The sequence below is a fragment of the Quercus robur genome, chromosome 2, assembly GCF_932294415.1.
Source record: "Quercus robur chromosome 2, dhQueRobu3.1, whole genome shotgun sequence".
Classification (NCBI taxonomy): Eukaryota; Viridiplantae; Streptophyta; class Magnoliopsida; order Fagales; family Fagaceae; genus Quercus; species Quercus robur.
This window is the reverse complement of record NC_065535.1, coordinates 90133156-90198797: the sequence shown is the minus strand read 5'-3', so window position 1 is coordinate 90198797 and position 65642 is coordinate 90133156. Positions and strand designations below refer to the sequence as shown.

The 65642-nt window shown below is 33.5% G+C and overlaps 3 protein-coding genes across 6 annotated transcripts; 2 read left to right on the top strand and 1 right to left on the bottom strand.

The window, feature by feature from the left end:
* Window positions 1-10523: 10523 nt before the first annotated feature.
* LOC126715738 (protein SUPPRESSOR OF MAX2 1) lies at window positions 10524-15334 on the top strand. The gene is made up of 3 exons (XM_050416506.1): window positions 10524-12349; window positions 12939-13236; window positions 13357-15334. Exons 1-3 carry the CDS (start codon window positions 11100-11102, stop codon window positions 14995-14997), a joined length of 3189 nt encoding a protein of 1062 aa, XP_050272463.1. The 5' UTR covers window positions 10524-11099; the 3' UTR covers window positions 14998-15334.
* Window positions 15335-35817: 20483 nt separating this feature from the next.
* LOC126715736 (preprotein translocase subunit SCY1, chloroplastic) lies at window positions 35818-41291 on the top strand. The gene is made up of 8 exons (XM_050416505.1): window positions 35818-36223; window positions 37085-37242; window positions 37345-37730; window positions 38237-38536; window positions 38618-38707; window positions 39270-39393; window positions 40003-40166; window positions 40747-41291. The coding sequence occupies exons 1-8, from the start codon at window positions 36054-36056 to the stop codon at window positions 40975-40977; spliced, it is 1623 nt and encodes a 540-aa protein (XP_050272462.1). The 5' UTR covers window positions 35818-36053; the 3' UTR covers window positions 40978-41291.
* A 645-nt stretch (window positions 41292-41936) lies between these two features.
* LOC126715735 (cyclic nucleotide-gated ion channel 17-like) lies at window positions 41937-64869 on the bottom strand. Of its 4 annotated transcripts, XM_050416501.1 has the most exons (8): window positions 64534-64868; window positions 63893-64076; window positions 49049-49441; window positions 46225-46437; window positions 45741-46036; window positions 45005-45116; window positions 43615-43851; window positions 41937-42982 (listed from the first exon to the last, which is right to left on the bottom strand). In XM_050416501.1, the coding sequence occupies exons 1-8, from the start codon at window positions 64560-64562 to the stop codon at window positions 42266-42268; spliced, it is 2181 nt and encodes a 726-aa protein (XP_050272458.1). In that variant the 5' UTR covers window positions 64563-64868; the 3' UTR covers window positions 41937-42265. The 4 variants fall into 4 exon arrangements, with proteins under 4 accessions (XP_050272458.1, XP_050272459.1, XP_050272457.1 ...); XM_050416502.1 differs by lacking the exon at window positions 63893-64076 and having other exon boundaries at window positions 49049-49625; window positions 64534-64869; XM_050416500.1 differs by lacking the exons at window positions 63893-64076; window positions 64534-64868 and adding an exon at window positions 50046-50450 and having other exon boundaries at window positions 49049-49625.
* Between the last annotated feature and the right edge of the window lie 773 nt (window positions 64870-65642).

The following is a 65642-nucleotide window of genomic DNA, read 5'->3' as shown; positions in this document are numbered from 1 at the left end:
AATTTTTTTTTTATAGAATATTAATATATAATTACTACCGCGCACCCTTGGTGCGGTGGTCATCTCACAAGTATAAATGCTTGTGGGGTGTTAGGGGAAATAATTGGGGTTCAAGTCTCCAGGAGGGAGTTTCACACACATATACACTTAAATTATGTTAGAGTAGTAATTCTATCTTGTAAAAAAAAAGAAAAAAAGAAAAAGAAAAAAGGAAGAAGCAAGAACTAGACCCAACTGCCCATCCTTGATCCAACTCTGACCACAATGCATTTAGTCTTTTGGTAATGTATTAGCATTATCAACTTAAGTAGCAAGTCACTTCTAAAAAAAAAAAAAAAAACTTAAGTAGCAAGTCTTTTTTTTCTTTTTCTTTTTCTTTTTTTTCTTTTTTAACTCAGGTTTGGGTCGAGTTTGGTTAGCAGAATTTTCAACCTAAGTAACACAACGAAACCCAAGCTTTTAATAGTTTGAAAATTTTTTGAATTTTAAATTTGTTAGTTTGCTTTCATTTGGATTTAGAAATTTAGTTTAAATTTGTTATTTGGATTTCTTTTGATATTTGGAAACTTAGTTTTAATGAAGTAAAGATATTGCACTCAATTGTTTAAATTGCAATAATGTATTGATTAATGGACCTAAATTTAGTTTAATGAGAGCCTAAATATTTTATTAGACTAGACGAAATTTCTCTAACTCAATGACCCAACTCACTCCAACCTGATCCCTATGAGTTTAATTGGGTTAGTTTTTAGAGATACCATAGGTTATGTTGTGTTTAAAATCTCTTCACTTAAGAAGGTTGGGTCGATTCTCCCAAAAAAAGAAGAAGGTTGAGTCAGGTTGAAAAATACCAAAAATAAACTCAACCCAACCCCATGCTCACCCTAAGATAACAAAGCCATGGCGAGTGAGAGTGGTGGCCAGAGTTTAGGGTTTGATGATGAATAGGTTGATTTGGGTACACAATCACGCCTTTGTGGGTTCTTTGGACAGTTATAGTTCTTTTAAATTTGTGATTTGGGGTAATGGCAATGGAGTTTCATATGTGATTTTGGTGGGTATGATACATGATTTGAGTGCCATTTGTCTTTTTTTTTTTCTTTTTCTTTTTGAACAACCAAGCTTGTTTGTTTAGCTTCAATGGAATGCCAAAAACAATTGCCTGAAAAATCCACAAAAAATGTCTAGCATAAGATTGGATGCTTTTAATTAAAAAAGTTTGGAATTTTTTTTGAGCTTGTCATATATATATTTATTTATTTAAGTAAACTGTAATACTTATTAGAATACACAAAAATAGTAATAGTGTTTTAAATCAGATTATGAAATTAAAGTTAAAAATGTGGAATAATATTTTTCTAATATCTACCTATAAATAGTGTCAATACAATTATGACTTGGAAAAGAGAAAAAAAGTCATGAGGGACCATCCGATCACTCAAACGAGTGCTTATGAGTTCTTCAAAGTCAAACAATCCCACATTTTGAATTCTTAACACACAGTGCAGTCAAAGGCTCAAAGCCAATGTATATTCTATTTTTGACCTTTGAACACTTTGAGAGAGAGAGAGAAAGAGAAAGAGAGACTCTTGGTCATAGTTTTCAACCCATTATCCCCCGCCCCCTAAAGTGGGACTTTATGAGTCCACAAATTAGCTATAGCGCTATAAGCATACGTCTCTTCTCCTCTTTTATTTAATTTAATTTAATTTATTTTTTATCTTTACTTTTGTTGGATATTGAGTATATATAATAATAGTATTAATAGATTACTAATTGCAGATTATACTGCAACCAATTACGTTTTGAAACTATGTAAGTGGAGTTTATGATTTGCAAAGTTGCATTGACTCAAACTTAATTGGCTGCTTTGAGAATTAGACTTAATGGAGAAAGGTATATGTGAGCAAAAGACCCCCATGACAAAAAATATTGTTTTGCTAATCTAGCTGTCCACTAAAAAAGAGAAGCAAATAATAACATGTTAGTAATGTTAGGGAAATAATTTATTTCACATCTTTTTTTTCTTTTTTCTTTTTTTTCAAAAAGCTATAATTGAAAATTGAAATATCACTTTTATATGGGTCTATTAGTGACACAAATATATTATGTTTCAATCACAAAGCTAGTTTGGTAACACTTTATCAAACGATACTTTTTTCAAAGTACAAATTTTTAAACAAGCTAGTTTTTTAAAAAACTGAAAAGTAAGCTTCTTGAATAAGCACACAATAAACCACATCAACCGTAATGAAAAATTTTGTATTGTAAACTTATTGATAACTTATTAATATTTTAGTAAAGTATACTTTTGGATTTTTGCCTTCAAAGTTTAGAATTGTTTTCATTTTAGCCTTTCATGATTCTATTTTTTTCATATTAAAAACCTTTTCCCCTCTCCCCATCTGTGTGTTAAAAATACTTAATATTCTCAAAAGAAAAAATAGTGGGCTAATCCCACATTGGAAAATGAGTGTGAGTAAAAGAGGTTTAAAGCCTGTGTTGTGTATCTAAGAGTTAGACCATTTTGGATATACACCATTGTAAATTTTTTTTTAAAAAAAAAACTTTTTCTCCTCTCCTCGTGTGTGTGTGTTAAAAATATTTAGTATTCTCAACAAAAAAAAAAAAAAAATCATTCCATTAATTTATGTTAATAATCTAAAAATTAAGTGTCAGATATATTATGTCCATTAAGCTACATCACCCATATAATGTTAGATGCCATTGGATTACTAACGAGAATGGATTGTAGGAGCAATATAAAAATAGAATAAAATATAATGGGCTAAAATAGAAATTTTGAAACATAAAATGCTAGAATGAAAAAAAAAATATATATTAACTTTAAAATCCAAAAGTGCACTTTACACTCTGTTTATTCTGAAAAATTATCTATCATTTTTAGGTGTTTGTTTGTAAGTAAAATGTGGAATTAACTTGTAAAATTCTTTATAAAAACTTGTAAAATGTTTTATCTTTAAAAAATTGGTAAAACATTTTGCAAAAATACACAAAGTGACTTCCTTTGCCCCTATCTAGTGCCTAGATCATTGGTTTGATGGGTTGGGTAGTCAGAGTCGACAACCTGAGATGTCTTTTTTATGCGAACAGTGCTAACTATTTGGTAATCGAAGAAGTCGTTTCAGCGGTGTCAGCAGTTCAGTCACTGGAGACATTGCTCTAGCGACGGTTGCCAACAGTTTGGTCACTAGAGACACAGCTTCAAAGATTCAGTTGCCGAAACCCTTGTTTTGGTTGTCAATTTCGGTCACGGACCTCTGTCACTAGCTACTTTGAAATTTTACTTGTTACTTCAAAAAAAAAAAAAAAAAAAAAGAAGGAGGAAGTGTTAGATATTTCATGCAAAATCGAGTAATAAAATTATCAACATAAATATTTGTACAATTGAAGTTCATACTACATGTCAAATCACCCCATCAATCTCCACTTAATTTTTGTAAACAAGGATGGATTAAGGTTTTTTGTTTTTTTTTTTTTTCACTCCCCCTATATAATCCTTCATGTGTAGGGGTGACAAAATTAGACACAACCTGTGAACTCGACACGACACGACACGAAATTAGCAGGTTATGAGTTGAGGCTTAATAGGTTCATGTCATATTTGGGTTGACACGACGGATTCGTTTGATAAACAAGTTGGATTAGGGTTTAATCTATGGAAACCGTTTGACCCGTCTGACTTGTTTAATTAAATAAAATTTTACCAATATACCATTCGAACTCTAGGTATATAAACTTATTAGTTGTTATAGTTTATTTTCTTTGACATATTGTGATTGATTATTTATAATATTGAGATATGCTTTAGTTTTGAATGATTATTTGTAATACAGTTACTTATTAGTTCTGAATTTTATATTTAAAATATTTATTTGCTTTTTTTTCATAAATGTTTTTCTTCATTTTGATAAAATCAAATAAACAGGTCGATACGACTGACCCATTTAATAAATATGTCATGTTAGGGTTAATGAATCTTGACCAATTTAATAAACATGTCGAATTAGTATTGACCCATATTATCAACCACCGAGCCTTCTAGCCTAGGTGGTACCCGGTTTCCTAGTGACCTAACAGCTCAAGGGTTCTATCCCTTGCATAAGCACTTGCCCAAAAAAAAAAAAAAAAAAAAAAAAAACCTATATTATCAGATACATATGAATTGACACGATATAAACCTAACATGCGAGTACGAATTACCATCCCCACTACTCATGTGTAAATTAAAATGTGAACAAGTATGAAAATGCATTTGCCACGTGTTAAAACAAGAGGGTCTCTGTCGACGAGGATGGTGTCCATGAAAATTGAGAGAGCAAATAGTGGCATTACTGTCATTTCAGCTTGCCAATAAAGGGACAAAGTTGTTGCAAAGATACGTGAACGGTAATAAATGCAGAAAGTTGATACTCTCTCTTTCTCTCTCTAACTTTCTCTCTCAGCTTTTAATGTTTTCAAACTTTCACTTTTTAAATTTCGGTCACCGGAAAAGGAAAGGACTAAGTTTCACGCGTCACCTTTTTTCTCTATAATTATATCATATCTCATCTCTGCCTCTTTGTCTCTCCTCTCTCGTGCGATAAATTTCCTGTTTCTCGCGATAAAATGATTACCCACCTTGATCACTTTTTAGGATAATAATGATAATCGCCATTAGATTTTCGATTACTTGATAGGCAGGTTAAAACTAGCATTATTTTTTTTTGTCATTCTTTTTGAGTGTGAGTGAAGAGCAGGCTATTGCCAAAAAGTTTGATTTTGTTCAAATGTGAATCATTATTTCTAGTTTGGAGTTATTCACGTGGAATAAGTTTTTTAAAAACTCTTTTTTTTTTTTCACAAAATATTGATATAATGAGTTGTAATTAATAGATAACATAATGGATTATTCTCGTAGAATTAGCACTTATCATTTATAAACCTGATATTTTTCTCAATTGATGTATCATGAAACTTCTCACTGTTTCCCATATCAAACATTGAAAAAAGAGAAACGAGTATTCTAGAAAATTACACCCAAAAAAAAATATCAAACACAACAAAATCTAAAACTTTTCAAATAACATTTAATTAATCATCCCAATAATAAAATAGTAAATTTTATACAATCTTATATGTTCTATTGTGTATGATCAATTATACTTTAAAACTCCTTGTACAACGTTTTATTTTATTCGAAACGTCATATTTTTTGTTACTTCCTTTATTAAGAGTGTATGTATTTTTTTCCTACTTCTACTTCTAGTGTTATTATTTATGAATATTACATAGAAATTACTCTCTTTTTTGTAGCAATTTTGGACAAACCATAATATGATTCCACCCCTATTTATCACCCACTTATTTGAGGATTATCATAATTGTAACAATCAACCTTAGTTAACAAACCTCCAAGTTGTACTATTCAATTGATGTTGTTATCCACAAAGGAACACACAATTTATGCTTTCAAAACAAGAATACTACGTGCACAAAATGATAAATTTACTATTGCATCGACTTCAAGATGATGCTTCCTTCCCTAATGGACAGTAACAGAGGAAGAGGTTAATAAAATTACTAACACACCCGTTCTCACATTCAATTTTACAACTTGTTAATTTATGCATTTATAAGTAATTAACAAAAAATTGTGAGTCTATTTGGATGAAAAAAAAATGTTCATTACTCATGAGTCAGCAAATTGTGAAATTTGAAACGTGTCTCTAGAATTATGAGGTGAGATAACAAGAGCGAAGTTGGGAAGCAAAAGGCCGTGGAAAAGAGACAGAAGTGTAAAAAGGTAGAAGCAGAGCAGTTGAAAGAGGACTCGAAAAACGCGTAAAAGGCAAGGGAAGAAAAGATAAAAAGGAGAGTTGAAGAGAGGGCGTGCGTAACCAAAAGGGAATATGATGATGATGATTTTTGTATCTGTGAGAGACTCTCTGCTCCTTTCACAAAAAGTAGTGTGCTGTAATATAAAGTTAGGAATCCCAAAAAGTTGCACCTAAACAGAACATTTTTCATGCTATCATATCCTCCTTGCATTTTTATATTGACAATTGATAATCATTTGGGGTTTGGGCACTTCATTACTTTTTCTAATTTGGAGCCCCCCTCTCCTTTTAAATTAATCATGATTATTGATGATGAAGCTGGCAATTTGGTTCCAAAACTTTGCCAAAAACCAACCGGGATGATATGTGATCAAGGTTTGAATTTTGTCCTCTTGCCTCCAAAAATATATAAAAATAAATCGTCCTTGTCATGCTGCAACCAATTTTTTGCTATTTTTTTGGTAAAGAAAAAATGGTTTGAAGGGGAGACTAGTGTGACTTTTCTATATAGGGTGAACAGCCTGCAAGTGGGCATATAAGGAGGTATAAGGAGTTGCAACAAACTGTTAGTAGGGAAACTCGAACCCATGCTCAAGGTATGTTGGCTCAAGCCCTTATTACTAGGCCAACTAACATATTAGTCATTTAGATATTCAACCTTAGCTAGAATAGTAAATTAAGAAAATTAGCTTACTTAAGATAGCTCTTAAAATTAGATATTACTATATAATTACAAACACAAAATCCATAATGTAGTTTTAAAAAATAAAAATAAAATAAAATCAGAAAAAAAAAACTAAAAAAGAGAAATGATAAGTTAATAATATGAACAATAATACTTTATGTTCATTCACTTAAAGGACATACTAATCACTTAAAGAATGTATTTAAGATTACTTATAATTAGATAAATATAAAACATTCATAACAAAGTGTTTTTTTGTGTGTGTGGAGAACCCATTCATACCAAAGGTTATATATCATTGATATTTGTTTTTGAATTTCTATCAACTGTTGAAAAAATATTCATATTTTGGGGGGTGGGGGGGGGGGGGGGGGGGTGTTTTTGTTTTGGTCATTGTATCTTTAAAAGTTTTGAACTGGTTCTTGAATTTTTCAATAGCGTTTTCGTCCTTGGCATCATCTCAATGGCAGAACTTGCTTTAAGTGGTTGACATAACGCTCACCTAATACCTTAAAAATGACATGGTTGCTAAAATGACATGGCTACTAAAATGGCCTAAGGAGAGGTTCAAGGTTTGAACCAATATTTTAAAACACGAACCACTAAAAGAATTGGAAAAGGGAGGAGGTTAAAAGTTTTAGCCAAAAAGGTGTGGCTTGAGGTTGTTAGGGGGGGAGGGGTGAGATTCATGAGTGTTGCCACCACCATCCTTGTGATTTCAATCGTTTTCAATGGGATTTGGCAACACAAATTAAAATAAGGAATGGTTCGGGGACTCAGATGCTTGATTTGTGGTTCAAATAATTATGTGCTTTAAATTGCCTTTTAACGATAATTTTAGATTTTGGTCATTGTATCTTTAAAAGTTTTGAACTGGTTCTTGAATTTTTCAATAACATTTTGTTTTCGTCCTTGGCATCATCTCAATGGCGGAACTTGCTTTAAGTGGTTGACATAATGCTCACCTCATACCTTAAAGATGATGTGGCTAATAAAATGGCCTAAGGAGAGGTCCAAGGTTTGAACCAATATTTTAAAACATGAACCACTAAAAGAATTGGAAAAAAGGGGAGGTTAAAAGTTTAAGCCAAAAAGGTGTGGCTTGAGGTTGTTAGGGGGGGAAGGGGAGAGATTCATGAGTGTTGCCACCACCATCCTTATGATTTCAATAGTTTTCAATGGAATTTGGCAACACAAATTAAAATAAGGAATGGTTCGGAGACTCAGATGCTTGATTTGTAGTTCAAATAATTATGTGCTTTAAATTGCTTTTTAACGATAATTTTAGATTTTAAAAACCAAACTTGCGATCCATTTGATGATTAATCTAATTTGATCAATTAGTTCAATCCAATTTTTAAAGACATGATTTGAACTCATGGACCACTTTCCCTTTTTTTTTTTCCCCTTGATAATTAGAGGAAGAGAATATTTGAACAATGAATGACTTTATTAAAAATAGGGTTTGGATGTCTTAAGGGTATTTATTAATAGAATATTTTAGAAATTTTTTTATTTTTCATACCACTTTTATGAAAAATATAAAAAATTGTAAGAATAATGTGTTTTTTTTTTTTCTAATAATTTTTTTTTAAAAACACTTTTAAAATTAATATCCTTATGAAATTCGCTATTTCTTAAAAATATTATGATACACCTTTTGAAATATAATAGTCTTGAGATGGTCCACCTCCTTTAATACATTTTATTTTGTTTTCCTTTTAATGAACATGGTTTTCTGATTAGATGGGACGAGCCATTGATGATGAATAAAATTGAAAAGGTCGTAGTCAATTACTTAATCCCAACCTCAAAGCAGTTTGGTCCATGGACAAGTTGAGCTACACTCCTTTATTGGGCGGTTGTCTCTTGTGATGGGTGGGATTGTACCATTGTCTAGGCATTTAATGAACACTGTTCTTTCAAATCTAATAAGAACCAAGAAAAAAAATGAAAGAAAAAAAAATCAACAAACAAGGGAAAAAGATCCTTTTTACTTTGAAAAATTCTTTATACATAACTCCTTCCACCAACTACTACTCACTACATGGGCGAGTTGTGAGCAAAATTGTGGTTTTGGGTGTGGCACCACAATCACTCATTTATTTTCTTGGGAAGAAATTGTGATAGCAATTTGCAATGTCCTATGGTCTAGACTAGAAATAACACAATGAAAAAAGGAATTTACAATTTCTTTTGAAAAAATAAAGTCCCTAAAAAACAATATAATGAGAGAAAAAAGAAAAAAGAAAAAAAAAGAAAGAAAGCATATTTATTCAATTTAACCTTTTAACCTAAAAGAAGATCATGATGGTCCTTTATTTTGAATTACAAAAAATCTAGAGTTATTGGTGGTTTTGGTTGAGCACACAAACTTGGAAAGTTTTCCAAATTAGAATCATTATTGCAAAAGTTTAAATGAACCGTGTTTGGCTCACTTTTTGTCATGAAACTTCCACATAAATTTCCTATCATTCATTTAAGAGGGAGCACATGCAAATTGCTGAGTACCCTGGTCTCTCAACTTGAATGAACTGTAGTCTATAGGGGTGTGAAACATTGAAACAAGTTATGGTACAAGAGTATACACAATGATTCAACCATATTGTTATTGTTATTATTATAAATGGGATTTAAATGTTTCGAATTAGAGGTGATAATAATAATAATAAGTGATTAATTAATCAGGCTTAACAAAATCCAGGGGTGCCCAGATTCTGTGGTGGTGTTAATGTGACAAAAATTGCACACGAAAACTAGATAGAGAAAGCGATAATTATAAAGTTAAAAAGTTAGAGAGATAGGGAGAGAGAAAGTGTGAAGAATGAAAAGGTGAAAGCCGTGCGATACCTTTGCAGTGCAGCGGTTGCGTGTGAAAAGCAGAAAATTGGTTGAAAGGCAAGAATTAAGAGATTAAAAAGATCATGAGTTTTCACTTTCTTCCCCACGCCAAATCCAAGCGCGTCACCTACATTACTTACACTTGTAAGTTTTTGAGTTTATATTTAAAGCGGACTAAAATAGGCTTATACTAGTTAAAAAAAAAATAGAAGTGAGATTTTAAAATATTGTAATACATAAGTAAAAAAAAAATTAATAACTAAACAAATTTTTTTTTTTATTAAGACGAGAGATTTAATAAGCTAAATGTTTTAATTGAAACTCACTTTTAAAGACTTGAACCCAACCTTTTATTTTTAGAATTCATAAATATTTATATTTGTAGAATGATTATCTTACTAAAAATACGCAATACTAATTCTAAGAAGTTAATATTTACTTTCTCAAAAAAAAAAAAAAAGTTAATATTTAATAATTTTTTCATAATGGAGTGAAGTAAAAGTATGGCAACACACGTATGGTAAGCGCGTGATGATGTGTTACCCTACCCTTCTTCACACAAAGTGTGAAATAGAAATACTAATGCAAAATAAATGAGAGAGAAGAATAATAAAGGTAGTCAATCCATAGTCCAAAGAGAGAAAAAAAGTACCGTAGTAAGTAATACTAATATCCACTCTTTGAATCTCTCCCTATCCTCTCTTCTTTTAATTATCTCTAACACACATGGAGACAAGGGAAATTACAAAAAAAAAAATTTAAAATTAAAATTATAAAAAAGTGAAAAGTAATAAAAGAGAAAAACGACACAAAAAGGAGAGCAGATTGCTCTCTCTGCCCAGAAAGCATTTTCCAGAAATCCTCGCAAACTGATAGTACGTCCAACAACACTCTATTTTCCATAAATTCTCTTTTCCTCTCTCTCTCTTCAATAAATAAATTAAAAAAAGTACTAAACAAATTTCATTTTTTTCCCACCTATGGTCCCATCGCTCTGTACCATAACTAATTTTTACTTTTACATAGTGTGTGTTTTTTTTTTTTTTTTTGCACTCTTTGTAACTGTTATGTTAATAGGAGAAGTGGTATTTTTGACAAAGACTTGTCCAATATTATTATTAATTAATATATTTTTTTTCTTTTTCACCACCCTCTATTTTTTTCCTTCATCATTTCATTTGATGTAGGGTATTTTGTCTTTTGATAGCGCTTTGCTTATTTTGATTTTCAGATGGATAGATAGAGAGATAGAGAAAGTGTTGTAGGCAAAAAGAGAGAAAGTAAAGAGAGAAAAGAAAGAGAAAGCTGTTCTTGTGTGAAGGAGGGGATCTGATGTTTCCTTTTCGCGTTGAATTTCACTCTTGCACTATCCTTTTTTTTTGAGAGAGAGAGAGAGAGAGAGAGAGAGAGCGCAAAAGCAAAGCAAAAATATAGAGAGCTACATAGATTGCATAGCAATAGCTATAGCTGCATAGCATAGATAAATAGATTCCTATAAGGAAAAAAAAGCTTTCTAAAGCTAAAAAGGCTTTTTTAGCTTTTGAGAAAGAAAAAAAAACCTGAAAATCACGAATTTGTCCATTTTGTACCAACCCAAGTTCACACCCTGTTTGTTTTGGTTGTGTTGTGAATATAACATTAGTTTTTTCATTCCAGAAATTTTTAAGTTAGGAGAAGAAGAAGAAGAAGAAAAATAACAACTGTATTTTTGTTAGTTAAAAGGGTAGTTGGAAATGAGAGCAGGATTGAGTACGATCCAGCAAACCCTTACGGCGGAGGCGGCGAGCGTGTTGAACCACTCGATCGCGGAGGCGGGCAGGCGGAACCACGGCCAAACGACGCCGCTACATGTGGCGGCGACGCTCTTGGCCTCTCCCTCCGGCTACCTCCGCCAAGCTTGTATCAAGTCCCATCCCAATTCTTCGCACCCGCTCCAGTGTCGAGCTCTCGAGCTCTGCTTCAGCGTCGCGCTCGAGCGCCTCCCCACGGCTCAGAACCTCAGCCCCGGTATCGAGCCGCCAATCTCGAATGCTCTTATGGCGGCGCTGAAGCGAGCGCAGGCGCATCAGCGGCGTGGCTGCCCCGAGCAGCAGCAGCAGCCGCTTCTCGCGGTGAAAGTCGAGCTCGAGCAGCTGATTATATCGATTCTCGACGACCCGAGTGTGAGTCGAGTTATGCGAGAAGCTAGCTTTTCGAGCCCGGCCGTTAAGGCCACAATTGAACAGTCTCTGAATTCGCCTTCGCCTTCGGCTTCCTCGATTCCGAACTCGGGTCCTATTGGATTGGGATTTAGAGGTGGACCCACTGCACCGAATAGGAATCTGTACTTGAATCCACGGTTGCAGCAACAGGGGAGTGCAGCCCAATTGGGACATCAGAGAGGTGAGGAGGTGAAACGAATTGCTGATATTTTGCTGAGGAGCAAGAAGAGGAACCCGGTATTGGTCGGCGAGTCGGAGCCGGAGGCGGTGGTGAAAGAGCTACTGAGGAGGATTGAGAATAAGGAATTGGGTGATGGGGCATTGAAAAATGCTCAGGTGATCCATTGGGACAAGGAGTTTTCTTCGGATAGAGCGCAAATACCTGGTAAAGTTAAAGAATTGGGCGATTTGGTTGACACCCGGATTGCGAATTCGGGTTCTGGTGGTGGTGTTATTGTTAATTTGGGCGATTTGAAATGGATGGTTGAGCAACCGGTGAGTTTCGGGGTGGCGGGGGCGGGGGCGGGGGCAGGGCCTGGTTCGGGGCTGCAGCAGCAGCAGCAACAGGTTGTTTCGGAGGTGGGGCGTGCGGCGGTGGCGGAGATGGGGAAGCTATTGGGGAGGTTTGGAGAAGGGAGTGGGGGGCGGGTTTGGTTGATTGGGACTGCCACTTGTGAGACTTATTTGAGGTGCCAGGTTTATCATCCTTCTATGGAAAATGATTGGGATCTTCAGGCAGTGCCAATTGCTCCTAGAGCGATTCCGGGAGGAATGTTTCCGAGGTATCTTTGGTGGTGGTGTTCTTTTGATTTGATTATAATTGAATCATTTTTTTTTTTTTTTTTTTGCTTGCTTGGCATTTATTTGATTGTTGGTTTTTTAGTTCTATTTTCAAGGATTTTGATTGTATTATTGTTTGTCGCCTAGTTTTGTTTGTAAATTTTGGTTTAAGGATGACTTGTTTGATTGAATTAGTAAGTTTCACATGCCATAACACCCTCTTATCTGCTACTGTGGTGTTGAAATTTGCTGTTTATAGAATCCATTATTCTTTTAAAAGTTAGTAATGATCTAAAATTTATATACTATATATCAGCCTAGCTATTTGCTTGATTTGGAGATATAGATGGATTTTTTCTTTTTTCTTTTTTTTTTTTTCTTTTCTTGGGGGGGTTCTGAAATTGCACCTCCAATAACTGAGGAAATCCCACAAATTTTACATGAGTTCATACAGCACAAGCATAGTTCTTGTTCGAATTGACAATATTTAGGGCTTCATGATGTTTTGCTTTTGAATGTGCTTCACTTGGGCTTCAAACGTGTGGTTACTTCTTTTCCTAATTTGGTACTGTCTATTTACTTGACAATTAGGCTTGGCACCAATGGGATTCTCAGCAGCTCCGTTGAGTCTCTGTCTCCATTAAAAGGCTTTACAGCTGGAGCAACCGCACCAAGACGTCTCTCTGAGAATTTGGATCCTGCTCGAAGAACAAGTTGTTGCCCACAATGCATGCAGAATTACGAACAAGAGCTAGCGAAAATTTTACCCAAGGAGTTTGAGAAATCATCTTCTGAAGTTAAATCAGAAGCAGCTCGACCTCAACTGCCACAGTGGTTGCAAAATGCTAAAGCCCATGACGACGATGCCAAAACAACGGATCAGACTCAGGTAAATTTAGATCAAATTGATTCACAAACTCAAATAGCATGATTCTTCTTTTCTATTTACTAATGGGTGATTATAGAACTTCTATATAAATGAATCAAATCTTCATTTGTATCTTTATAGCCCAAGGACCAAGAACTGATTTCAAAGCAGAGGAGTCAAGATTTACTGAAGAAATGGATTGATACATGCTTTCGTCTTCATCCTAGTTTTCATCATCCCAATCTCAATTCTGAGAGAATTGCTCCTGTACCTCTCTCGATGGCAGGCTTGTACAATCCAAATGTTATTGCTCGCCGATCTTTCCAACCCAAATTACAAATGAACAGACTTCTTGGGGAAACCCTGCAGCCGAACACTAATCAAGTGCCCACTCAACCCTCTGAGAGGGCAGTTTCCCCACCAGACAGCCCTGTAAGGACAGACCTGATTCTTGGGCGACCGAAGGTCAGTGATACCAGCCCTGTCCATAAAGAGCGCATCAAAGACTTTTTGGGCTGCATGTCTTCTGAACCACAGAACAACTTGCATGAAAAGCAGAGCAATAAACTGCTTAGCACATTAGATGCTGACTCATTCAAGAAGCTCGTCAAGGGTCTAATGGAGAAGGTATGGTGGCAGCAGGATGCAGCATCGGCTTTAGCTACGAGTGTGACCCAGTGCAAAGTGGGCAATGGAAAACAACGTGGTGCTGCATCAAGAGGTGACATGTGGATATTATTTATGGGTCCCGACAGGGTTGGCAAGAAGAAGATGGCTTCAGCTCTTTCAGAACTGGTATCCGAGTCCAATCCAATAATGATTTGTCTTGGTTCTCGACGCGATGATGGGGAATCAGACTTGAGTTTCCGTGGTAAAACAGCTCTGGATAGAATTGCAGAGGCAGTTAGGAGGAACCCCTTTTCAGTAATCATGCTCGAGGACATTGATGAAGCAGATACGCTAATCCGAGGGAGCATCAAACGGGCAATGGAAAGAGGACGGCTTGCTGATTCTCATGGACGGGAAATCAGTCTCGGAAATGTCATCTTCATTCTTACTGCTAATTGGCTGCCAGATAATCTCAAATACTTATCCAATGGAATTTCACTTGATGAAGATAAGCTTGCCAGTTTAGCAAGAGGAGGTTGGCATCTAAGATTATCCCTTTGTGAGAGGACTGCAAAACGAAGAGCCCATTGGCTACACGACGAAGACAGACCAACTAAGCCTAGTAAGAAGGACACAAGTTCAGCTTTAGCATTCGATCTAAATGAAGCTGCTAATGCAGAGGATGAAAGGGCAGATAATTCACACAATTCAAGTGATCTCACAATTGATCACGAATATGAGCATGGCCTCAATAGCAATACGAATACAAGAATACCCACGACCTCAGCAGCACCTCGTGAACTCCTTGAGGCTGTCGATGACACAATTGTCTTTAAGCCAGTGAACTTAAGCCCCATCCGCCGCAACATCACAAGTTCTGTCAATAAAAAATTCACCACCATCATAGGCGATGGAATTTCAATTGAAGTACAAGATGAGGCACTGGAAAAGATTACAAGTGGGGTATGGCTAGGAAGAACAAGTTTAGAAGAATGGACAGAGAAAGCATTAGCTCCAAGTTTTCACCAGCTTAAGGCATGCCTTCCCAACAATAGCCTTAATGATTCATCAATGGTTGTTAGGCTTGAAATTGACACCGAATCAGATAGCCGGAGCTTTGGGGATTCAGATTATCTTCCTAGTAGTGTCAAGGTGGTGGCTAAGGGGTTGTGAATAATGTGGCTTGTGAGGCAAGGTAGTTTGCCACTTTTGTATTGGATACAGAGATGTAAATATACTGCAATATTTGGCGGGGGAGTAAACGGTTGAAAGTTTAAAAGGGGTAAAGAGAAAAGCCGTTAGAAGTTTAGAAGAGGGTATCGTTGATGATAGATTTGACGGGGCCTTTTTAACTACAAGACAGACAAATATTGTGGCTTCTTTATTATTTAATTTCTTTTATGTTTTTCTTCTTCATATATATATTATATTAAAAGAATTATAGTATTTTTATTATTATATTCATAATTAATTACATAGATGATGATTAATAAGATGAGGCATTCCTCTTTTTTTCTTTTTTCTTTTTCATTATATATATCTCGCGTCTAATATTTAACTAAAAGATTAGGTGATACTTATTAGTGGGCATTCTTGTCTTTGTATGTATATGTATCACTATATTTTCCCTTCTTTTTTTTAAAAATAATACTACAGACATATCTGATCCCCCAACATATTAAAGTGTCTACCATTTATAATCAACTACTTCGATAGGTTATAAAGTTAGGTATGTGTATGTGTTAGTAGAAAGTGTCTACTATACATAATCGAATTTTTCAATATATTGAATAATTCGATATGTTATTAGATTTTTCTAAAAAGAGAGAGAGGAGATGACATGGCGTATCTACGTAGTCACATAAAATGTGTTGTGTGAGTACGTGCCAATATTTTATTTAAGGTGATAGTTTGACATGGTTTTCAAATGACTCGAATTCTTAAAAGATGGTGAAAAGATCAACGGTTGCAAATTAATTTTAGAGCTGATTCGGTCATAAAGACGTGGATGGTGATGCCAAGTGGTATAAGTGTCATAGATCTAGACGGGGTTGAGTTTGGAAACAAGCCAAACAAGGTGATGAGAATCGGTGTTCAGCTAGATCTTGAGATTTCTAAGAGGCAAACACATTTCTCATTTGTTGTTCAAAGTTTTAAAGAATTAAGGGCAGCACTTTTTCTTTTTTTCCTCCACAATATAAGTTATATCTTTTTTATTTGTTTTTCTAGTCCAATGATTGGTTCACATTCTCTTTTACTCTACAGAAGTCTCAAGTCAATAAAAGCGGAATTCGGTCTTAATTAATGAATTGGGTTACCTCCTATTTTCTTCTCTTGATTAAGAGTACTTCATAATTTGACCTAATCCATTGTCTCTTTTTGTCAAATTTTGAGATAAAATAATCATTTAGCAGTTGTTAATTATTGTGTTAAAAAAAAAAAACTTGAGCTTTGGATTCTGAAGATCAATAATGAGATTGAAGTTGTATCTATTTATATTTAAATATGATAATAGCAGTAGATTCCGCCTAATTCAATTGATAAAGTATCTGATAGTTAAATAAAAAATCTAAAATTTAATTTTTACTTACACAACAAAAAAAAATATCACCAAAACACCAAATCAAAATTTTATTTTTCTTCAAGTTTTTACTATTAAGATAAGATTTTACTATTGGGATATCACATAGACGTAACTTGTTGAAGTACTTATCAAAAAAAAAAAAAAAAACTTGTTGAAGTAAAATTTTTTTGAAAGCCTTGTTGAAGTAAATTAAGTGAACAAAAGGGAGTAAAAACTGACAAGGCAACGCACGAGTGATTGTGAATGCCATTGATCTCAACAACAAGTTGCGTTATGCTCATGCTTTTCAGTATTTTCAGCACGTAGCGTCTTGTTGATTTGATTGAAGTGAAGTTGTGTTCCTTTCCTTCAAGGGTGTAGTAAAAAAAAAAAAAAAAAAAAAAAAAAAAAACCTCTGCAGAAAATGAGTACAAGCATCTGAAGCTAGAGATAGGATAAGAAAACAAAAGATAAAAATGATTCCTATCTTATTATATTATCTAATAATAGTACTACTCACAACCACGTGGCCCATGTCTCGAGAAGAAAGAACATCATGAGGAGAGTGAGAGTGAGAGTGAGAGAGAATTTGGAAGCACACACAGGTCCCAAGGGAAGTAGTTTTATAGAGAGTATATTGTATTTGACACTTTTTATTTTTGGACTCTGCCATTCCAATTAAAGATCGGTTGAATGGCATCTATTGACTTTGAAAGCTAGTGTTGGCATTTGGCAACCCTCCACTCTATGTGTCCTGTCTCCCCCCACTTTCAACAATTACATGTCAATATGTAAGGGAAATTACTTTTATCCACCACCTTTGTAATTTAGATATTTCATAGAACATTCAAATTTTTACTAAACTCTTTTATTTTTCATTAAAATTAATAAAAATTATAATGATGAGGGACATTACTTAATTAGTCTTTTTTTTTTTTTTTTTTTTTTTTTGGGGGAAACACTGCAACTAGGAATGTTCATTTGTTGACTTGAAATTGGGTTAAGTAGATTGACTTTTGTGGTTGCGAACCAATTCTGGCTTGACTATTGTTTTTCCAAAACTAACATTCAGGGTTCAAATGTCGACTGTGGATTTTGAAAAATTGAGCAATCAATGATTGACCTCTGTTCTTGATCCTCAATTCTTGGCTGATGTCATCGTGCTTCAAGCGAACGTAATCATTCCAGTTGTTATTTGACTGCACCGACTAAGCTGCATCGCACCAAGCACATAAAATTGTCCCTTTGCTGTTGGCCAACCACCATTCCATGGCGTGGCTTGGTGGAGGGTTTTAAGAAACCATAAGAAGTGGTGAAACGTAAAATCATCTGCTAACAACAGCCACATCACACTATGAACACTCCTAACTACAAATGCACCACAATCAAGGAGAAAGTAAAAATAACTCTTAATTTGCTCAATTCACCTTAATCCAATCATTATCCATTATTATTCTTTAGTAAATAAGCCATTAATTTTCATAAACTTTCTTATTAATTCATCACTAAACACTAATCATTAGTATCAAAATGTAAAATTGTAATTAAATTCAACCATTTGTATTACAACTTTCAAATATTTTCCTAATTATATAGTAAAAAAATAAGTCATCGTAATTTGAGTTTTACTCATTCGGTAAAACTTTAGTAAAATTAATTAAGTTTGTATTTTAGGTTATTCTTTAATTGAATTCAATCATGTGATTATATTGACCAACAAATCACATGGTTGAGTTTAATTATCCTTGAAAATATTAATACAGGTTTTGCTATATTAAAAGTTGATAAGTTGAAATATAAGATTAGATTGAACCTATTCATAGATAAGAGGATAAATCAATGCCTGATTATTTTATCATAAAAGAAGGATATTTGATTCTGCTCCTTTAGGAGCAAGATTGTTATTTTAATAGAACAATCGCATGCACAACAAAAATCGTCGTTATTCATCTAAAAGACAAAATAATGGTTTGAACTTGGATGGTTTCAGCCATTCAATTTCGAGAAAGGTACGTAAAAGTAATCGAGATTAGAGAATGCTTCACACAAACGAAGCAGACCAACAACAACAAGTGCCATGATATATAGGTTTGACTTCACATTCAAACCGACTAAGCTTATCAGAATAAAAAAATACACCTTGCATTCCCATAGCCAGATGGCATAAAATGGTTTCACCAGGACCACACCACCAAAAGACAATGAATCTCTTTTATTTACTTGCTCCATGCCTCCATGACTAGTACCTCTCTTAAAATATACATATACAATATCTTTATTATTGTTAAGAAAAGAAAGAAAGATAAAACTATTACAAATTTTTTATTATATAAAACTTATAAATTGAGGGGTCGATAATTGTGGTTGGTGAGTTTTAATCCTCTCATTAACAAATGTTTAAATTGTTTTATTGTGATTTATGACATAACAGTTTATAAGCACAGTGTAGTAAAAATTATAGTTCTCGTTGGCTCGTAACAGTACTGTAGCATAGCTGTTATTAGTAGTACCGCATTTTTATTCTTTCAAAGATAAAATATTACCACCTTTTCTCAATCTTCTCTCTCTCTATCATGTTGTTGCATGCCGTGCTCTCCAAGGCCAAGCCGTCCACCCCTCAAATTTCAACGCGGCATCATTAACGCATTACTTTCTATAGAAGGACATTTGGTTTGGCTTTTGAACGTGGACAATTGACAAAGAAAGTGAAGGAAAGGACACAAAAAAGAAAAAGAAAAGAAAGTTATGATGCTTCGAGGGCTTATCTAGTTCACATTCAAAAATGTAAGGCTCTTTGACTCTCTCACTTAAGTTTCACGCCTGCATGTGTGTTCTCATTTAAGTTGTCTTGAGTTTTTTCAACTCTCTTGTTTTATTTATTTATGACTTCACAATATTGTTCCAACTATATTGTGTCTATTTTCCAATTTTTGTTACTACACATGAAGGTGATCTTTCTTCTTTTATTATACATCAACAATAACCCTCCTTTACTCGGTTACCCTTCTCAAAGGGATTGATGTTGTGACAAATTGGTACTTTTTGTTACAGATATATGGGCTAGGAAAGGTCAAAGTTTATTATAGAAATCATATGTAACTTCAAGTACTGCTTTTTAGAAGGCAAGTCTTTATATTATAACTATGTTTTATTTTTCCTAATATGGTGTTAGTGACGTGCTTCTTTGGAATGCAAATAAAGTAATACTAATCCTATTTTGTGGTGCAAATATTGTGACTCTGGATTAGTCTATGATTTGGCCTATATAAATAATTAAAAATCTTCCAATGAATATATTATAATACATAGAGTTTGATAGTAAAGATACAACCATAAAAGGAGTTTTGGTTATGGATGTGGGCCTTTAAAGCCAAATCACAATAATTTCATGTATTCTTTATGTTTCTATCTCCGTCTTTTATATTTTCTCATATACTTTATAATTAAATCATACTTATTTCACACATTTTCTAACATGTTACCGGTGTTATATTGTGTATTTTCTAATAATTTTATTAAAAGCCAAAGCCTTACAAGAATCTACCCAATATTGGGAGAGTTAAGGAGATTGTTCATAACTTCTTTTTGAATTTGTATGGATGGCCTTGTAATTGTACTATTCTCCTCCTTAAAATGGAGTTTTTTTTTTTTTTTTTCCAAACTCACGGTGGATGTGAAAACTATGGGGATTTATGAAGGGTTCTCATATCAATTGTCAAAAACAAATTATGGACGGCCAGAAAAGGCCATTCAATGTCACACCATTAATGCCAGAGATTTCTTGCAAGGATTTCATTTGAAGGTAGATAAAGAAAAATAAGGTGAAGAGACCCAAACGACAAAAGTGTGGCTATCATGACAAATACGAATAAATGGAGGCCTATCAATTATCCCAACCATGCATGTGTTCTCATTTATTAGTAATTTTTTTATATGCAAATCATCAATTAGCCCATTGCAAAACCATTAATGTAAAGACTTCCGTTGTCTCTCTTAAATGTGTGCTTCATAATTTCTCTTTTTGGTGAGTGAGTGGTTCATAAGTCTAGCTAATACCATCATTCAATTGAAAGAAACAAAAAAAAAAAAAAAAAAAAAAAAACTTTGAGCGGATTTAACAATATTCTACTATCATACACAATTATTTATGACAATTTTGCTGATAGATAAGGGAATAAAATTAAACATTAATCTCATATATATGTGAACAAATTTTAGCCCAAGATATTAATAACAAGAATATTTTATAAAATATTTGAAAAATAAGAAAGCAAATTGTGAAAAATATGAAAGAAATGTTTGCAGAAAATGTCACTGTTGAAGGGTTGGCAAATTGGCATTAATTTTGTTTGGACTTGTATGAAGGGATAGTATAGGAAATACACCATTTGTGAGAGAGAGAGAGATAAGGTGATCCCTTCACAAACATACTTCATCACAAAGGAAAGCAACACTTGGTTTTGTCCATATGCAGAAAAAGTGAAGGGGGGGAAAAATATAAATTAAAAGGACGGCGTTTTCTTCTCTAACCCTACATCACCTTTACACCTTTATACTTGTGTCCTATCTTCATGTCATATCTGCCTTTTTGGAATGAAAACAAAAACCAACCACTCTACTACTCTTTCCCCACCAGATAGACCAGATTAATTTAATCTAGTAAGCTCCGACTAATCAAATTTCAAATCCATTTATACTTTTTGTTTCCAATAAGGCTTTTTCTCCCAACCACCTAGCTAAGCTACGCAACACAAATAACCATCCATGTGGACTTCTTTGACACACTTACACACACACATATCAGCTGACAAATCATATATAGGAAATTTCTTGCTACAATCCATATATAATTTGTGTGAATTTTAAGTTTGTTTGAAAAATGAGGGATGATATGATGTAATATACTTCTACATTTATAAGTAAGATAGAAAGGCAAGTTTTGAAAGTGACTGTCAGATTTGCATCTAAAGTTTAACTTTCTTTACCGATTCTGTTCTATAGAGAGTTGGTAATATTTTGCAAGAAAATAAGTATTTAGTTAGTTTAATTCCTTCTTCTTCTTTTAACTGGGGTTTTTTTTATTATTATTATTATTATTTTTTTTTATGGGATCTTTTAACTTGGTTCTTAGAAATGCTAACAAGGTTGTTCATGTTCTCAATCGTTAGTCACTTTCAAATAGATTTTTTGGCTTTTTTAATTCCAGTTCAACTCCTCCTTCTATTCTGAATGTAATTAAGGAGGATGCTTAGTTTGTATCTTGCTTTTGTTAATAAAAGTTTTTTTTTTTCTCAGCCAAAAAAAAAAAAAACAGTTAGCAATGAATCTCCCACAGCAATTGCCGGTTTTTTGGGTTACGTAATTCATGAGTGATATTCACTCAAGTTCCCATGACTTATTTGATAGAATGAGATTGTACACATGTTGAATAATGTTTGTCAATTTTATTTTAGATAGGTTACTTTACATAATAATAGATACGTAAGCTTATAACGATAGGTGGGTTTTAATTAACTCAGTCAAATCACGTCTGTAAAAAAAAATCAATTGTTATCTTGATTTTTTGATAAAGAGCAATTATCATGGAGCGAATATTATACTTCATGCTTATTAAAACAATTATCTAATTCTTATAATTGGCTAAAAGTTTAAGGATTTCTTTTCTTTAAAATTATAGAAATTTGTTAGTAAAAGAGGATTTTTTGTTATTTGTTTTGAGAAGGGGCACCATCCATAATTATGGGTAGAGGTGGAGTGGATTTGAGTACTTTATAGTTTTTTTTTTTTTTTTTTTAAATAAATAAATTTGAATCTTCAAAAGGGATTAATAAAATAGGAAAAAAAAATTTGAAAGTTTTTTAGCTTAAATAATTGGGGGAGGGGGATTCGAAGTTTCGAACCCAAATTCTCCTCATTGGAAAAATCAAGCAAAACCATTTAGTAACAAGACTCCTGACTTTTTGAAATAATTTTAAAAATAAAAAAGAGATAATAGTGTATTGATTATAAGTATGATAAAAATAATATATAAATAAATTCGCCAAAATTTTAATAAAAAAATAAAAAATTTCAAATTATAGTTGGGACGGAGTGGCAAAGTGGGTTAGCAAATTATTAGTTTTTAATAAATTTAATTTCCGGCCTGGTCCCACCCTTAACTATGGATTAGGCCATTATTATTATTTTTTTTTTTCAGTTCTTTAGGCCCATTTTAATTGGGGGCTAAATTTCAATTTTGGAGAGCTTATACATGATTTTTTAGACAAAATTTTAGGGGAGTCATGGCTACTTAGTCTAAACATAGCTTCACCCCTAATAGGCTAATATTGATATATAATAACAAGGGTAAAGTTTAGGTCTAGTATCTAATTACATTGGACCTGTTGAGATAATGATACGTATCTACTTTTGAACACGTGTCACAATCTCAACGGGTCCAGTGCACTGGATGCACCGGACTTAAGCCTCACCCTAATAACGAATGCCACACACTATTTGTGTGTATTCATACCATAGAGGGTTCTCCCACTTTTAGGTCAATAATGATTAAATTTGTAACTGGTCATGTTTATAATAGGCTATGTTTTTCTTCATTTGCACGATAGGTGTTTTGATTGAAGAGAATGTGCTACAGCTATACAATTACCATTATAAGGCTTATTGACAGTGACTTTCAAAAACTATTTATCTTACATATATGGTGCCAAACCATATAAATTCTCTTTTGGGAAAGGAAAAAAAAAAAAAAAAAAAAGAGGTGGCGGCAGCAACATAATTTATATAAAGAGCACATATACGATATATATGAGATATGACATAGTATATAACAGTGAAGAATATAAGTACAATTATTTTACAATAAGGTTTGTTGTGTTGTGTCTGGGTTTTAGATAGGCATGAAGCAGCCACAAGAGGCTAGGAGACAGGTCATGATATGATTCGAAAGGCTGGCCAACGTGTTTTAAGCATGCTCTACCTTAACTCTTTGCTTTCTTGTTTCACTCTCGTTTGTTGCCTCATTCATTGATGCCTTCACTCGATCATGCCAATATATAGCTAGCTAGCTGACTGTTTGCCATTGCCTTTTTCAATTTTTAACTTCCAAATATTCCTAAATTGCATAACTAATTAAGAATATATATATATATATAAACCTATGTGCTACACTTGCAGGTTTGCTTTATATATGGTGATTTCTCTTTATTATTAGACTAAGATACCAATTGAATTTTGATATAGATGTGATTTGAATTCCAAATTTTTTATTCGACGATTAAAGATTTTACCAGATAAACTAACTAAAACTCACAAATTTATTATTCATTTTAAGTGAGTAAATATTCCTTTGGTTTTGCCTAAGGATACCGTAAAAAAAAAAAAGAAAAAAAAAAGAAAAAGGAAAGTGAACTCATCCATCAAATCCAAAGAATCTTGAGGGAAGAAGATTAAAGAGAATTAGGATCCTTGTTTTGGATCCTTGTTTTATGTTTTGATTGAATAAAAAAATATGAAGAAAGATTGCTACATATGAAGTATAGAACCACAACATTTGCCCATTTCCTCAATATGACGCAAGGATTCAATGTCATTTGCCAATAAAGACAAGACAAATCTTACAATACATATAAAATTAATTTTGCTAGTGATATTCAATAAATCTTTCATTTTTTATTTTTATTTTTGATATGCACACAAAATGTCTAGACGAGGTGAGGCTGCGAGTTGAGGGAGATCAGGTTCCATTTGGCCTCCTCCATGTTTAAATTGTGCTAATAAAACTTTTTTATTATTTAGGAAAAGAAAGAAGAAAGAGTATTTTCTTAGTCTTCTTTTGGTTGATCCCACATGTGGGTTCCATTTTGGGATCCAATATTCTTCATGCACATCTAATAGATATGACCTAAGCAAAGCAACACACACTCGTTTCAATTCAAACTTTGCACACTAAATCCGTAAAGTTAATAAGAAACATAATGATGAGAGTGTGACTTTAATCCTAGGTGCATGGTGGTACACCAAGACTTTAGTACTCCAAACCCAGAATCAACCAACATGCTTACTTGTTCCTCCCTGTAACGCGTTTTCGGTACGCTATTAAGTCAATAATTTTTTTTCAAAATAATAATAATCATACCCTTCTTATTACAGCATTGCATCAGCTCAGGCTTTTTTTTTTTTTTTTTTTTTTTTTTGTGTCTATTTTAACATAAAAATCTATTTTTATTATTTATTTTATATATTTATTTTTCGAAACACAATACACCAGATTATCTAATTTAGAATACATTTTAAAGTTTTATTTTTTAAAATTATTTATCTTTTTTCACACACAATAATTGTTATCCACCCTCTTCCTTTATACTCAGAATATGTAAAGAAAGAATAAAAAATTAATACAAAATGAATATTATCAGTATAAATTTACACAATTACTTTTAGAAGCTATGTACCTTTACACAACTTTACATTATAAAATGTAGGTGAGTTTTGAATTTTGAGTAGTTATGACTAAAATACGATACTTTTTCTATTAGATAAGTGCTAATGCAAGTGCTTTTATCGTACGTACAATGTCACTTGAGTTGAAACCGCGTATAAAAAATATGATTTCTTTTACTATGTATAAAAACACAATTTCAAAATAAGTGTGTAGGGAATCTGTAGTAAAGATTTTTCAAAAAAGAAGAAAAAAGAAGAGATAGTTAAAAAGTGGTTGGGTAGCATATATATATACTTCTAGAAAGGGTCAGACCATGCGTGTCGGCGGCTCAATCAAGTGGGCATAAAATGGTAATATTACATGCGACTCAGAGTCGGACCCCATTGATTCGACCCTTCACCCACTTTTTTCCAAGAACCTCCCAATACAACCGTTAAAAAAAGGTTTCTCTAAATTCTCCAATGGCCAATCCATGCCTTTCCCACGAAATTTCCATGCTTTTGCTTATATATGCCTTTTTTTCAAACAAAGAGATCAAGAACAATATGAAATATATAATATATATGAACCATTTACTTTCTTTCCCAGAAAATTATTAAAACAAACAAATATCTATTATTTTAATGTGTGACTGAGACCTGTAATTCTAACTTTTGGCTTATTTGTTCTGTCCCCTTTTGATTTGAATCTAGCTAGTAGGTGTGTCATATTAATGTGACTCATCAGGTTATTTGCTAGGGTTAACATCATTGTCAAAAAGTTTTTTTGGTTGATGGCACAATCAATGCATAGTGTACTCTCATTTGTGAGCGTGCATATAAAGCTACTTTCACATGCATGCCAAATTTTACTCGCAAAAAATGGTAGTATAGCTAAGCAATCTCCAATCAGAAATGTTTTAAGTAGTAGATGACAGTAATTAAATTAATGTGTGTGGTTCGTAGTTCTGTTACTTTTAATCAATGATCAGCCTTTAATCTTTCATGAAATGTTTTCTCTATGGTTAATTCCTTAATTATTACTATAATATGCTTAAATGGTTTCATTTTCTGGATTGACACCATTCGATGATAATAAATGATGATCTTCAAAGGATTATAAATTTAAGCAATCACATCTTGTTGAAAAAGACAATTCATATTTTCACTAGACTTGCATGATTGATTGCATTTTTCTGGATTGGCATCATTCGAGGATGATAAATGACAAAAATGAGGACATCTAATCTTCAAAAGGATTATAAATTTAAGCAATCACATCTTGTTGAAAAAGACAATTTGTCTAGACTTTTAGAGGACACTTGAATCAATACGTTGGATATATTCAATTTCAAATATTAACCCTTATCTTTCGTTAATTTGAGATTCGATTTCATATTTCTATCACACAATGTCACCTCTTCTATTTTTTGTATATGACGTAACTAGGAAAGAGAATCTAAACATTTCTGTTGAAAATAACAAGAAGTATTATTCTAATTCAACTAGTTCGTTGTTGTGCCATCTCTTATTCCAAATAACATTACTTTCACTCCCAATTCCATTTCATATGTATATATATATATATATATATATATATATATATATATATATAAAATAAAAGAATGAAGTTAATCTTAATTATTCGATGGTTTTTGGAAAGAACTTTGGGGTGCATGTATATATAAAATTTTTCAGAACTACAAAAAAATGCCAAAGTCTAAAGAGATGATTTATATATAATGAAAGTGGTGTTAATGATAAATTTATAAATTAGTGATGTTATTATAATTTCAACTAGTCATAACTGCTGTAAAAAATGTTATGTGGCTAATATTACCCAGGAAAAGACATAGCAAGAACAGATAAAATCTGAGAGGAAAAGGTTACATGGACTATCAATATCTAGATTATTAGAGAGAGAGAGAGAGAGAAATATAATCTCTACATAAGACAAATCAAAAGGCAAAAGATGATGAACGTACAAATGTATTAGTTAAGCATGCTTTTAACCTACTGGCTAGTCTTTTAGCTTTTGTAAAGTTATAAAAAGGAGAAAATCAAATTAAGTCTACAGCTTCTGTCCAATTATATCCTTCCAACAATTCTAACTAATCCCTCTCTCTCTCAAAAAAATAAATTAATATAGGTCCATCGTGGTTTACCTAAACCCTTAAAAAGAAATGGATTGTCTTAAAAGGAATGCTGAGAGCATGAACTTTTTCTCCAACCTTCGAAAGTAGATGCTGACACTTGAAGGTTTTCCCATTTCTTAATATATCATAGGGAAAAAAAAGATAAGGAGGTTGGAAAGGTAGTATCAAATATCCCTTTCTTATTGTTTATATTTAATTAACAATATGGTTTCATTTTTATATGTTGTAATAATATTTTAATAAGGAATCACTTTGGGTATAAACTATTAGAAGAAAAAGGTAATTAATTAATTATAATATAAATGGAATGTGATAGTTGGAGTTAGAGGCAAGGAACAAGTAGATGACAAGCCACAACATGCCCATTTTTCTTGCTCATCTTTTTGTAGATATGCAGGCTTTTAGACCACCATGCTTACCTGTTCCCTTTAACTACATTTGAATAATTATTAATAATCCAATTAACTTTTCTCATACCTTTTCTTCACTATTGTTTAGTGGGGGATAAGAATATATAAGATAAACTTATTCTTTTGGGGCACCTCTATTTTCACAACTTGGGGCACCCTTTTTTTTTTCTCCAATTTTGAGCCTATACTCCAAAGTTGGTCCATATATACTTGATTATAAGTTGGATTAAAAAACACGGTATTGTTGTTGTTGTTGTTGTTGTTGTTGTGGATACCCCCAATTTTGACCACTCATGAAACTCCAATTTAACAATACGACTTGTGTGAATAGTGTACTTGAGTGGTGGATTATATATGGACCCAACAATCCACTATTTGCACCAAACATGTGTGAGCGTAATAAGATGGTAAATTTGCCTAATGGGGTCCTATTCATATTATAAGTATAGTAGTAGTAGGGGACACCTGCATAAGCTCCTATAAAAATTTTTATTTTTATTTTTTATAATCTTGAAAAGGTGTGCAGATAATGCATGCATTAATGCAAATGATAATAAGAGGTATTTACTATTAAGCATAGATCTCAACTATACCTCATTTAAGTTTTCAAAGACAGAATATTCAATCAAGGTGTTGGGTAAATCCTTTAGGAAAGGGGACAATGCTTAAAAAAGGATGACAGTGCACAGCTCCCCAACCATATCCACTATTTATAAATGTATTGGTTGTGAAATTAGTCAAATTACTTCTTTTTTTAGCAAGGATATATATAATTATGATATTATCATAATTTACTAAATAAATGGCATGCAAAGGAGAAAAAAAAGATCACATGTAACACATAATTAGATCCAAATCTTGTGTACAGTGATGTGTGATTAGGTCAATCTTATGGTAGAGCTGGCTTAGCTTGATATGACATGTCAACTTAATTGTAAACTCAATTTTCTTTTTCCTCTTGACTTTTTTTTTTTTTAATTGGAATAGAAATTTATTAATTAAATTCAACTCTATCTCTTTGATATTCATGATGAATGAACAATGCAAAGTTTGATTTTGAGAAGTCTTGTTGAAGATTACAACTCATTATTGAGAGGATTTTAACAACTGGGAAGTCAAACATTGCTGCTGATTATTATTATGTTAATTTCTAAGTCTAAGCTACCTTAGGATATTTTTTTGACCTGCTCCACGCAAAACCTTTAACCTGTATTATCATACAGTTGTAACTTTAGATTTTCTTTTCAATGAAGACTGGTTACCAGAAAAATATGAGAGAGAGAGAGAGAGAGAGAGTGTGTGTGTGTGTGTTACAAACTGGGCCCTTGTTTTCTTCATAGAAAACAAGAATGGAGCCCAGACCAATCCCACGAGATTACCACTTGGGCCCAAAGCTTGGATAGTTGTCTTCTTTAGCGTTATCAACTGGGCTGGTCAGGCCCAGTCCAATGATCAGTCCAATAAAATGGGTAAGTTGAAGTGTTTACGTTACCCAGGCCCAAAGTCTGTACAAGCAAGGGCCCAGGCTTGCCCATTTGTACAAGCGTGTCAAAGGCAATGGGCTTGCATCTAAGATATTCGCCAAACCAATATGGGCCAAACCCACCAGTCAGCATCTGCATATCTGCACCGTCCAAAGTAGATGGATCCAACCCAAAAAAGTTTACAAGAAGAAAATCTATGTAGGGGCTTTTTTTTTTTTTTTTGGGTGGTGCTGCCGCGTGTTGAGGGGAGAAAGCATATGATTTTTGGGCCTGAGTTCTTAGTGAGGAGTCCAACCCAAAAACTCTTGCCAAACGGATTGTAGTTTGGCTGCTAACAAGACAGTCCAAAGTCCAAACTCATACCCACACACACAAACACTCACGCTTTGTTTGTTTCGCTGGAAAACCTTCTGTAAAGATAGTTTTCCACATTTTTCAGTGTTTGGTAGCACAAAAAAAACCTGGTCAATGGAAAACTATCTTTGGTCAACGGAAAACTCTAATAAAAATAAGACTTATTTTCTATAAGCTGTTTTCCAATTTTTTTTTTTGGAAAACAATCTTTCTCTCATGCGTTGCATCTCCTATAAATATTATCTTCATCTATAGCCGTGGGAAACATAATTTTTTGGCACCTTTTCTCTCTCATGGTAAGTTTTCTCACTTTTTCTCTCTTCCCTTTGCTTTTTCTCTCCTCACACCCTCACCGTCTCTAACTCTAGTCTCTCATCTTCTCATAGATCTCTCTCTTTAACTGTCTCTCTTCTCTCTTTTCTCCATGTTTCTCTTCCCTTCTGTAACACAATTCTCTGATTAGATTTTTCTTTACTTCATTGATCGATCAATAGCTCCAACTTGCAAAGGAGAACAAATTTACAGCGGTAATTATTTCATTCCTCTCTACCAAAATCCAAATTCTTTACTTTGAATTTCAAGCTCGATTTTCTTTTTTCTCTAAGAAATTTTCGGTTTGATGGATTTCAGGCAGAAGTTACTTCTTTTTCGTACATAAAGTGCAAAAAAATAAAATAAAATAAAAATAATAGAAGAAGAAGAAGAAAGAATGAAAGAAGTAAAAGATGAAAATTTTAAACATAGTAACTATATTGCTCTAAATTGTTTTTACATGGGACAATCTTTACCGTGGACTAATAATATTGTTATATAATGAATGATAATTGTTTAGGAGAATTGCATTTGTTGGCAAAAATACATTTTTTGTTAGCAGATACTATGTAGTGATGATATATTATGCAGTACATTATGTAAATACATAATTTAGAGTAATATTGAAGACTTGTAGTTGACCATAGTAGACAAATGGTTGATATGTGTGTGTGTGTGTGTGTGTGTGTGTGTGTACGTATGTTACTTTCTATATATATGAGCAAGATGAGTGGTAAAGATCATGAAAATTTGATAACTAATTAATTTTGATTGTATCTATTGTCAAAATTTTAGATTAATTAGTATGAAAACCAAATTCATTCTTGGTTTTTTTATTTATAATGATTACATTAGTTAGTTTACATAATATACATGTTTTAAATTATACAAGAGATATTTTTAAAAAATTGCATACCAAACACCAGAAAACATTCTCAAGCACATTTTCAATGTCGTTACCAAACACTGGAAAATAAGACAGTTTTCTAGAAAATGCTCTTTGAAAAATGAACAATTTTCCAGAAAACGTTAATGCTGAAACAAATAGAGCGTCAGAGAAAAGCAGAACAAAAAGAATTGTTCCAAGCAGGGTCTGAACTGATTAATCCAATGGCTTGTGGAATCGATTTTTTTTTTTAATATATATATTTAAATGATACATTGATACTAAACGGGTAAAACTTGTTAGCATTCATAGATATACTCAACACATTAATAAAATGGTATTATTTGTTGTACACAATGCACATTATAACTAAAATTGTTACTTAAAGTCATGTTTTTATTTATAATTGACAATGTGTGCAACTAGTTTTTCCGTTAATAAAAATAGCTATATATATATATTAATAGACAAAATCCAGAGAAAATCCAATTAGATTTTAATTGAATTTTCAATTTTACGCCAAGTATCCCACTTAATTTTTAATTTTGTGCTAAGTGAATTATTTAGTGTAAAAATCGAAGAGTCTAAATCCAATTAGATTCTAAATTAGTTTTCAATTGGAGTCCAATTTTTCGTCACATGTCCATCTACGTTTTTTAATTTTTGTGACAAGTAAATTATTGGGTGCAAAGACCAAAGAGTTTAAAACCAATTAAATTCTAAATCATATATATATATATATAATGAAAAATCATTTCATATTTTAGAAATGTATGGTTTTAAAAAAGTGTAAGTTAATACCATGTATAATTTGAACCGTATAATTGTGATTGTTTTTAATTGTATTCGTGCATAAGCACGAGGCTACACATTAGTTTAATATAATTAAAGAACTAAGGAAGTAGTGACCCAGCCTTTAACCAAACTATTCTACTCCCTACCTATAAGATATTCTAAGTTTACGTCATGTCCTTTTTAAGGTTAGAAAGAATATGAGTTTTTTTTTTTTTTTTTTTGGTGGTGTATATACGATGGAATTTCAACTTATGATGTTTTGATCATTGATGATTGCTCTTTTTCATCAAACTAAAATACCAATTAATTTTTGGTGTAAACGAGATTTGTACCCCAAATCATTTATTCAATGACAAGAAATTTTACTAGTTGAGCTAATTAGAATCTCTAAAAAAATATAAGTTAAGAAGGGAGAGGACATTATTTTTTTTTTCTATTTTCTTAATTGAAAGAATTTTATCTCTTGCACCCCATCTAATATTGTTTCCCAATCTTTTTCTAATTATTAGATGTAGTAATGTTAAAAATACAATGTGCATACCTAAAATTTAGCTACTGGGCTCAACTGCTACTTGGGCTATTAGGAATGCTATAAGCATATGGATAATAATTGTTGTACTGAGATTTAGTTAGTTAGGTACAATTCCAAGCATGTTAATCACATTTAGCACATGTTGGAATTATTAATGTACATGAGGAATAATAGAACCAATAGGATAAGGCCATGTGGGCCAACGAGATTAGAGCTAGTCTCCTATAAATACATGATTGTAATCCAATATGAGATATCAATGAAGAATAAACCAATTTATTAGTGCATTAGTGCATCTCTCTCTCTCTCTCTCTCTTTCTATGGACGGTGAGTATCTCAAATTAAGTCAATTTTCCCACAATCCCCATCCATTCCCCTATAATTCCCTTCAATCTCCATTAGGAACCACCGGGTTCCTAACAAGTGGTATCAAAGCTGTTGATCTGGAGATGAGCAATTGTGATCAAAGAAAACTTTTGAAAGAAATACAGCAAATGTTGAACAAAGCCTTAGAAGAAGTCAATGATATTTCAAAGAAGATGAAGACCTTGGCTGAATCTAACATGGCCATGAAGGAAGAACTTTCAAAAGTGCAGGAGGATCTCAAGAATATGACGGAAGAAGAGTTACAGCTTCTTGAAGGAACAAGTGACAAGTTTCAGGTTGTTGAATCAATAAAAACTACCATTGACAGTGAAGATGCAAATGACAGTGAAGATGTGGTTGATCTTGAAGAGTTTCTTGATTTAAAGGAATTAGTGAGTTTTGATGGTCTATGCAAGGGTCCTATTGCGGTTTAGGTTCAGGTTCATGGCACATCACAAACTCCAGCAGTTCCTAGCGACTTCAAAGGCGCAGATGGTTAGGTCACTTTTCAACATATCGACCCTTTAGCCATGCCAGTTGGGGAGAAAAAGAATGTGCACCAATCCTTGAGTTCTACAAAAATCTTTGACCCTAACAAAAATTGGTGTTCTTTTCTTTCAGATGCGAGCATTGCAATCGTGCCCTGCTTTAATTCTCTGTTCCACAACCTTTACCTTATAGAGGATCAGACACAATTGAACTTGGACATTCTTGTCAAAGTGGGTTGATCTTGAAGAGTTTCTTGATTTAAAGGAATTAGTGAGTTTTGATGGTCTATGCAAGGGTCCTATTGCGGTTTAGGTTCAAGTTCATGGCACATCACAAACTCCAGCAGTTCCTAGCGACTTCAAAGGCGCAGATGGTTAGGTCGCTTTTCAACATATCGACCCTTTAGCCGTGCCAGTTGGGGAGAAAAAGAATGTGCACCAATCCTTGAGTTCTACGAAAATCTTTGACCCTAACAAAAATTGGTGTTCTTTCCCTTCAGATGCGAGCATTGCAATTGTGCCCTGCTTCAATTCTCTGTTCCACAACCTTTACCTTATAGAGGATCAGACACAATTGAACTTGGACATTCTTGTGGGGAGAAATGCTCATTTATAGACAAATTATCTAGCTTGCTTTAATGATTATAAGTGCTTTTGGTTGGTTTTGAAAATGCTAGAATGTTTTAATAAGGAACCAAAGAAACTATTATATGGTGTGGCTGCTAATGAGATCAATTGGTCATGGGTTTGGACCACTTGGTGGGATCACATGAAATCACTTAATTTGCCCATTGAAGGTGTAGGTGATATTGGGCAGGGATCTCATGGTAAGGTTACTATCTTGCCAACATTGGTGATTAACAATCAAGAAAAACAAAAGGAGCTTACATGTTGGTGCAAACATTACAGTGGAGTCCTTGACCTTAATGTGGATGAGAAGCTTCTATACCATATTTTTAGTGCATTTGGTGTCATCCATATTAACCATGATGCTTTTGAGGAACCTAATGCGGCTATGAAGGTAATGTATGGCCAATATCTTTGTTACCGTCAATTTATGGTGTCCTATGCCTACAAAATGTCATTGGAGTATTGGCTCTATGGTAGGTTACCTCTCATGAAGGTGTCATTTCAAGCAACACCTTATGGGCAAGGTGTTTTCAAGGGGAGGGAAATGTTAGGAATGCTATAAGCATATGGATAATAATCGTTGTATTGAGATTTAGTTAGTTAGGTATAATTCCAAGCATGTTAATCACATTTAGCACATGTTGGAATTATTAATGCACATAGGGAATAATAGAACCAATAGGATAAGGCCATGTGGGCCAATGAGATTAGAGCTATTCTCTTATAAATACATGATTGTAATCCAATATGAGATATCAATGAAGAATAAACCAATTTGTTAGTGCATTAGTGCATCTCTCTCTCTCTCTCTCTTTTAATCTCTTTATTTCTCTATGGAGGGTGAGTACCTCGAATTAAGTCAATTTTCCCACAATCCCTATCCATTCCCCTATAATTCCCTTCAATCTCCATTAGGAACCACCGGGATCCTAACATGGGCTCACAATCTATTTGTATTGTGGGTTTGGATTTCCTACTATGGGTGGTCCCGTGCTCGGCAACTCAAATACACTTCTATTCCTTCAAGCCTTTCTCTCTTCCTCACAGAATCGCTCCTTTGTTCTCTTTGAGTGCTTGCTCACTTCTCTTAGTGTTCTTCCTAGAATTGCCAACCCCCTTTTCTCCCTTAATCCTCCTATTTATAGCTTTAGATAAGTGGAGGTGTTATGATTACTTCCCTTTATTAGTGTGAACGAAGGTCCAATTCCATTGTATTTAGGTGGGTGTTTAGGTGGGTGAGGTGGTGGTGGCATTGAAACTGATTCCCACCTCCAAAAAGACTGCTCAGCAGCGATATTACCTAAGGCAATACCGAGAAGCTGAGTCATCATTCTGCCGAGCAACCACACGCCCAGCTAGGATAAGTTTGATCAGGAGCAGTTCGCCTTTGATGTTCAGGGTTAAATGATCTTGTTATGTTTATTGGGCTCACAGTGAGTCTCAAAGCGGTGTCTAGATCAAGGTTTTAAGCCCAATGGGGAAAGGGGGGGGGGTCAGGTGTTGTATTTCTAGTTTAGGGCCCAAGGCCCAACGACCCCGGGACCAACCCCCGTATAATTATAATCCCAAATTTCTTCCATTTTCCTCCTTAAAGCATATAATTAGGATTCTATGCACTGTGCAGTATCCCCTAAATTTCTCACAAAATGTTTCAACAAAAGTTTCAACATTTTGACTTTTTTGACCTCTTTGATCAAAAAGCAATGGTTGATATTAAAAGTAATGTTATTAACTTTTGATCACAACCATTAAAAAGGTATTGCATTGTTATTGCAACTAATTTCAATCCCCCGCTCACACACTCATTCACAATTTCAGAAAATTTTGTTTATTTATTGTCGTAGTTTGTAAATATCTTGATAAATATTAATAATTTTGGTAGTGTTTGTGGGGGTTAGAAAGTTGAGAATATGTGTGTAGTACTAAGAATAGAGTGGTTCTTATCAAAAAGAAAAAAAAGAATAGAGTGGTTGATGAAATGTTTAAGAGATTGCTTAAATTTATGTAATTTTAGGATATGAAAATATTTTATGCTTTAAATTCTTATTTATAGATTTCAAAATCCTTTAATTAGTTTAAAGTGAGTTTCAATTAGCTCAATTGGTAAAGTTTTTAATAGTTGAATAAGAAATCTGTGGTTTAATTCTCACAAGAGCGGACAGTTGAGACTCTCTCCAAGAAAAAAAAAAAAGTCTAAAAATAAAATCTACTTTTAATAGTAAATATTATAATATGTTATAGTGTTATACAAATTTTTTTAAATAAAATATGAATTAAGAAAATCAAGTTTTAATGTATTCAATAATATTATGGGCAAATATAGATATTATAAAAATAAAATATGTATTATATATAGATTTGATTTTTTTAGAAAATTATTATATATAAATATCTTAATATATATAAAATTGATTTCAAATGAAATTGTAAAATAGTCCACAGACCATTATTTAGTTATTATAATTGAATTTTTTTCGTGTTTCAACTTTAATACAATAAATATAATATAATTATAATCCCAAATTTCTTCCCCCCCCCCCCCCCACAAGTCATGACTACTGCCCTGGTACCTGATCCACAAACTAGTCATTAATTCCCTTCCTGCTCTTACCAAGGGGCATCACTCACTCTCTCACAATTTCAGAAAATTTTGTTTATTTTATAGTTTTAACTTGTAATTTGCAAATATCTTGATTAATATCATCATATTAATTTAATTTTTTTGGTAGTGTTTGTGTGTTTGTGGGGTCAGAAAGTTGAGAAGCTGTTACTACCAAGAAGAGAGAGATAGAAGAGTAAGAGGCAAAGTGAGTGAGTCCTAGGTAGTAGATAAAAATGTTGATAACGGTCAGAGAACTTTCTTCTTCTTCTCTCCTTAGCTTCCAACTCAATCCCAAAGCCACTCCAACTCCAAGGCTCAAGAAATCAATCTGCCGTGCCAGCTTCTCTGTTCAGAGAAAACCCAACACCACCAAATCATGGAACTTTGGCCTTCACTCCAACAGGTATGACATACCCTTTTCATTTTTCTCTTCCATAATAATTTCTATGTACTTTGTTTCCACAAAATGGGTTTTCTCCTAATGGGTCTTTGGTTTTTCTTCTTTTCTAGCTGTAGTTTGCTCTGTTTTTTGTTTTTATGTGATGCCTGTTTCTTTGTATGCTATCAATTTCTCATACAAACACACAATTAGAAAAAGGGACCAAGAAACTGAGAGTAATGGGTAGTTGGATAGAATTCTATAGTCTGAAAAGACACCAATTTTAGTAGAGGTTCTGTGAACAATCAGTCAACTGAAACTTGGATGCAGTTTAAGTAGTGTCAACAAAAACTGGCTTAAAGTTTGCACAATCAATGTGGCAGTTCAACTCTGTGTTCTTTAGGTTTATGAAAAGCAACTTAATTTTCCATCACATAAGGATGAACTGATGAAGATGGAATGCCAAGATGGTGAATTGCCTAAAAATATAGACTAGTAATTTATTTATCACCTGGCAGGGTTCTGAAGAGTAATATTAAAGTACAGTCAAGATCTTCTTTAAATATACAAGTAGAATCACAGTATACAATTTGAGAAGTGCTGTACACTGCAGCTTGTAAATACTGTTTTTTTGCAACGATTTGTTTAGTATAGGCAAATTATTTTCTATCTATTTTAATAATCTAAACAATGATAGTGCCTCTCTTTCTTTTGTCAATTATTTTCATTTAAAAGTTTCTATACTAATCCCCCCACCAACTAGTATATAAATTATTAAATTAAATTAAAAAAAATCTTATAGGTCATCTTCATATTCTGGAGAAATCAGGTTACTTGCTATTATAGCTATATTTATCCTTTTTGCTGATTGGAGTTTCTTTGCAGCTGTGAGGGCTCCGTATTTGATCCCTTGGGTATTAATTCAGATGTACCTTCTGGTTTAAATGCTGCCTGGGAAAGTTTTCTGTGCTTGTTTTCACAAACATATGAAAGTGCTTCTAGTGCAAAAAAGGAGAAACCTTCCTCTGCTCGAGGAGTAGCAGGTTTGTCTCTAAACTTGTAAAATGTTATTCAAGATCTTCAATTGCAATTCAATTAATGTCTGTAGCTTTTAGTAGTTGATTAAAATACATTGAAATTGGCAGCTGCAATAGAGGACAGTAACATTGATTTTGGGGACTTCTTCAAAGGTCCATTACCAGGAAAGTTTCTCAAGCTCTTAGGTTATCTAGCCTTATCACGGCTTGGAATATACATACCTCTTGGTGGGGTAAATAGTGAGGCTTTTCTTGGAAATTTGGATCAGAACAGTTTATTGAGCACTCTGGATACATTTTCTGGAGGAGGCATTGGTAGACTTGGAATATGCTCTCTTGGTATTGTTCCCTTCATCAATGCACAGATTGTGTTCCAGCTTCTTACGCAAATTTATCCCAAGTTGCAAGATCTTCAGAAAAGAGAAGGAGAAGCAGGAAGAAAGAAAATTCTTCAGTATACTCGATATGCTTCAGTTGGGTTTGCCATTGTACAGGTAAGGAACTTCACTTAACTTGAATGAAGAACAGGTTTACACATTAGAATTTCTGAGAGGGAATAAAACTTTGATTGATGTTTACTGCTTTGCATGCACTACAATTGTTTATAAATACTAGTATGATGCCAATGGGATAAGTTTGTTCATAAAAAATAGTATGATGCCAATGGGAAAATGAATGAAATAAAGAAAGAACTGCAACTATCATATGTTGAATTTTGCTTCCTGTTACTAAAAGATACCAAGTTGAAAATGGTGTGATGTGGTTTGGACTGTTTGATTAGGGAAAATGGTGCATATGTCACAGATAATTTATGTTTAGAATTATAGCACAACTGTGGGTAGGATAGACCATCAACATCCTCTCCTGAAAATTCCTATATCTTTATTAATATTTCTCACTTTCCATATAACAATAATATTGTAATACTTCTTTTTATCTGAGCTGTTTGATTGAGCTTTGATCATAATATTCTTTTATCCATCTTTGGTTGCCATTACAGGCAATTGGCCAAGTACTCTACCTTCGGCCCTATGTCAATGACTTCAGTACGCAATGGGTTCTTACTTCTGTTACCTTATTGACTCTTGGCTCAGCATTTACAACATACATAGGGGAGCGAATTACGGACCTCAAACTTGGAAATGGCACATCCCTTTTGATATTCACAAGCATTATCTCCTACTTGCCTGCATCTTTTGGTAGGACTGTTGCACAAGCATTTCAGGATGGTAACTACATTGGACTCATCGCAATCATTGTCTCCTTCTTCCTATTGGTCCTCAGTATTGTATATGTTCAGGTAAGTGCTGCTTATATTGTTTAACAAAGATGTCCTTGGAAGTAAAGAAATGTTAACAATTTTATCAACAAAGGGTTTCAGGAAGCAGAGAGGAAAATTCCACTTAACTATGCCTCGAGATACACCAGTAAAAGTGGAGGGCTTCAAAAATCTGCTTACCTACCCTTTAAGGTTTGTATTCAAGCTTCTTGCCTTACGTTTCTGTATTTTTAGATTTCTAATCCTGAGGACTCTTGTCCACACATACTTGGGAAATGTATGCTGGTTTTTTCACCTAAACAATATTTACTTATGCTTTAAGGCTCAAAAAAACAAAAATAACTAAAATGTGGCCATGGACCAGCTCAATTTTGATCCTGTTACAAATATTACATAAGCATACCCTTGCCTGGCTTCCAATCATATAATCACCAAACTGGACCATCTCAACCAACATTTTCTCATTCTATCGGCATTCAACAAGGATGTTACCTATAGCTTCAAGTGAAAATATTGGTTAGAGATTATATTCTTTCTTATCTTGTCATACGTTTCTTTCATCCATTCTTAATTCTTGATTACCATGTCTGTTTCATAGAAGTTCTCTGCCAGGGTGGTAATCATACATCAATGTCTGAGCTCTTCCATAGTAGTTCTCCACATTTAATTTATATTCTCTTTTCTTAGGTTGAGGGTTTATTTATTTATTATTTTTTATAATCTTTGGAATAATCTAAATCTTCTGATTGAGCAGGTGAATAGTTCTGGAGTGATGCCAATTATATTTTCTACCTCATCATTAGCTCTTCCTGCTACTCTAGCACGCTTTACTGGTTTAAATGCACTGAAGAATGCCGCAGTGGCCTTAAATCCAGGGGGTAAGATTTTTGTGATTTTTAATGGTAAAAATTGTTAAAGATTGAAGGATACAAACGAAATATAATCTGTTTATGGACTCTAGTAATGCTAGTCTCATTCAGCTTACATGATTGGTCTCTGAAATCTGCTACAAATGTCCATAATCTACCCAAATGTTGTATCGGCAGCTGGTGTGAAGAAGAAACAAAAATACATAGCTGTTAGTTTGATGTATGATGCATCTCTCGAGTGTGATGCTAGACTGAATCTTTTTTTCTTGTTTCTCTTTTTCCTTCTTGTTTGCAATTTGTTGTGTTCTGGCCTCATCTACTTAAAATTTTCAGTCCAAACGCTCATACCCTACCTATAAGCCCTTGAAAATTAGATCTTGTTATACTCTCTCTCTCTTCCTCTCTCCCTCCAGGGTTTTGCCATATGTGTAAGTCAAATAAAATCTTTGTAATTGTTGGCAATAGACTCAGCCTTTTGCTGTTGCAGTCTCCATGGTTGGATGTCAGGTTCAACAAGAAACATGCTGTCAGTTTGTTAGCATTTGGCAGATTAGGCTCTCTTTTTTTATCAGATAAGAACATCTGACAATTTAAAACTAACCAGATAACTTTTTGTAGGTTCTTTCTATCTCCCCACGAACATCCTTTTAATAGCCTTCTTCAACTACTATTATACTTTCCTACAATTGGACCCTGATGATGTGAGTGAACAGTTAAAGCGCCAAGGTGCATCAATTCCACTTGTGCGACCGGGTAAAAGTACAGCTGCATTTATTAAAACGGTAATTTTTCACCTTTTTAATAAAATTTATTGCCCATTAATGCATTATGAATCCTGAATTGTCAACCAGTTGACTCGATTGATTTGGCCATGCCTGATGTTCCTTTAGTGTTATCATAGAGTGATTATCAGAAGCTTGTGTGAATTATAGAGTATGCTTTTTATTAGAATGGTTTGAAATGGTGCATAATTGTCATTTTCTTCAATAGTGATTGAGAGTTCAACTTTTTTTCAACCCTGTAGCATTCATTGCCACATAATTTGGGGAACATCTTAATGTTCATATTCATAAAAGTATATTTGTATGGACAGTATTGCATGATGCGGACTCAACGCATACCCACACAACATATTCTTAATCAATCTGTGGCATCACAAAAGGAGTTTCAAAAGCTTATGCTTTAATTATTTCTCTACAGTGTGCTATACTGCTATGCAACCTTCACTCAAAGATTATTGCTAAATATATATCACTTCCCTACTTGGCTACTTACGTGTTTTTCTCCATCCTTTAATTATGTATCTTTTTGGCTTCGGTATGACTGTGAATTCATCTTTGTTCTTTTATGGCTGGAATATAGGTTCTTAGTCGGATATCGGTTCTTGGTTCGGGCTTTTTGGCAATACTGGCTGCTGGTCCTGCCTTGATAGAACAAACCACACACCTGACTGCATTTCGGGGATTTGCTGGTACATCTGTTCTCATTCTTGTTGGCTGTGCAACAGACACTGCAAGAAAAGTTCAAGCAGAAATAATTTCCCAAAAGTACAAGAACATAGAATTTTATGACATTGACAAGTATGGCCCATAAAAGGAATGAGAGGATACATCTGCAAAAGTTCTAACGCTAGCGAATGGATACATCTGCAAGAGAGATGATATGGTGATACTTTGCCATGTTAGATTTGGTTCGGCAGTCCCTGTATTTTCATTGTTTTGAATATACGTATCGATTTACACTTGTACATAGTGCTGCAGAACAGCCTACTAATTGATTTATGGCCAGCTCTCTAGTCTCAACATGTTAAGTTATCACAAATAATTGGAATATTCATTGTTTGCTCATTGCTGACCAGTTTTGTGTCAAAGGAAACAGAAGTTGGGGAGATAGCCTAGTTTGTCAAATTCCTCTGACCGCCTTTACCTTACACAGCTTTCATATTTTTCCGATTGTATTTTCTACGCAGTGTAGGAACATTTCATTTGCAACAAGTTCGTTGTCTAATATTGTAATCAATGAGAAGCAGAAGCTGGAGAAAGCAAAGCATAGTAGAGAGCATAAAATCCAGCTCCTTATATATATACACTTCTTTTGGGCAATTATATTTGCCTTGGAATATCTCCTATGAATCCTTATTGGTAATGCCCAAGCTGCTCATAAATTTTAACTTTGAGCAATTTTAGTCCTGAAATTTAGAACAATCACTTCTAGTCTTTCTAATTCCTAGCTATTATAGTGAGACGCCATAGATTGGCCATTTGGTATTTGCATTATACTTTACAAGTTTAGAGGATGGGTCAGGTGAGAGAGCACCTTTGAGCTCAACTCAATTCCCTCCCTATGGTGCTGAACCTTAAGAAAAGAAACATCAAACCGGGAAAAATAATCCAGGTACGAATGCTCGTCATTGACGCTTTTATACAAATATAAATTATTGCCATTGAATTGAACTCACAAGAGGTTACTCTTTAAGTCTTACTATAATGTTTGTGTATTTATATAAATTGCGGTCTTTTCTGGAGTAAAAAAGCCGTATTTGATCACAAATCTTACAGTTAAAAGTACCCTACTATTACTAAATAGTTTGAATGAGCCATCACCCTGATCAAGTAAACATATAAGACACAACATTATTACACATGTACTTCAATTCACAAACTACAATCTTTTGAAGACCCACATTACCAAAAAACCAATATTTTCAGCGACCCTAAAGGCGTCAATAAGTAAGCATGGGAACTTCAAGAAGCATCATATGAGCATTCCAGTAAAGATGTGGAATACCATATTCAAAATGTAAGGATCCTGATGTGTATTTTCTATGGGTTTCGCCTTGTCAGACAAAGCTTCCTGTATACCACTAGCCTGATGCAAGCAACTATTCATCATCAGGTTCAGTGGAAAAGTCAGGCTCTTCAGGTTTTGGTAACTTAGGCATCTCATCTTTTAACCTATGAGCCCCTCTCCTTGTGTTCGCAGCAAACCTTGAAGCCAGTATTGTGACCCCAAGGTTGAGTTTTGCCTGAGAAGGATTTGAACCAGGAGAAAAATGTTCCTCTTCCTTCTCATTGGCTTCTTTCTCACTCAACGCAGAGGATTCCCTCATGCTGAGATCTTTTGCAGTCATCCTCCTCTTGTACCGATGCCAAGCAGCCTGTATGAAGCAGGCTGCCCAAGTCCTCCAATGGTGAGAATAAAATCGGAAGGTGTGCTGCAGCTTCTTGCTGTGGAGGCGTCTGAATTGATTGGCCACAAATCTGAGATCTTCAGCTCGCAGTGCAAAACCTTCAACTTCATTCAGTGCTCTGACTGTTCTAGTTGAAGATGGCAAGTTCACTGTAGATTTGGGAAGCAATGCCCATGCAAGTAGTTCCTCCCCACAAAAATCTCCAGGTCTCAATATAATTGAGTTGAAGAAACCAGTTCGCCCTCCATTGGTTGTAGAACTGTCCAGTCTACCTCTGATAATAAAAAGCATCTCTGTCACAGGGTCACCCTCACGAACAATGTAGGTCCCTGCAGTGCTTAGGGAGGATACTAGACGCTCACATATTGCATCAAGCAGCTGATCATCCATCTGTGAGAAGAAGGGAACCTGAAAAAAAGGAAAGCAAGTGAGTTTATATGCTCCTACAGAAGTAACTAAATTGAAAAAATACTGCCATTTCTTCCTTTTGCGTTTGTGTGTGTGTGAAAGTGAGAAGAAAGGAGGGGGGGGGGGGGGGGGGGGGGAAGAAATGTCCACCATGTTCAACAAAAGATACAAATAGAGGTTATTTCAAATGACTTTGTTAGACCGAATTATGTACACGTAACACTCAGTCTGAACTCTGAAGTCTATGATAGTTTTTTCAGTATTGCCTATGCCACATAATCTTGAAAAGACTACAGTCGGTATCATGGATTCTGGGATTCTATATTATACACAGCATGTATAAAGTCAGTTTCCTGGATCAATTACCCTCGATCATTTATTATTATTTTTAATGTGTAAAACACACCGTTATTAGCAGGCTGGAGAGCTATTCTCAAACAAATAATGGCATGTTTGTAATACATTTCACATATAAGCCTTGGAGGCTAGTTAGAAAAGATACTCCCAAGGATCTTTATGGCTGTAAGTCCCACATGAGAGTTCCTCCAAACCCATTATTTTGTGTAGAATATGAAAAAATGACCAAAGAGTGCAGGTTTTTAGCTCTAAAAATACTTGTGGGAGAACCATACACGACGAACAAGGTCCAAGCATAGGTGGCACTGGATATCACGGCGAAGATCAGCAGGTAAGCCACGGAGGATGGCTTCTTCATCAACTCCTCGAGTTGCAAGCCACTTATATTGAACAAAACATCGAACGCGTTGTCTCAAATCTTCAGGGAGTTGGCGGTGCCTCATCCACTCCTCAGTGTCTCTTCGCTTGAGTCTCCATTCCTCTAGCCTCACAGTGAGAGATTGCAAGTACGTCTACATCAGAAAAGCAACCTTAACACATAAACTAGCATTTCATAAACGAGAATCAATGATACGTTTCAAAGTTAATATTAAATTTTAACTTAAATGTAACTGCATCTGATGGTTAAGTTATTATAAGGGAGGAATAAAAAAGAAGATACAAGAAAGGAAAAGAGAGAACTTAGCAGCGTCAGCTGGCAAGTAGAGACAACTTAACAAGATGATCCACAATTTCTAAAATCATCATTTTCCTAATGGATATGAATAAGGGCTTAAAGAGAGAGAGAAAAAAAAAAAAAAAAGAAGCCGGGCCAATTGCAAATGACAGAAGACTAGTCAATACCAAAATTCCTTAGTACCTGTGTGCATGCACAAACACACAATATAAAATTATATGTATGATGATATTAAACTATTCAGTAAAGAAGCAAAATTAAGTTCATGATGTTACATAGGAAAAATCAACTGGAAAAATAATAATAATAATATGATTCAGACATCCTAATTCAGTACAGACTGTATAGTGATAAGAGTATAACACAAAAGAAAAGTGCACTCAAATACCACAGATGATTGCACTGGCTTGATTGTCCAAAAGACTCCCCGGATAGATCCATATATGTCTAGACACTAGAATCTCTTACTAACTACTTATTGCGGGGTGCCTTATTAAACTATCTAAATGACAAATAAAACATAAAAAAGTGACCCATAAAAATAGTATTGTACCAAATCTTCTCCCTTGTCTTCTTAATCAATCAAGCAAGCAAACCTCAAGGATCTATTGCAGGCACAGGCAGCATCGGGTGTTACGTATAACAATTAAATTGGTCACAAGTTCATATTGAGTCCCCACAATTATACAAGCATGAGCCAGGCATAACTAATAGGAAGAGATGCCCAAAAAGAACACAAACAGTCTCACCTAAAGAAGTTCACTTTGCAAATAATTCTGTACAAAAATCTAGATTTGAATGAAGAAAAGGTATAGACCTGGGAAGCAAGAACTAATAACTTGGCTCGTTTTAACTTTCTAGTGAAAATGTACTAGACAAAATGCATGAAATGTTCAAAGTTTAAAAGAAGTGAAAAATAAACATTCATTAAGTTCTTAATTGACAGAAAAGTAAATTGAAAGTTGAATGGCAACAAATTAAAAATATACCTGCATATTCCCAATCAAATGGGCAAATAAGACAAGACCCAGGATGGCAATAAGAATAGCAAATGATGTCTCTCCAATAAAAGTGCTTGTGGACAAATTCTGCCCATATGAACTGAGACAAAAGAAAGCAAAGAGATATCTGTAAACAATTTATTTTTGGGCAGACTAGCTGTTTGTCAGAGAATATACTTCTTAATGATCCTATCATATGCATTTACTTATTGTTAGTGGCAGGGGCTAGGGTCTGTCTATACCTGTTCTTGGTTAACAGTTCTTCCTATCATATGTCATATTTGGAAGTAAAAAGATAAAATGAAGTTATGATTGATCCTCATGTCATGATTGCATATCATAAATGCCATACTTCAAAGAGTTTTTGTTATGAAATCTTATTACTTATCAAAAAAAAAGTTTTTGTTATGAAATCAAAATGCAGGTCCTATGGTTATTGCATTGGCAGTTAAACATGCATTTATGGGCTCCTCAAAAAAAAAAAAAAAAAAGCATTTATGGGTGCAAAAACTGGTCAGTTATCAAAAATTATAATTCAAATAAGCGCCAACAGGCCCAACACCACAACTTATACTGAAAAAGCAATTAAAAACTTTTGCAGTCATCATCATTGTTTTAAATAAACGAAGAGAGAATGGTAAAAAGAGAATGATAATCTTAACGTATGAAAAGAAAAATCAATTTTATAAATTCATAACCTTACTAATTAGAAAAGAAATTATACCTTAGATTTTGTAAGCCCCACCATAAACAATAGAAGTACTTTTCAATGAAATTTGAGAAAAGAACATTTTTCGTAACTGCATTTTGAAATAAGCCATAGTTGAACTCATTATTATCATCTGCATTACAGCTCTTAAACACATTTGTAGTACTTTCCCATATCTTGCGATCAATAAGGTTATCACAATCAAAATAATTCAGCCTGCAAATTGTAGAATTAGATTCCTCTTTACAATACTTTTTCCAACATGAGGAATACCGGTCAATCGATAGCAAATACCATGCTGCCCCTAAAACCTGCAATCATGAAAATACAATCACAATTTGGCATCACCATTGTGTTACTGAAAATAGAAATAGTATTTAACAAAGGAAGGAAAAAAAAAAAAAAAAAAAAAAAAAACCCTACCATAATTAGACCAGCAAGGGGTTGGGGAGAGAGAGAGAATTACAATTAGAGGAAGCCAAAAAAAAAGGTTACATACATGGCTAGCCAGCATGTACAACAGTAGATTATATGCAGCCCCTGCCCAGGCAGTCTTAGTGACCACTCCGGTTGCCTTAATTATTTGCGAACTTAATGGAAAAATCAGATATAATCTTGGTACATATTGAAGCAGAACAATTAGTGCAAGGGCATTGTTCTTTTGATCAAGTTGGGACCTTCTTGTTGCCGGTATAATAAACCAGATGACCATCTGCATAAATAATTTTAATCAGTTGTGCTTTGACTTTCTCACTAGGAAAGTTTTTGGAGCAAAACAAGAACAACAAAATCATGATAAAGTTTAGATAACAAAATGGCTAAACACATCGCATTTTCGAAACAAAGAAACCATGCCACTTTATAGCTTGCCATGATACGGGAAGAGGAAATTTTAGCTATGGTAATCTAATGTGGATACATTTTAAATGTTATTTCCCTTTTAAAAATTTCATGCCTACCAACAAAGAAAATTAAGAACAGAATAGATTTTACAAAGTGAGCATGATCACCATTATTTCACGCAAACATGACAATAAGTTTGAGACTTCATGTATTTAGCTACATGACTGACTCCTAACAGCAAAACCAAATATGTGGATGGTCCTGAGAACTTGAATGGAATAAAACCATCCAATCAGAGCAACCAAGGCTCCTCTTCAAAATTGTGAAGTGCATACAAAAGCAAATATCCAAGGTATAGAAAGTTGCAACAAAGATAAAAAAAATTTTCCTTCCAAATGTACTTTTCTCCAGATGAAGTTTCATCTTTTAATGCTGAAACTTCTTATTGGAGTCCAGGTCCTAAAACAAGCAATTTCTCTCATCTCGTACCAGCTAGTTGTTTTCATTTTTCAAAAGCTTATTTGAAAATTCACTCAGTAGAGTCAATTTTTTATAGCATCAAGCTGTAGTAGAATATTAATTTGAATTACCCAAAGAAAGTTCCAGCAAAAGTTTTTCAATAGAATTTTCTGGAAAATGGATCAATGAGTCTTGAGATTATTAAAGACTCCACAAACAAAAAAACAAAAAAAAAAAAATAAAGAAGAGAGAAATCACTATAACCTTCCTAAAGCAATAGGATTATACTAGATAATACAGTATTATGACTTAAAATTTCAAAACCTACAAAATCCAGCTCAAGAATTCATTTGAATTTTACTAATCATCATGTGGTCGACCCTAACTAATTTGTTGAGGATCCATAGTCAACCCAGAAATTTTGGGACTGAGGCTTTGCTGTTATTGTTTACATTATTGTGTGCATACTCTAAGTCTGCCTATGTCAGTGTTTAGTGTCCCAAATTCCGTATGCAGCCAATCCCAAACCTCGTGGAAGAAGGGCTGAGGCAGGTTGATAGCCAGTGTAAAAGTTAGTTACTTTATATAAATAAAACCATCACAGATATGGGTTTGGGAATCCCTTACTAGTGACATGCTGACTTTGACCTTAAGTGCAGTGAGGAGGAAAGGGAAAACTAGAGCATTTTCTGTAGGCATCATGCTACATACATTGACATGCAAGTGCAGTAAAAAGTGGGCAAATATTTTGAAACTGTAACGGAAAGGTGTGGGGATGAATATAATTAACATAGGCACTTGGAATATAGGATCTTTAAGTGAGAAATTGATGGAAATAGCAGATACAATGGCTAAGAGCAAAGTAAACACACTTCACCTTTAAGATACAAAGTGGGTATGTGAGAAATCTAGAGAACCAAGTGAATAGCATACAAAATTTTGGTAGGGAAGACAAAAAAATGTTTAGTAGCCTCCTTTTTCCAAAGTGGAACTCCCAAAAATCTTTCTCACAAAGCAATTAGTCTCAAATCATAATAAAAGGATTCTAACATTGCTTTTGCATATATCTATAAATAAATAATAAAAAAATAAAATGCTTTTGCATATAAATGAATCACTTTTCCACTTTGCCTTTCTTTCTTGAGGAGCAAATATCACACATCAAAACTTTAAATGGCAACCAAAAATAAGAACGTCTTTATACCACTAACCAATATTAAATCTACTGTGGCTCAAACTTGGCTTTTTAACAAATGAGCCTAAAGAAGGAGCTTAGGTTGGTCATTTAGCTTAATGAACAACCCATGTATGAGCTTTGTCTAAGGCTCTAAGCTGCTCAGTGAGTATTTTCATTCGTAGCCCTAACTAATATATAACCAACTATACTTTAAGGTAAAGACTATTATTGTTAAGAAGCAACATGTCTATAAAAATGTACCGTGTTCATAAATAAGCAAAGGTAAAATAAGAATGTTAAGATAACTGCATGGAAACCTAGGACAATAAGATAAAACATGAAGTTATCCATTCAAAGGTGAGGGTGGCTGAGGAAGAATCACATAAGATGATTTTGCCATGTGCAATGAAGACCAACTAATACACCAGTGAAAATAATCAACTTAACTCAAATCATCGGAGTGAGTAGATGTAAAAGAATGTCAATTATAATATAGGTAGAAGTAGAAAAGAATAATATGTAAATTTGGGTGGCAACAGAGTATGTTCTTAGAAGATAGAACAGAAAAAAATAATATATATGAATGACCCCAGTTAATTGATGAAAATCCATTATCTAATTGGGACTAGGGATTAGTTGAGTTGACTTCCATAGAATGTGTCATATTCTATGTAGTTAAATTCTTTATCTGATTTAATTCTTGATAAACTTGATCTAATGTAAACCAAAGTCCAAGTCTTTTTGCTGCACAATCCAACTATATTCAAAGAAAAAGCAAATTTAATAGTAGGATATGTGTGAAATAAGATGTATAGAAGGTCCTACACACTCCACAACAAAGTACCTGAGGAAGGGGCAGTGTGGCAATGAGATCAATAAAGAAGTCCGATCTAATATACCTCCGTGCAATCTTCTTTGGATCCATGACAAGTTCACCCCTCCCAAACACTCGGGAGCTAGGTGCAACATAAGCAGTCCTGAATTTTATAATCACATGCAACAAATAAAATATATCTGCAACAGTTCGGAAACAGGTCACGATAATTCGCAAATGGAAGTCTGTCTTCACGCATGAAGAGTCAGTATTTCCTCCAAGAGAGGGCAAGAAAAAATATAATGGATCAACAAAAAGCGCCACTAAGCATGAAAAAATGAAAACCCGGTTCCATTGCAGCACAATCTTGCTACCCGGGTCAAGAATTCTCTTACGCCACGGCTCGTGATCCTCTGGAAACACCTTAAAATTCCCATTTCTGAAAGTTTCATTATATCTATTTCTTCCCCCGACCATCCCACTATCAGGTCTTAGCAATGAAGATGGTGGAACCTTATATGCAGATGATGACCTTTCTAGCTGTGATGGTTCAGTTCTTCCCAATCCCCATGAAGACTCGTTATTTTTTTTCCCATCAGAATAAAACCTACAACAGTTTAGGCCCAACAAAATTATTGTCATACAATGCACAAAAGCTCAATTTTTTAACTGAATACACTAAAAAAAAAAAAAACCCTATTTTCATATTTTATGTGGCTTTGGCTTCAGATAACTCAAAATCCACTATGATTAAGCCCATTACATACATAAAACTGTATTAAGGTCCAGCTGACAGAGAGTTTAAAAGTTCTCTAAAACACTAAACATAATTAAATCAGTTAGTTTGAGTAGTTCACAAATTATCTTAGCCAAAATAGAGCATTTGTAACCAAAAGCTGAGCTCATCTTAGCTATAAATATAGTAGTATTGATTCTATTGAAGGCCCTATTTCAATAGAAGTTGTGTCTCAGCAACCCCAAAAACTAAAATTTTACAGAAACAAACAAAACCCAGAAGATGAAATACCTGACTAGCTTTTCCTTCTTCAGTTCCATGCCAAGAAGAAGTATAAAGCTGAAATCTGATCCTCTAAAGACCAAACATACCAGTGTTTTCACACTTTGCTCCAAAACCCAACTCTCTAAAAAAAACAAAATCTGAGCTCAGTGAGCTTGAGTTGCAGAGTATTATTGTAGAATAGAGTGAAGGCAAAGGAAATCAGAGATGGGTTTGGTAGGGAGATGAAGATCAAAAGGTAGACAGGGACTCACGAGTAGTTTATAAATTATAACTTATTGGGGGCAGTTGTAAATGTGTTCAGACAAGAATGAACAAGATCTTCTGTTCTTTTTTTTTTTTGGGGTTAAGTTTCAGACAAGAATAAGAACAAACAAACCAAACAGAACATAAGTCAACAAATGTTGACCCACGAAACAACTAGGAAATGATTTCATCAATTGTTAGTTTGTCTTCAGTCCAGTCCATGTTAAAACCATTTTTTATTTATTTATTTATTATTATTTTTTTCCTGTTTTCTAAAATTTGGGGGTGTAGTTGGACTCATGTTATTTCAGCAACACGTCAAGAGTCAAGACTTGGATTTTATTTTGTTTTATTTTATTTTTGGTTGGGTATTGTATGTAGAGTTTTTTGGCTTAATATTGCTAAATTCGAAGTTAATTTGTGTTATAGGTACTGTTCCAACTTATTTAGGAATCTGAGGAAAGAGAGTGAATTTCGGCAATACCATTGCCGAAATTCGACAAAAGTAGGAGAGAGAAAGAGAAAAAGTAGGAGAGAGAAATTTTTGATTTTCGGCAACACCATCACCGAAATTCCTTCTGCCCATACCTGCTGCCCGAGTGGATGCTCGAAGTGTGAGTGCGCGCAAGGAAAACCAAACGTGGCAATGGCATTGCCGAAATAGGAGGGGAAATTTTTTTTTTCCCCTCCTATTTCGGCAATGCCATTGCCACATTTCACTTCTTTTTTTTTTTTTTTTTTTTTTTTTTTTTTTTTTTTTTAAAGAAATGATATGTGCACACAATTTTTACAATATTTTTACAATAAATTTTAAGTGGCAGGTTGTTATTGTTGGATTAAAAAAGTAATCTCAGTGTTAAATTCAAATTTTAACTAATAATAACTAATTACCTGTGATTTGTTGTGAAAATATTGTAAAAATATTGTAAAAATTATGTGCACATATCATTTCTTAAAAAAAAAAAAAAAAAAGTGAAATGTGGCAATGGCATTGCCGAAATAGGAGGGGGAAAAAAAAATTTCCCCTCCTATTTCGGCAATGCCATTGCCACATTTGGTTTTCCTTGCGCGCACTCATACTTCGAGCACCCACTCGGGCAGCAGGTATGGGCAGAAGGAATTTCGGTGATGGTGTTGCCGAAAATAAAAAATTTCTCTCTCCCACTTTTTTTCTTTCTCTCTCCTATTTTTGTTGAATTTCGGCAATGGTATTGCCGAAATTCACTCTCTTTCCTCAGATTCCTAAATAAGTTGGAACAGTACCTATAACACCATTGCCGAAATTCACTCTCTTTCCTCAGATTCCTAAATAAGTTGGAACAGTACCTATAACACAAATTAACTTCAAATTTATCAATATTTAGCCAAAAGACTCATCGTATGTATGTATTTTATGAATCCAAAATTAAGGGGAATAACATGGGTCAAGGAATAAACTCAATGTCTTTTCTATTAAAACACTTTGTATTTGTAGGAATATATATATATATATATATATATTTTTTTTTTTTTTTTGAGAATCATGTATTTGTAGGAATAGAGGAAATGCGAATCATTCCCTTTTATATATTATATATAAAGTAGCATATTTAACCACATTATAGATCACAAAATTAAACTCTCACTAATAAATGAGTTCAATTGTTTAGTAAAATTGTAAGGATGCGCTATGCGTTTAGTTTGCCGTAGTGTGAGAGTTCATAGGTCATGCTTACAAAGTTATGTAGCATGGACTGGAAGTTATGTGTACTGAGTGTATCAACTTATTTTTTCTAAAAAAGAATTATTTTATTAAAATACGTTAAAAAGCTTATGGTACATTGGTATTACGATAAAATGCTTTTTAAACGCTAAATTTATCGCTGCAACATAGTCAACATGTGAGAGTGCAAGACAAACAAAAATTTAAAGATCAAATGTGAAAAAAAAAAAAAAAAAAACCCTAACAAGGTTCTATGAGGTTGTTTATCTTCAAATTCTAATAATTTTATTCTTTACTTATTGGCATCTAATTTTGAATCAATATACACACCATTAAGCTATATTCTAGTACATACTTTATAAGGAAAGATAGCTAACAATAACATTAGTAGTGAACTTAAAAAGAGAATTATTAACGAATGCTTTTAAATGTATTCATTTATAAACTATTTTTGGAAATATTTTATGGGAAAATAATAAATCAATTAATTTTTTTGACAGTTTTTTATATTTTTCATTAAAGTGATGTTAAAACTTTCCTAATATAGTTTATTAACAATTTTTCTAAGTGCATTTAAAAATTAAAAATCAATATTATTTGTTTAGTTATTCCTAGAATACACCTTAATTTACAATATCTACTACATTGTTATTAAACAAATATACTTAGTTTCTTATCAATTATACATTCTTTTGTTCTTTTGGGCAATCGGTCATGTAGTTTACTATTGATACTCTATTTCATTGGTAACTTAGAACATTCTCACACAATATACACTCAACTAACTCAATTTAATATCAATTTAGGTTACCACATCACATGCATGAGCAAAGGCAGCTATCTGCATCAATGCTCATCTACAAAACACCTAGAACTCAAACATCTATTTTTGGAGCATGTGTATTATCAATATCTAATATGTAATTTACAAATAAATAATGAGTGTTTTCATCTTATTATTAAGATTCTCATAATATACTTTAGTCGCCATCCAAACTAATAACCTTATTATAATTTCAAGTTAAGTAACCATGTTGCAACCCAAAGACATTTCAAACTCGAGTAGCCTTTACCTCACTCGTTTACCAAAGCAACCACACATATAAGGTCGTTGAAGATTTAAGCAACTTCACCAATATTTGATTAAGTTTGGCCCAACCAACTAGTGACCGTGCTTTAGGTTTTACAAAAACCTAGCTATTGTAATCAAATTTTTTTAGCATCATATTTTTAGGAAAATATGTTTGCTTCCTTCACAAAGCATACCATGGACATTCTTAAGGTTATATAATTGGTTTCCTAATTTACTTCTCATGAGAAATTCTAAAAAATTGAACACTGTCTATTGGCATAACAATATCTAAATCCTTTACTCTTGCACATCAAAAAAAAATATAACATTCTCTCTAGAATGCAACTAGGAAACTAGTCATATAGTAAAATTCTCTTTTCTTAGATTATATTTAAGACCAATACCATATAACTTTTTTTTTATTCAAACAATTGATGTAATTTTCATTATCCATCAATGAAGGAATACTTTTTATATATATATAGGTTTTCTTAATTTTTCTTGTTTAATTAAATTAAGTGATGACTCCATTATAAAGCTATTAGATTAGGGGTAAAACAATATCGACAGTTAAATATCCACCTTCAACTCTTTACTTGTTAAGAAAAAGAAATAGGGTAAAGTTTAGCTATAAAATTGGTTGTAGTCTTAAGTTACAACCTTACTCAATATTATTAACATTATTACACATATATTTCGAAAATCTAACCACTGAACTGCATATTCTTTATGCTCTTAATACACGTGTTAAATTTTGTGCCAATCGAATATTATTTACTATATAATCTATAAGATTATATTTTATATATAATTTTAAACTATAAAAACTTGTAATTTAAACAATTTATTGATAACATAGCTAGCTATTAATCTTTAATTTTCTAGAAATTTTACAAGTATGGGGGATATAAAAAGAAAATGTAATCCAGTGGTAGATTTGTCAAAATTCATTTTCAATAAAAAGATATTAAGTAAGGTTGTAACCTTAAGTTGCAACAAATTTTGTAGCTAAACTTAGTTTAAAGAAATATTATATCTTGATAAATAAAAAAAGAAAAAAAGAAAAGAGAGAGAGAGAGAGAGAGAGAGAGAGAGGTCCCTCTTAGAGCTACAGTTTTCACTAAGTGCTAAGAACAAGGATATATTTAAATCATTAAAATTTTAAAATATTATTCTAAGAAAAAGTTATTGAATGATGTAATATTAATAAAAAGTTATTGAGTATATATTTTTTTAGAGAGTTCCAACCTATGACATTTACTTTTGATGATAATTTTTTATCATTAAATCAAGACATCAATCAATTTTTGGTGTAGGCGGTAAATGAACCTCAGATCTCTTATACAACTATCAAATACTTTACCAGTTAAATTAACTGGAACCCACGTTATTGAGTACACTTAATTATTAGTTCAACTAATTAGCACTTTCTAATATCTTCGACTTCCAAGGTTCATATCCTCCTCCACCTTACTATTGAATTATCAAAAAAGAAAAATTTTTTTTTTGCCCAATTTAATACTCCACTGATTAAGGACATAATTCATGGCTGCTTTTGTACTTGTTATTAGCAGGCTTTGTTGATTTCGTATACTATAGCCCGGTAACGACTTTTGATACTTTTAGAATAAACTCGTGATGGAAATCTATGTTTCAAGCATAAGAAGTTATGATAATATTTAAAAAGCAGCTAATGTGCAGTTTATAATAGTGAATCTTGTTTTTTAAATTTTTAATAGCATCCTTTGATATTTGTATGAAAAAACAAAAACTAACAAACAAAGATTAGAATTCTTCTCTCTACTTATTGTAACAATTATCAATTGGTTGGCGTAATCTTCCCCATGTAATCATTCTAATATGTATTTTCTTTAGTTTGGTTTTTAGACCTACAAATCATGTTAAACTATGTGTGATTAGATTAATTAAAGTTTATCGTTATTTTGGACAAATAAATCCAGTAACAAATAAAACATGATTTAATTAGGTTTCATATATATTCTAACAAATTCTAATTGAATTTGGTATGTTCTTTTATGCTTCAAAATTATGGGACATGATCCAGTTACTCCATCCAATAATTTATTTTTGGTTAGTATTTTAAAATTCCCACCATTAGATTATGCGTTCTCATTCTTCTTAATATTCATGTTAAATTTTGTATTAATTAGATATTATTTGTTATTCGATCTATAAACTCATGCTTTGTCTATAATTTTAATATATAAAAATCTTGAAATTTAAAAATATTATTGACGAGATATTTACTAATATTTGATCATCTTAAAATTTTGCTAGCATGAAATGTACAAGAAGAAAATTTAAATTTATAGTGGATTTGTCAAAACACAAATTCAATACAAAATTATTTAGTGTATATATTACCAAAAATAACTTGAATCCAACCCATTAATTAAATATGTATATTAATATATATATATATATATATATATCTATTTGTTGAGTTTTCCTATGCATTGCACAAGTTAGCAAATATTCTATAATGTAAAATGAAAGTTTTTAAGTTTTTCTTTTGCTTCCTCTATAGTTTTCGTATAATATATGCCATTAAGCCTTTGCAAACTCACACTTTTTCACGTTATCATTCTAATATATATATATATATATATATATATATATAGAGAGAGAGAGAGAGAGAGAGAGAGAGAGAGAGAGAGAGAGAGGTGAAATGCACAACTTACAATCCGACAGATACTTATGAATGACTATTTATTATAATTGTTTAATTGAAAGTCTTTGCATGACGAGAATTAGATATTTGATAATAAAATAAACTACATAACTTGTATGAAACTAGAAACTTAAACACTTTGCCTAATTCGTTGGCTGCGATGATTTGGAAGTGGTTTAGGAACAAAATACCCAGTATGATATAAGATTCCCACAGCTGTAAAGAAGCCAAATGAGTATCCAATGCCTACTCCTTCCCATAAGAACAATGTCTCCTTACTCTCATCCTTTGATGATTCTGTTGGTGATAGCTCTTTAGCACACGAAACCTGAATCTGCATTCCGCATAGTCCACTATTGTTAGCAAAAAAGTTCGGATCATTCATAGTGTCCATTTGGCCACCAACTGGAATCTTACCTGTGAGCTCATTGTTACTCACATCCAAAACAGACAATTCTTGCAACTTTGCTAGTGATTGCGGAATTAAGCCTGATAATTTATTATGTGACAAGTCCAAACTCTCAAGACTCTCAAGGTCACCAAGACTTATCGGTACCTTTCCAAAGAGGATGTTATGTGAGATGTTGAGATGCTTTAGATCCTTCAATCTGCCTAATGATGTTGGGATCTCACCAAATAGTTTGTTCATTGACAGGTCTAACAAAGAGTAGAGTTGGAGGTTACGGCTTGAGAGACTTCGTTTTGACTTCTTCCAATTCACTATCAGATAATGTAACTTGATTGAGATGGCGACAATATCAGGGAGTGGTGAAAATTCGTTTGATGTTTCAATCATACCAGCAAAATCTCCAAATTTTGGAGAGATGTTGCCAACAAGATGGTTGTTTGAGAGGTCAAGAATTTGGAGGCTACTAAGTTTGAAAATACCATTAGGGATGGAACCTTGGAGGGTGGTATTACGTAAATTTAGGACTTGAAGAGTGGAGATTTGGCTAATAAACTCTGGCAATCCACCTGTGATTTTGTTGTCATGGATATCTAGTTGCTCAAGCTTGCTCATTTTGGTCAGGTTTCTAGGCAAGCGGCCAGTAAACTTATTTTTTCCCAATGCAAGAAGTTTAATTTCTTGGGAAAAATTTGTTGGAATTTCACCAGAGAATTCATTAGAAGAAAAGTCAATGAACCCGAGCACTTCATTGGAGCTAAAATCTGGTAAGTTGCCAAAAAATCTATTGCTTGACAAGTCTAGTAATAGGAGGTCATGAATATTAGAGATAGATTGAGGAACCTTACCTGAAAAATTATTTTCAGCCAACATGAGGACTATGAGAGAAGTTGCATTACCAATGTTGTTTGGCAATTCTCCAGAAAAGTTGTTTTGAGATAGGGAAAGAACTAATAAACTTTGAGAGTTGAACAGACGAGGTGGGAGAGAACCTGTAAGACTGTTATTTGATAGAACTATGCTTCCAACTTCCATTTCAACAAGCCATTGTGGGAACATTCCTTCTAGCTTATTCTCACTCAAGTCCAAAACTTCAAGAGTCTTTTGTTTAGAAATCCAATATGGGATTTCTCCTGTCAGACCGCAAGACTTCATAGATAATTCAGATAGCATAAACTTTGGCTCAATCTTTGCATTGCTATTCCATGTTAGATAATTCCCTCCTAGAAAAAGATGCTTCATGCCCTTGATAGTGAACAAACAAGATGGAATTTCTCCACTGAGTCGGTTGTTTTCCAACTGAAGTGTTTCCAACTTCGTCAAATTCTCTATAGACGATGGAATTCTACCTGTCAACATGTTATTGCTCAAGGCCAAGATAGTTATGTTGGATAGATTGCCAATAAAAATAGGAATGTTCATTGACAAGGAATTATCCCTCAAGTCTAATTCTTCCAACCCCTTCAAATACGAAAATGAAGATGGAATTTCACCAAAAAACTTGTTGCTGCGAAGACACAATCGCTGCAACTTTGTCATGTTCCCTATTTCCTTGGGGATATTTCCACCAAAAAAATTTTCTTCCAACTTCAAAACCCGCAAGTTTTGAAGAGAGCCCACTTCCCCACTAAGAATACCATGGAACAAACTACCACTTATATCAAGATATCGAAGATACCTCAAATGGAAAAGTTGAGAGGGAATGGAGCCATTGAAGTGATTATTCTTCAAATCAAGATAAACCAATCTGCTTAAATTGGCAAAGCCCTCACCTGGCAATTCACCTTGTATTTGATTCCCTTCCATGTCAAGCAGCATCAAGCTTCTAATGCGAAAGAGTGGCGTCAAGATGGTGGAAGTCACCACCATGGGCTCCATAGATTGCATGAAAACAAGGGAGTCAAGATGCAGAGCAATCACAGTCCTCGAATGAAAACGAGTACTACAAATGACCCTGTTCCAGTTGCAACAATCTGAGGTGGAATTCCATGACTCGAACTCAACGACTGGGCTTTGTAATGAGGGAGAACTAGTAGTTTTGATGAGAGAGGATTTAAACTCGAGAAGGGCTTGTTTTTGATATTCAGGGCAACAAAGAGAAGGGGTGAAAAGAATGAGAAGCGCTAGTAGCAGGCTGAGGTTGCCCATTATCGTTGTGTTTCTTTGTTCTTTGTTGGATGGTCATGGTTATAAACAGTTTGGAGGAGTGTGATATGAAGAGGTTTTCATGCTGCACCACTAATCACGGTGTTCTCAAAGTCTAACTCAATGATCACGTAGCATTGAAAATCTGTGGAAAGGAAAGAGAGATCACTGGAAAGCATTTTGGCTAGTCTGGTATCTCTTTTCATGGAGTGAGTTTACACAAAAATTTGACTTTTAAAGAATAAAGCAAGCTTGGAAGCTGGAAAGCAAAACGTGAAAAGCATTTTGTGTTTCCGCATAAACGACTTGTGGTTTATTTCTTGCTTTATTCACTGCATCAAGTCGTGCATTACTGATTGGAGAAGCAAGAATCACTGTTCGTGGATTTAGTTTTAGTTTGTTAGCACAGTAGTTTCTCTATCACTGGGGTTCTATTGCATCCTTATGAGTTTGAAAATACTCATATATTTCATGCTTTGCAGGTCATCATCGATCAATGATCATACCCATTAGAAATGCTACCTTAAAAAGAGGTTCACATGGCTGCACCACCAATCGCGGTGTACCCAAAGTCTAAGTCAGTAGGAACGAAGTAATATATATTTTTTGGATAATCGATGGGAAAAGGAAAGAAACTGGAAAAGAAGAATGAAGAATGAAGCACTAAAACAACTACCTGTAACGAACTACACTAACCAATTGGAAAATAACACGTGTAGACTAAGAGATAAATATGCATGAGTGGACGACTTGTAGTTTTAAGTGTTTAGCTGAGAAGCTAGATGCAATTAAATACGACATGTCATATATTTTTTGCATTTTAAGCTCATTTTCTAAGTTTTACCATAATTCATTTTAGTCATCTAATTTTGCTTTTGTTCATTTTAGTTCTCTAAATTTCAAGTTTAGTCTATTAAGCCCCTTTCGTCAACTTTTGTTATTATAATTATTATTATTTTAAAATTAAGGATTATTTTTCAATCATTAATTGGATTTTTTTCCATTTAAAAAATTTGAAGAAAAAAAATTAAAATTTGGACAATCAACCGCAATATTTAACCGAAGTTGATGAAAATGTCTTAATTGAATAAACTTAAAACTTAGAGGACCGAAACGAACAAAAGCAAAGTTAGATTATTGAAATGAATTATGGTGAAATTTAAAACTTGCGTAGGTAGCAATCCTAGTCCAAATTTGACTTAGATTTAGTGCGAATTTCTATTGATTCCTCGCTTTAATTGGACTCAAATTTAATTGGGTTGACATTTTTTAACTTCATTATTACATTTGTAAAAATATAGTTCATTAGCATTCTTCTTTACACATACTGGCATGTAACTCATGCATACGCGCAAGAATTTGAACAATATTTATAAAAAGGATAAAAAAGACATTGAAGAATTTTATCAGTTATCTCTATGTCCTCATCAACTTAAAAAATTCTTGGAAATAACGTTCACTGGATGTGATATCATGATACCATCTTCATCTTCTTAATTACACATTTATATCTATGTTCTCATCAACTTCAATATGGGGATTTTAGCACCTCAGCACAATCACCTAAATGTACAACTTGCCCTCAATATGAAAGATTTAAATAATTAAAAAAAAAAAATTAGTGTTAGGGTTTTCTGGAGAGAGAGAGAGAGAGAGAATGGGCTTTTGTTTATACTTAACACGTTTTGACTATTGCAAAATATTGAAACATATATTATATAGAAGGAGAAAGAAACGATAAATCACAACCCAATCATGGATTTTGGCATGATTTTTTATTATTTAGTCCCATGTGTTACGATGGCTAAAATATTAACTCCATGGATCTTTAACAACATAAATTTGTATACAATCAGGTTGTAGATTTATAGCTCTTATACTAATTAGAAAAGAAATTATACCTTAGATTCTGTAAGCCCCACCATAAACAATAGAAGTTACTTTTCAATGAAATTTGAGAAAAGAATATTTTTCGTAACTGCATTTTGAAATAAGCCATAGTTGAACTCATTATTATCATCTGCATTACAGCTCTTAAACACATTTGTAGTACTTTCCCATGTCTTGCGACCAATAAGGTTATCACAATCAAAATAATTCAGCCTGCAAATTGTAGAATTAGATTCCTCTTTACAATACTTTTTCCAACATGAGGAATACCGGTCAATCGATAGCAAATACCATGCTGCCCCTAAAACCTGCAATCATGAAAATACAATCACAATTTGGCATCCCCACTGTGTTACTGAAAATAGAAATAGTATTTAACAAAGGAAAAAAAAAAAAAAAAAAAAACCCTACCATGATTAGACCAGCAATGGGTTGGGGAGAGAGAGAGAATTACAATTAGAGGAAGCCAAAAAAAAAGGTTACATACATGGCTAGCCAACATGTACAACAGTAGATTATATGCAGCCCCTGCCCAGGCAGTCTTAGTGACCACTCCGGTTGCCTTAATTATTTGCGAACTTAATGGAAAAATCAGATATAATCTTGGTACATATTGAAGCAGAACAATTAGTGCAAGGGCATTGTTCTTTTGATCAAGTTGGGACCTTCTTGTTGCCGGTATAATAAACCAGATGACCATCTGCATAAATAATTTTAATCAGTTGTGCTTTGACTTTCTCACTAGGAAAGTTTTTGGAGCAAAACAAGAACAACAAAATCATGATAAAGTTTAGATAACAAAATGGCTAAACACATCGCATTTTCGAAACAAAGAAACCATGCCACTTTATAGCTTGCCATGATACGGGAAGAGGAAATTTTAGCTATGGTAATCTAATGTGGATACATTTTAAACGTTATTTCCCTTTTAAAAATTTCATGCCTACCAACAAAGAAAATTAAGAACAGAATAGATTTTACAAAGTGAGCATGATCACCATTATTTCACGCAAACATGACAATAAGTTTGAGACTTCATGTATTTAGCTACATGACTGACTCCTAACAGCAAAACCAAATATGTGGATGGTCCTGAGAACTTGAATGGAATAAAACCATCCAATCAGAGCAACCAAGGCTCCTCTTCAAAATTGTGAAGTGCATACAAAAGCAAATATCCAAGGTATAGAAAGTTGCAACAAAGATAAAAAAATTTTTCCTTCCAAATGTACTTTTCTCCAGATGAAGTTTCATCTTTTAATGCTGAAACTTCTTATTGGAGTCCAGGTCCTAAAACAAGCAATTTCTCTCATCTCGTACCAGCTAGTTGTTTTCATTTTTCAAAAGCTTATTTGAAAATTCACTCAGTAGAGTCAATTTTTTATAGCATCAAGCTGTAGTAGAATATTAATTTGAATTACCCAAAGAAAGTTCCAGCAAAAGTTTTTCAATAGAATTTTCTGGAAAATGGATCAATGAGTCTTGAGATTATTAAAGACTCCACAAACAAAAAAACAAAAAAAAAAAATAAAGAAGAGAGAAATCACTATAACCTTCCTAAAGCAATAGGATTATACTAGATAATACAGTATTATGACTTAAAATTTCAAAACCTACAAAATCCAGCTCAAGAATTCATTTGAATTTTACTAATCATCATGTGGTCGACCCTAACTAATTTGTTGAGGATCCATAGTCAACCCAGAAATTTTGGGATTGAGGCTTTGCTGTTGTTGTTTACATTATTGTGTGCATACTCTAAGTCTGCCTATGTCAGTGTTTAGTGTCCCAAATTCCGTATGCAGCCAATCCCAAACCTCGTGGAAGAAGGGCTGAGGCAGGTTGATAGCCAGTGTAAAAGTTAGTTACTTTATATAAATAAAACCATCACAGATATGGGTTTGGGAATCCCTTACTAGTGACATGCTGACTTTGACCTTAAGTGCAGTGAGGAGGAAAGGGAAAACTAGAGCATTTTCTGTAGGCATCATGCTACATACATTGACATGCAAGTGCAGTAAAAAGTGGGCAAATATTTTGAAACTGTAACGGACAGGTGTGGGGATGAATATAATTAACATAGGCACTTCGAATATAGGATCTTTAAGTGAGAAATTGATGGAAATAGCAGATACAATGGCTAAGAGCAAAATAAACACACTTCACCTTTAAGATACAAAGTGGGTATGTGAGAAATCTAGAGAACCAAGTGAATAGCATACAAAATTTTGGTAGGGAAGACAAAAAAATGTTTAGTAGCCTCCTTTTTCCAAAGTGGAACTCCCAAAAATCTTTCTCACAAAGCAATTAGTCTCAAATCATAATAAAAGGATTCTAACATTGCTTTTGCATATATCTATAAATAAATAATAAAAAAATAAAATGCTTTTGCATATAAATGAATCACTTTTCCACTTTGCCTTTCTTTCTTGAGGAGCAAATATCACACATCAAAACTTTAAATGGCAACCAAAAATAAGAACGTCTTTATACCACTAACCAATATTAAATCTACTGTGGCTCAAACTTGGCTTTTTAACAAATGAGCCTAAAGAAGGAGCTTAGGTTGGTCATTTAGCTTAATGAACAACCCATGTATGAGCTTTGTCTAAGGCTCTAAGCTGCTCAGTGAGTATTTTCATTCGTAGCCCTAACTAATATATAACCAACTATACTTTAAGGTAAAGACTATTATTGTTAAGAAGCAACATGTTTATAAAAATGTACCGTGTTCATAAATAAGCAAAGGTAAAATAAGAATGTTAAGATAACTGCGTGGAAACCTAGGACAATAAGATAAAACATGAAGTTATCCATTCAAAGGTGAGGGTGGCTGAGGAAGAATCACATAAGATGATTTTGCCATGTGCAATGAAGACCAACTAATACACCAGTGAAAATAATCAACTTAACTCAAATCATCGGAGTGAATAGATGTAAAAGAGTGTCAATTATTATATAGGTAGAAGTAGAAAAGAATAATATGTAAATTTGGGTGGCAACAGAGTATGTTCTTAGAAGATAGAACAGAAAAAAATAATATATATGAATGACCCCAGTTAATTGATGAAAATCCATTATCTAATTGGGACTAAGGATTAGTTGAGTTGACTTCCATAGAATGTGTCATATTCTATGTAGTTAAATTCTTTATCTGATTTAATTCTTGATAAACTTGATCTAATGTAAACCAAAGTCCAAGTCTTTTTGCTGCACAATCCAACTATATTCAAAGAAAAAGCAAATTTAATAGTAGGATATGTGTGAAATAAGATGTATAGAAGGTCCTACACACTCCACAACAAAGTACCTGAGGAAGGGGCAGTGTGGCAATGAGATCAATAAAGAAGTCCGATCTAATATACCTCCGTGCAATCTTCTTTGGATCCATGACAAGTTCACCCCTCCCAAACACTCGGGAGCTAGGTGCAACATAAGCAGTCCTGAATTTTATAATCACATGCAACAAATAAAATATATCTGCAACAGTTCGGAAACAGGTCACAATAATTCGCAAATGGAAGTCTGTCTTCACGCATGAAGAGTCAGTATTTCCTCCAAGAGAGGGCAAGAAAAAATATAATGGATCAACAAAAAGCGCCACTAAGCATGAAAAAATGAAAACCCGGTTCCATTGCAGCACAATCTTGCTACCCGGGTCAAGAATTCTCTTACGTCATGGCTCGTGATCCTCTGGAAACACCTTAAAATTCCCATTTCTGAAAGTTTCATTATATCTATTTCTTCCCCCGACCATCCCATTATCAGGTTTTAGCAATGAAGATGGTGGAACCTTATATGCAGATGATGACCTTTCTAGCTGTGATGGTTCAGTTCTTCCCAATCCCCATGAAGACTCGTTATTTTTTTTCCCATCAGAATAAAACCTACAACAGTTTAGGCCCAACAAAATTATTGTCATACAATGCATAAAAGCTCAATTTTTTAACTGAATACACTAAAAAAAATAAAAACCCTATTTTCATATTTTATGTGGCTTTGGCTTCAGATAACTCAAAATCCACTATGATTAAACCCATTACATATAGAAAACTGTATTAAGGTCCAGCTGTCAGAGAGTTTAAAAGTTCTCTAAAACACTAAAAATAATTAAATCAGTTAGTTTGAGTAGTTCACAAATTATCTTAGCCAAAATAGAGCATTTGAAGAATGAGTTAAGGTGCCCATAATCCATATAACCAAAAGCTGAGCTCATCTAAGCTATATATAGTAGTATTGAAGGCCCTATTTCAATAGAAGCTGTGTCTCAGCAACCCCAAAAACTAAAATTTTACAGAAACAAACAAAACCCAGAAGATGAAATAAAGAAAGGAACACTTTTACCTGACTAGCTTTTCCTTCTTCAGTTCCATGCCAAGAAGAAGTATAAAGCTGAAATCTGATCCTCTAAAGACCAAACATACCAGTGTTTTCACACTTTGCTCCAAAACCCAACTCTCTAAAAAAAACAAAATCTGAGCTCAGTGAGCTAGAGTTGCAGAGTATTATTGTAGAATAGAGTGAAGGTAAAGGAAATCAGAGATGGGTTTGATAGGGAGATGAAGATCAAAAGGCAGACAGGAACTCACGAGTAGTTTATAATTTATTGGGGGCAGTTGTAAATGTGTTCAGACAAGAATGAACAAGATCTTCTTTCCTTTTTTTTTTTTTGGGTGCAGCTTCAGGCAAGAATAAGATCAAACAAACCAAACAGAACATAAGTCAACAAATGTTGACCCACGAAACAACTAGGAAATGATTTCATCAATTGTTAGTTTGTCTTCAGTCCAGTCCATGTTAAAACCATTATTTATTTATTTATTTATTATTTATTTTTTTTTCCTGTTTTCTAAAATTTGGGGGTGTAGTTGGACTCATGTTATTTCAGCAACACGTCAAGAGTCAAGACTTGGATTTTATTTTTTATTTTTTATATTTTATTTTTGGTTGGGTATCATATGTATGTATTTTATGAATCCAAAATTAAGGGGAATAACATGGGTCAAGGAATAAACTCAATGTCTTTTCTATTAAAATACTTTGGATATGGGGCGGAGTCAGAAATTTTTGTTTGAGGGGGCCAAGTTGCAACACTAATATATTTATCAAGACAACCCCATACACACACATAAATACACATGCTTTTTTTATTATATACACACACTTTTTTATTTGATAAGTTATATATATACACACACACCTAACAAAAAAAGAGCTTAATATTTTCAATCAAAATTATGTTTGATGGCTATCTTTCATAAAATTAATAAAATACATTTTCACAATTTTCATAGTGAAATTCTTAAAAAGTTTCATTTTCTGTAAAAATTATCAAATTTTATACTAATTGTGGGGCCCAATAGTCTATGGGCCCGGCTCGCTCGCTTATAGGGAGTCCACAGGCCCCAAACTAAAGGAGGCCAGGGCCCAAGCCCAAAAATAGTGAGCCCGAT

Bases quoted from the DNA above. Each gene is read 5' to 3' on its own strand.
- LOC126715738 (XM_050416506.1), top strand. From the start codon at position 11,100: ATGAGAGCAGGATTGAGTACGATCCAGCAAACCCTTACGGCGGAGGCG. The intron at 12,350-12,938 runs GTATCTTTGGTG...CTTGACAATTAG, and splicing joins CCGGGAGGAATGTTTCCGAG to GCTTGGCACCAATGGGATTC. The intron at 13,237-13,356 runs GTAAATTTAGAT...GTATCTTTATAG, and splicing joins AAACAACGGATCAGACTCAG to CCCAAGGACCAAGAACTGAT.
- LOC126715735 (XM_050416502.1), bottom strand. From the start codon at position 64,562: ATGGAACTGAAGAAGGAAAAGCTAGTCAG. The intron at 49,626-64,533 runs GTAAAAGTGTTC...AAACTGTTGTAG, and splicing joins AAGAAGGAAAAGCTAGTCAG to GTTTTATTCTGATGGGAAAA. The intron at 42,983-43,614 runs GTATGGTTCTCC...CCTTTTTTTCAG, and splicing joins GCTTGGACCTTGTTCGTCGT to GTTCCCTTCTTCTCACAGAT.
- LOC126715736 (XM_050416505.1), top strand. From the start codon at position 36,054: ATGTTGATAACGGTCAGAGAACTTTCTTCTTCTTCTCTCCTTAGCTTC. The intron at 38,537-38,617 runs GTAAGTGCTGCT...AAAGGGTTTCAG, and splicing joins TCAGTATTGTATATGTTCAG to GAAGCAGAGAGGAAAATTCC. The intron at 39,394-40,002 runs GTAAGATTTTTG...AACTTTTTGTAG, and splicing joins AGTGGCCTTAAATCCAGGGG to GTTCTTTCTATCTCCCCACG.